Source organism: Ovis aries, chromosome 9, assembly GCF_016772045.2.
Source record: "Ovis aries strain OAR_USU_Benz2616 breed Rambouillet chromosome 9, ARS-UI_Ramb_v3.0, whole genome shotgun sequence".
In the NCBI taxonomy this organism is placed as follows: Eukaryota; Metazoa; Chordata; class Mammalia; order Artiodactyla; family Bovidae; genus Ovis; species Ovis aries.
The window spans coordinates 53122452-53194540 of record NC_056062.1 but is presented as its reverse complement, the minus strand read 5'-3'; the positions used below and the strand labels follow the sequence as shown (position 1 = coordinate 53194540).

The 72089-nt window shown below is 40.2% G+C and overlaps 1 protein-coding gene and 1 pseudogene across 4 annotated transcripts; one reads left to right on the top strand and one right to left on the bottom strand.

Annotated features, from left to right (window-relative positions):
• Window positions 1–14815: 14815 nt before the first annotated feature.
• Window positions 14816–31282, top strand: PEX2 (peroxisomal biogenesis factor 2). Of its 4 annotated transcripts, XM_012183894.5 has the most exons (3): window positions 14816–14939; window positions 22038–22162; window positions 29730–31282. In XM_012183894.5, the coding sequence occupies exon 3, from the start codon at window positions 29747–29749 to the stop codon at window positions 30662–30664; it is 918 nt and encodes a 305-aa protein (XP_012039284.1). In that variant the 5' UTR covers window positions 14816–14939; window positions 22038–22162; window positions 29730–29746; the 3' UTR covers window positions 30665–31282. The 4 variants fall into 4 exon arrangements, with proteins under 4 accessions (XP_012039284.1, XP_012039285.1, XP_060249434.1 ...); XM_012183895.5 differs by lacking the exon at window positions 22038–22162 and having other exon boundaries at window positions 29732–31282; XM_060393451.1 differs by lacking the exons at window positions 14816–14939; window positions 22038–22162 and adding an exon at window positions 25223–28712.
• A 40573-nt stretch (window positions 31283–71855) lies between these two features.
• LOC114116425 (putative MAGE domain-containing protein MAGEA13P) overlaps window positions 71856–72089 on the bottom strand; it is a 1089-nt pseudogene continuing 855 nt past the window's right edge.

Here is a 72089-nt window from a genome sequence, read left to right as displayed (position 1 = left end):
TTTTGCACTTGTGTTTTTTAAGCAAAGCCCCGTGGTACAATGGAACACAGACATGAGCAAAGGAGACACAAGCAAAATGCATGTCAATTTGCACGGTCCCTTACCTCCCAATTCACACATAAGTGTTTGTGTGTCCATGTGCACTGGATTCCAGGGGACCCACCATAAGTGAAAGTTGAGAGAGATGCAAATCAAGGACACAGTAAGTTTGTTGCTTCTACAACTGAACCTAAAGAGGATAGGCTTCCTATTTGAAACAGAATTGCTTCTAAAAGAAAGAAAAGCAACAGTGTTATAAGAAACATGAACAACAGAGAATTTTATCATATCCTTTCTTACTCATATTAGTTCCAGTTATTAATGAACTTGGGCTTCCCTGGTAGCTCAGCTGGAAAAGAGTCCAGCCGCATTTCAGGAGACCCTGGTTCCATTCCTGGATCGGGAGGATCTCCTAGAGAAGGGCTAGGTTACCACTTCAGTATTCTTGCCTAGAGAATTCCATGGACAGAGGAGCCTGATGGGGTAGCAGAGTCAGACACGACTGAGCAGCGTACTTCCTTCCTATTGATGGACTATTTTACATTGAAAATTATAACACAGAAGGAATGGAAAAAAAAAAAAAAGGGACAACTCACATTCCCTTCTGTCCTTCCTATTCATCAGTAAGCCAGGAGAAAGTGTTGATGAAATGTGCATGTCAAGCAGTGAAATAAAAACAGTTGAATTAGTTTTATGCAGTTTCCACTGTTCTGGTAAGAAAGAAAAAAAAAAGATATTCAGGTACAAGTTACAAAAAAAATCACTGTATGATTTTGGTGATTCCACATAAAAGTTAAATGCTTTTCTATTTGCCCTGAAAATAGACACTGCACAACACAAAGATGAATGGCAAATTCATGCTAATAACTTCAATTTTTAATTTTTCTTTCCTTAGAACATTCAACGGCAGATGAAAAATTCCATGACAAGAAGGAAACCATGGAAGAAGGGAGAGGCTTTATATTTTAGTATCGTTAATCCTATTTTTTTCCTACTTTTTGAACAAGAGGCCCCACATTTTTTGGACTGAGTTCTATGAATTATGGAGCCAGAGCTGGCTGCAAGCTAGTTCTTCCCATCTCACTCATTTATTGTTGAGTGATTAAGTGAAAAACAGGATTTGGCTACAGTTGCTCAAGTCCCAAACTATGGCTCCAGACTTTGAAATTAAGGGCTGCTGAGGTGCAAGCTGACTTGTGGAGAGGAAGTACAGCATGATAATAAAGAGCACTGATGCCAGAGTCAGGAGTCAGGGCGCCTGAGTGCAAACTCAGACCTGGTGCCTTTATGATCTGGGAAAATTTACTTAATCACTCTGCCTCATTTTCTTCATCTGTAAAATGGGACTGTGATCATCACAATGCCTACTACACACATGGTGTTGTTGTGGACATGAAGTGGACCAATACCTATAAAACACTTAGTGTCTGGCAAATAGTGGGTACTATATAAGCATTAGCCATTAATATTGTTTCATAAAATAGAGGGAAATGGTCTAACCTTAATCAGAAATAAAACCACCAATACTTTATAATAAATTAGTACTTTATTATAGATGTGCCTTGCTTGCTTGCTCAGTCGTTCAGTTGTGTCCGAATCTTTGCAACCTCGTGGACTGTAGCACATCACACTCCCCTGTCTACGGAATTTTCCAGGCAAGAATGTTGGGGAGGGTTGCCATTTCCTTTTCCAGGGGATCTTCCTGACCAGGGATCAAGCCCGTTGTCTCATGTCTCCTGCATTGCCCAGCAAATTCTTTACCACTGAGCCACCTAGAAAGCGTTTATGATAGATCAGCATTATTTAAAAAAAATTGTACATGACAAGACAGAAATATTTACCTTCACTAAACACTACTCGAACACACACGGTTATAGTATAAGATTTTGATAGGTGAGCAAGGATCCATCAAAATTAACCTCAAAATTACCATTTTCTAGTCATCTTAAGCTCATGAATAACATGCCGAGACACTGCTTCAGGTAGTCAGCCCATGACAGCCAAATTGCGTTATTGCTATATTGTGTTTGAGCTACAATTACTGGGAATAAGAAGGACATTATAAAATTGTATTTCCTAAATGATATGTTTATTTGATAATTCACAAACCAGATAGAAAAAAATCACTCAGGACAAAGCTGCTGCTGCTGCTGCTGCTGCTGCTGCTGCTGCTGCTGCTGCTGCTGCTGCTAAGTCACTTCAGTCATGTCCGACTCCGTGTGACCCCATAGATGGCAGCCCACCAGGCTCCCCCGTCCCTGGGATTCTCCAGACAAGAATACTGGAGTGGGTTGACATTTCCTTCTCCAATGCATGAAAGTGAAAAGTGAAAGTGAAGTCACTTAATCGTGTCCAACTCTTCATGACCCCATGGACTGCAGCCCACCAGGCTCCTCCATCCATGGGATTTTCCAGGCAAGAGTACTAGAGTGGGTTGCCATTGCCGTCTCCGAAGGACAAAGCTAGCTGAAACTAATTTGCCTTAATGTATTCTAGAAACTCACCAGTGTTTGGATGTTCCAGGCACACAGATCATACATTATATTGGTGTAACACAACTTGGAAGGCTCAATACTACAGAGAATAGAGTCTGAACTTGGATAGAACTGGAAAGTAATGTCTATAATTATAAAAACCTAAATTCTCATTTCTCTAAATAGCTATGAAACTCTTTCATGTTCCAGATCCCTTTGGAAGCACATGAATGTAAGAAAGAAATAAGTACCCAACCTCAATAATTAAAAATACCATGACAATCTTTATCTTTAAAGAAAGCTTTGCATGCTGGGAAGAAAAAGATTTCAACCTGCTTCTAAGTATAATAATCTTTAATTGAACAAAGTGCTCACAAAATTATTTTATTAGAAAAGCAAAGCATACATTTTCCCTTTTTGGTTAAATCCATTCTCCTGTAGAATGTCCTGGGATTTTTCATTTGTTCACTCCTGTTCATATGTTTGTTTCTTAATGGTTTTTCTCCTCTCCTAGCACCTAAAGGCAAGTGCTTTCTCATAGGTGTTTTTATCCTTCCAGAGTGACTAACATAGCATTGTATATACAGTAAAAATCTTGTGTCACTGATTGTCACCGGATTAGGGAAACTTGGTACAATTTTACTAAAGATAACAAGGATAATTTTTAAATGATAGAATTTAAAAGGAGTAAATATAAAAGTCATATACTTTACATTGTTGTTCTGTAATGATGGCTAAAAAGAACACCTCAAAGTTATTAAATTTGACTACAGCAAGAGCAAGCCCTACATCCACTCTGGGCTACTTTTCTCTTCAGCAGTTCTTGGAATCAAAGTAGATAAACCTAAGCTTCTACAATTCTGGGTAATATCAAACTCCAGCTAAGTAGCACTAACTTTCGACATTTATTTGCCTTGGTGTTGGGTCTAATCCAAAATACCTACAAGCATGTGGCAATTTGCTTTGAGCACCATAGAAATTTAGAACTAAAATATTCCTCAAAATTTATCTTACCCATACTCTTCAACATCACTGAGACCATCAAGAATAGTGCCATTTGCCTAAGAGCACTCAGCTCAATATACATGGTGGACATAAGCAATCTTGTCTCCTTAACACTAAATTCAGTTCTTGTAATTCTACAGCTCACCTTTACCCAACATATAGGGGATTCCTATGACCCAGAGACAATCAGGAGAAATGTTTAGTTATTAGAGCCTTCAAAAATGAGTCACAGAAAGGACAATGCCCTAATCCAGAAATTCAAGAAAAATTGGGACTTTCTGATGCTTTCCAGACTTCTTAGAAACTATGTGAAATTTCAACTCACCTATATAAACCTTCTCCCTACATTTTTGAGGGAGACAAGAATATCGCCTGCAGGCCAGTCCAAATTTCTCATGTAATGAGTACATAGCTCTTGTTCAGAACAGCTTATCATGGGTTCAGAGACTTCTTTTGGAAGAAATTCCCTGCCTCTCAGATTCACTGTAACCCTCTTGGGTTGGAAGCTGGAGGGCTGAATGGATGCTGAGTTTGCTAAGGTGAATGGTGTCAGGGTAAATTATTGCCATATATATTTTTTTTCTCTTTTTCTCACTGACTTCCTCTGTTATAACAGTAAGATGGTGCGTGCTAAGTTGCTCCAGTCATGTCTGACTCTTTGCAACCCTATGGACCATAGCCCTCCAGGGTCCTCTGTCCATGGGATTCTCCAGGCAAGAATATTGGAGTGGGTTGCCATTCCATTCTCCAGGGAAGCTTCCCAACCCTGGGATCAAACCTTACATCTCTCTTAGGTCTCTGGCACTGGCAGGAGGGTTCTTTACCACTAGCGCCACCTGGGAAGCCAAGATATACAGTACAAATATGTAAATACATACAGAAAAGAGAGATATTTTACAAGGAAATGACTTACAACTTATTTCTGTAGCACTGGTAGCCCTCAAGATGAAAGGAGCATCATCTCCTAAATTATGAGATCAAAAATAACCAGAAAAGGAGACAAATTTAGGATTTAGCCTCTCTTATGCATGTAATTATGTTACTACAGAAAACACAGACACAGAAAAGATAACTTCAAAAATATATGGAGACAGCATGGAAACCCAAGTGCTTAAATGTAGCATTGGGGTGAAACTGCAGTCATGCAAAATTGGCCTTTAGAATCTTAATCCATTAAAACCAAAAGGAATCTTTGAGGATATGTCAAACAGATGGGAGAATAAGAAATCAATGCTCATGACAGTTAAGAGACCTTCCAAAGGTTATAAAGAGACCTTCCAAAGATTATACGATTGTCAGAAAAACTAGAGTCAGACCTCTGTAGGTATATCATATTTGTAATCATCCGCTTAATACTGTTGTGAAGCAGAAGTTCAACCCCTAAATTTGAGAATCAAAATAGACACTACTTGAATCTATGGCTAGAGTGTTTTGAGACAAGTCAAGGGCACGAGAGGCTACGGGAAAGGGGATTACATATTTTCCTTTTGTCATTATTCAATGAGCTCTCCATTCCTCCATGGCCATGGGTTTTGGCTAGGTATGAGCTGTGGAAACATTTTTCCTGGATTCATCTATTCCCTGGAAAGGAAACTCAATCTGGCTTAAGAGAAAAAGTTCCTCTCCAAGTAATGATAAATTGTCTAAATTGAAAGCTCACACCATAAACAAATTTGAACAGTGCAGACATCTTACAAAATTAAATTTCCATCTAGTGCACTTGAATGATGTTTTGAGCCCTGCTCATATGAATGCCTTACATAGTACTGTTTTCAAGGTCCACTCCCAGGTAACTAAAAACACAATCATAACATTTTTTAATTTCTCTAGGCTCTGTTTTTTAGTGAAATACTTAATGTGCTTTGAATGTAACCACCAATAGTATTGTTTTTACAAGGAAATAAAAAGGTCTACAAATTTTGATATCCTTGCAGTTTTACTGAAACTAAATACAAACTGAACACATCTTTGAATGTGTTAAGAAATTTAACCACATGAAATGTTCTGTGTATATTTCTATTTTTCTTTTGCACTTTATGGTAATTAAATTTCATATTTTCATACAACCCATACAATCAGATCCTCTATTTCAAATTCACCAGAATATCCTCTCTCTAACAGTTTTGCAGTATAGTTTAAACTAAGAGGTACTTGATTTAAACTACTATTAAAAAAAAAAACAACTCAAGAGCTAGTTTTTTTTTATATTAAAAGTATTCAAAAATGTTCACAGAATTATAACCAAGTTCCAAACTACATAAGCTTATCTCCCACTAGCTGACCTCCAGACACCTTGTGAGGTGATATTTTCTTGTCTGTGTCTCATGCTTTTCCAACTTTTTGCTTAGCTGATAGACTCCTTCCTCTAAGAGCCACACAACCTAAATTCCACCCAGCATTTAAAAGTCAGATCAGATGCCTCCCTGGCACCCCAGCATTTCCTAGATCAGGATTAAGCTGATTTCCCTGTGAACTCGGAGTGCTGACATTTCTTCCTGCCACACCCATCACCTTTGCCTTAGATCATGGATCTTTAGGGAACAATTTATTATAGCGGTTCAGAGAGAAAACTCTAGTCACACAGCCTGGGTTCAAATCTTGCCAATATGTTGTTATTCAACTGGGGATCTTGGGCATGTCCTTTATTTAACCTCTCTTAGCTCTAATTCCATTACTTACAAAATGGAGATAATTATAATTAATACCTATCTTATGGGGTTTCCCTGGTGACTCAGTAGTAAAGAATCCACCTACAGTGCAGGAGACACAAGAGGAACTTCGGGTAGGTCGGGAAGATCCCCTGGGTAAAGAAATGACAACTCACTCTAGTATTCTTCTCTGGGAAATCCCATGAACAGAGGAACCTGGCATGCTACAGTCCATGAGGTCTCAAGAGTCAGAGACAACTTAGCAATTAAACAACAAAAAACAACAATCTTACAAGCTGTTGCATTAAAAAAAAACTCAGTAGTGACCACAAGACTGGAAAAGGTCAGTTTTCATTCCAATCCCAAAGAAAGACAATGACAAAGAATGCTCAAACTACCACACAATTGCACTCATCTCACATGCTAGTTAAGTAATGCTCAAAATTCTCCAAGCCAGCCTTCAACAGTACATGAACCATGAACCTCAAGATGTTCAAGCTGGATTTAGAAAAGACAGAGGAAACAGAGATCAAATTGCTAACATCCATTAGGTCATCAAAAAAGCAAGAGAGTTCCAGAAAAACATCTACTTCTGTTTTATTGACTATGCCAAAGCCTTTGACTATGTGGATCACAACAAACTGTGGAAAATTCTTCAAGAGATGGGAATACCAGACCACTTTACCTGCCTCTTGAGAAATCTGTATGCAGGTCAGGAAACAATAGCTAGAATGGGACATGGCATGACAGACTGGTTCCAAATAGGAAAAGGAGTAAGTCAAGGCTGTATATTGTCACCCTGCTTATTTAACTTATATGCAGAGTACATCATGAGAAATGCTGGGGTGGAAGAAGTACAAGCTGGAATCAAGATTGCTGGGGGAAATATCAATAACCTCAGATATGCAGATGACATCACCCCTATGGCAGAAAGTGAAGAAGAACTAAAGAGCCTCTTGATGAAAGTAAAAGAGGAGAGTGAAAAAGTTGGCCTAAACTCAACATTCAGAAAACGAAGATCATGGCATCCGGTCCCATCACTTCATGGCAAATAGATGGAGAAACAGTGGAAACACTGTCAGACTTTATTTTGGGGGGCTCCAAAATCACTGCAGATGATGACTGCAGCCATGAAATTAAAAGATGCTTTCTCCTTGGAAGAAAAGTTATGACCAACCTAAACAGCATATAAAAAGCAGAGACATTACTTTGCCAACAAAGGTCCATCTGGTCAAAGCTGTGGTTTTTCCAGTAGTCATGTATGGATGTGAGAGTTGGACTGTAAAGAAAGCCGAGTGCTGAAGAATTGATGCTTTTGAACTGTAGTGTTGGAGAAGACTCTTGAGAGTCCCTTGGACTGCAAGGAGATCCAACCAGTCAATCCTAAAGGAAATTAGTCCTGAATATTTATTAGAAGGACTGATGCTGAAGCTAAAACTCTAATACTTTGGCCACCTGATGTGAAGAACTGACTCATTTGAAAAGACCATGATGCTGGGAAAGATTGAAGGCAGGAGGAGAAGGGGACAACAGAGGATGAGATGGTTGGTTGGCTCATCAACTCAATGGACATGAGTTTGAGTAAACTCTGGGAGTTGGTAATAGACAGGGAGGCCTGGCGTGCTGCAGTCCATGGGTTTGCAAAGAGTCTGACATGACTAAGCTACTGAACTGAACTGATATATATAAATATAATTTGGAGAGGTGCCTTATATCCTTGTAGGCATTCAAAAAATGTTAATTACTACCAATATTCTAATTTTAGTATTATTATTATCATTGTTTTCAGTAGAAAGAGCTTTGATTAATAACTGGGAAACCTACAAAGTTGCCTTTTCATTCCAAGTGTTTTTTATTATGTATCTGTACTGAAACAGCATTAATATATTCGTCCTTGGTAGCTCAGATGGTAAAGAATCTTCCTGCAATGCAGGAGACCCCGGTTTGATCTCTGGGTCAGGAAGATCCCCTGGAGAAGGGAATGGCAACCCACTCCAATATTCTTTCCTGGAGAATCCCATGGACAGAGGAGCCTGGCAGGCTACAGTCCATGGGGTCACAACTGAGTACGCACACAGACACACATTAGCTATCTACTGCTGTGTAACAAGTTACCTCCAAATGTAATGGCTTTAAAAATTATTATCTCATAATTCTATGGATCAGGAATCTGGGTGAGGTTTAGCAGTGTCCTTTGGCTCAGGATCTCTCACAAGGCTGTGATCAAGGTGTTCACTGGGGCTGCAGGCGTCTCAAAGCTCAACCAGAGAAAGGTCCAATTATAAGTACATGATCCGGCCCTTGGTAGGACTCAGTTCCTAGCAAGCTACTGGACTCAGGACCTTGGTTCTTTTCTGGCTTTTGGCCGGGTGCTGCCCTCAGTTCCTTGGCCTCTTTACAGGGCAACATGCAACATCACAACTTTACTCATCAAAATATATTTTATATATTTTTAAGATATTAAAAATCATTGAAAGTTTAAAAATCTCTAGTTAAATATCACAGTTACAAAACACTGTCATATTTTTTATCACTATATTATAAGGACATTAGCTATTATCAGGGCTTCCCTTGTAGCTCAGTTGGTAAAGAATCTACCTGCAATACAGGAGACTGAGGTTTGATTCCTGGGTTGGGAAGATTCCCTGCAGAAGGAAATGGCAACCCACTCAAGTATTCTAGCTTGGAGAACCCCATGGACAGAGGAGCCTGGTGGGCTACGAGAGTAATAAAAACATAAAAAACCAACACTTACAAAATATTTACTATGTGGTAGATGCTATTGTAAACACTTCATAAACATAAAGTCATTTGGCTCTATTAACCCAAAGAGATAGTTATACTATTATCATCCCTGTTTTACAAAGAATAGACTCAAGGTTCATAGTGAACAGGTAGTAAGTGGCAGAGCCAGAATTCAAAGCCAAACACTCTAACTCCAGAGTCCATGCAGAGTCCATGCTACATAACCACCAGTTATGTAGCTTTTAAAATCAGGACCTTATATAGTCTCAATAAACACATTTGGGGATTTAAGCAGCATTTTTTCAACTGTATGTGTGTGGGGTTATTTTTCTTTATTCATTCATTCACAATGACTAAGCACTTTCTACTTCTTGGGCGCAGAGGTAAAGAGAAGTAACACCACAAGCCTCCCCTCAAAGAATTCACAGTTCAGAGACAACAGACAGACGTATACATAGGCAGTAACAAAATAATATAATAAATTCATGCAAGCAAAAGCATCTCTTAATCCCTATCAATGTGTTCATGATTTAGAAGGCAAGAAGAAAGTTCTTAAATAAGCATACCTTGAATGAAACAGTAGAAGCATTTAGTCGGTGTTAAGAGACATAAGGAAAGGAATAACATTTGCAGGAATGGGGTCTGGAAAAGACAATGAAGGGTTTGAAGGAGGACAGTAATGTGGAGTTTTGTATGTTAGAAAGACTATTCTGGTGAACAGGGAGGCGAGTAAAAGTTTGAAGGGTGGTAAGACTGGAGGCCATGAATTTGTTGGGGATGACTTAAAGTGCAGAGAGCATGACAGTTTGAATTGAAGCAATGGTAGCAAAGATTATTGGAAGAGGGGGTAGGTTTGGAGTGGTATATTAGCACTATGTCTCCTCCAGGAACAATAATTGCAAAAGAAAGTCGAAGTTAGAAATGGGGGCTGTGTAAATACCAGGCAGCACAGGGTACTTGGAGTTTGAGTCCTGGTGCCTTTCTAAGGAATTTGGATGTTAACCTGGGAGAATTAGAGTCTGGACAAAGTGTCTAAAGTGTACAATAGCGTAACACCTGATTGGAGAAATTAACATTGCCAGAAGGATGGCAGCTGGGATGGAGCGGAGAGTAATTAGCAACTGGGGAAGAAGAAAACAGTGTGGTCTTTGAAAACGAAAAAGATTAACTTTCAGTTTTTATTTCATAAAGAGACTGAATTTTCATAAAGGAAACATTCCTTTTTACAATAAACTGCTGTTTTTAGAAGTTGAATTGTCATCAATAATTATAGCTAGCAATAGCTCATGCAGAGGCACTGTTATAAGTACATACTTTTATAGTGTCTCATTTAATCCTCAAGTGTTACTATGAATTCAGTTTGTTGTTAATTGAGAGCCAGGGAGGTTAGGTAACTTTTCCAGGTCATCAGGTAACTGGTAAAGATAGAATATAAATCCACACATTGTGATACTAGAGCCTGAACTCATAGTCACTATATCTCTAAAGCATGTTTAGTAAATCCAAATGTTCAAAATTATTTCTTCTATGTTGTGGGTCAGAGCCTGCAGAGGCCCTGAAATCAGACAGACCATGTAGATTCAAATCCTCATCCCACCACTTAACAGCTGCGAGAAGTAGGCAAGTCACTTTCCTACTCAGTACCTGTTTGCTTATCTGTAAGTGGGGACAACAACAGCGCTTGTCTCCTGGGGCATTTCTGAGGACTAAGAGTAAATGCAGAAAAAGGGTTTAGAATAGTGCCTGGAATATATCAAACATCCAGTAAAGTTTGTTGTTGTTTAGTTACTGTCATGTCCAACTCTTTGTGACCCCATAAGTGCAGCACTCCAGGCTTTCCTGTCCTTCATTATCCCCTGGAGTTTGCTCAAACTCATGTCCATTGAGTTGGTGATGCCATCCAACCATCTCATCCTTTATCGCTGCCTTCTCCTCCTGCCCTCAATCTTTCAGGGTCTTTTCCAGTGAGTCAGCTCTTCACATCAGGTGGCCAAAGTATTAGAGCTTCAGCTTCAGCATCAGTCTACCTGTTATTATAAACATTGTTATTCTATCCTAAAGTACCAAGAGTACTGATGAGAAATTATGGCTATACTGCATGGACCCAATTTAGATCTGTGGTAGGCAGAATGACAAGAATAGCAGTTTTCCCTGCTGCTTTTACTCTCATGGATACCCTGTATTTGTATATGTACCTTAATAAAATTTCAAAATATTTCTAGAAAAAAAAAAGAAATTATGGTTATACTGCATGGACCCAATTAAGATCTATGGTAGGCAGAATAATCACCCCTAAAAATGTCCATGCCTTAATCCCTGGAACCCATGAATATGTCACTTCACTACAGCAAATGGGACTTGAAGAATGTGGTTAAAGTTACAGACCTTGACATGGAGAGATTATCCTGGATTTTCTAGGTAGGCTCAACCTAACAGGAGGTTTGAAAGACTGAAATTAAATAAAAGGTAAGAGAAATCAGAAAGATGAGAGGATCTCAACCTACCACAGGTGGCTCTGAAGATAGAGCAGTAGGGCCACAACCCAAGGAATGTGAATGGCTTCTAGAAGCTGGGAACATCTCTCAGCTAATAGCTGGCAAGGAACCAGGGACCTCAATACTACCATAGCAAGCAACTGAATCTGGTCAACAATCTGAATAAACAAAAAAACCTGATTCTTCCCCAGATGCTCTAGAAAGGAACACAGACTCATGGACACTTTGATTTTAGCCCAGGGAGACCCCAGTTGGACTTGGGACCACAGGACTGTAAGATAATACACTGGTGTTGATTTGAGCCACTAAATTGGCAATAATTCATTACAGCAGCAGTAGTAAACTAACATAAGATTTATGTTTACCTTTTTCCTAAAAGACTCAAATATATTGATTCAAGAACTTTGTAATATGCTAAAATAAATTTAGCTTTTTTAAGTCAGCAATTTTAAACTATGTTAGGGGCATAAATCAATGTCTCTTTTACATTTCTATTATTAAATTCCTTATAACCTAAAAGTTGCTGAAAGGCTAAAAGAAGGTATCATAAATAAGATGGTATTGTAATTTTTTCATCTTTTCTATTTAAAGGTGAATACTCAAATTTTTTTTTTCTTTTTTAAGTTCTGACAATTAACAGATGAATTAAGTATACTTTGATTTTGTTTACCAACATATTTTAAGTCCATATCTAGTCCTTATAAGACTCTTCATTAATACATGAGCAGTAATATATAAATACTGGGTTGAAGACAATTAATGTGTTGAATTTACCAAGGTAAGCACTCACTCAAAGACAAAAGACACTATGCCTTGGTTATTATGTACTTTTTCACTGTTTCTGAATTGATACTGGTTAGCTATGAGAGAGTAAGGGCCATGTCTGAGTGTTCACCTTTATAACATTGCGTTGCAATACCCAGAGCCCTCAGCAGGCTTTTGTTAAATAAATGAATGAAAAATAAATGTATTGGAAAAGCTTACCTAAAACCTCATTGGAAAACTGAAAAAAGTTTACCATATCTAGAAGTTACATGATAAAACCCAGAAGCTATCTGAAACATTTTCAACAAAAATCTTAAATGTTCTATACGTTTTGCCCTAATAATCAGACTCCTTAAAACATAATTCAAATTTCTTGATAACTTGGTATCTTTTTATTATCAACTGATATCACGATATTTTCATGTGACATACATAGGCTCCATGAATTAGAACTTGCATTCTGAAAATGTCCCCTATGTTAGTCTTTTTTTGGGGGGGGGGAGGGGAGTCCTATTTTCTCCTTTTCATAAAAATCAAGTGAAGCACAGATGTAGGCTCAACACGGTTACCTTCCTTTACAATTGCTACATGAAAGACTTGGGTCTTCTTCAAAGAGCTTTTCTTACGCTCTAGAAGAGCCCTGCTGCTGCTGCTGCTAAGTCGCTTCAGTCGCGTCCAACTCTGTGCGACCCCATAGATGGCAGCCCACCAGGCTCCCTGTCCCTGGGATTCTCCAGGCAAGAACACTGGAGTGGGTTGCCACTGCCTTCTCCAATGCATAAAAGCGAAAAGTGAAAGAGAAGTCGCTCAGTCCTATCTGACTCTTCCCGACCCCATGGACTGCAGCCCACCGGGCTCCTCCAATCATGGGATTTTCCAGGAAAGAGTACTGGAGTGGGGTGCCATTGCCTTCTCCCTACCCAACATAAATGTAACAGGAGCCATATATGTAATTTTACATTTTCTGAAACATTCTCATGTTGACATGTAGCCAATGCAACAAATGAGGTAGTTTTCATTCTTTTCTTTTCATACCTTTTATCTTAGAAATACAGTGTGCATCTTACACTTAGAGCAGACATCAATCCAGCGGCAACCAGTTGGCCAACACTCTGGAGACACCTTCCCTTCTGTACCTAAGAGAACTACATATCCTTTCAACTTGGAGCTCCTTTGCTGTTCAGTCGCTACCAGGTGTCCGACTTTTTTGCGACCTCATGGAGTGTCCATCAGGCTCCATGGGATTTCTCAGGCAAGAATACTGGAGTGGGTTGCCATGCCCTTCTCCACAGTATCTTTCCCACCTAGAAATGGAAATTGCATCTCCTGCACTGGCAGGCGCATTCTGACCCATCAGGAAAGCCAATCTCATTTATACTATTGGTTCCTGTAGTGGGAATTTCATTAATTCGAGAAACCATCACCATTTTCTTTTAGGCCTGATCTTTCTGATCTTAATATATGGAAGAGGACAAAATTCCAGGTATAAGTGATGCTAATTGTGTACCTTCAATGTAAAAACAAATTTGAACAATGTAAGACTTCATTGATAAATGTTCTTTTATCTCGTCCATAATGTTTCAAATTCTTAATAACAACTGTTCCACGGGATAATTAATCAAACACTGCTTCTACAGCATGAGCTCTCCAATGTCTGTCAACACATTTATTGCAGGTCTGCGTGCTCCTGGGTTCTGAGAAGCCGCAGCGGGGGAGACATGCGCTCAAACGTTTTTAAGACCTACTGAGTGCAGAGAGCTTGTACCCACATGACTTCATTCAAACCTTTGAGCAAACAAGCCAGACAGATAAGGCCATCCCTTTATTATAGGCAGAGACGATTCTCTACGCCGGCTACACATAATTGCCTGATCAATGCTCAAAAAATACCTTCCCTCGGGGCCTTAGTACTAGAAATCCTGCCTCAGCTCCCCAGGGCGAGGGGACCCTACTGTCCGCGTTTCTAAAGGTCTGGGATGATTCACACCGACCACGCGGCAAGGATCTCACGCCTCTGATTTGTGCAAGCGAGAGAGGGTCCAATTCGTAAGGCAAGGCCTCCCGGGCCGAAGCTTTGAAGGCCACCTGCCTCCCTGAGCCCGCAGAGGCCAACCAGCCATCCGCCCCTCCCGCCACGGCAGCCACGCGCTGCAAAAACTGCCCCAGCCCGGATGCTGCAGCTGCAGCCGGAGGCTACCATCCCCACCCGGCCATCTCGCAGTGGGCCCTCCAACCTAGCGAGCGAAGAGGCCCCAAGACGCGGAGGCACCCCGCCGCCACTCGGCGGCACTCGTTCAGAGGCCGGCTGCCGTTGTCCGAAGGCAGGGAAAGCCCGGCCCTCCAGAGCCCTGGCTTCCCCGCGGCCCCTTGACCCGGTAGCCTCTCCACGCGCGCCCCCAGGACCCGGGCTGCCGGGTTCGCGCCTTTCCTGCCAATCAGATGCGGATTTCCCCCACGGCCAGCAGACCAATCAGCGCGCGGGTGTCCTCTTCGGCCCTTCGGCTCGTCGGCTCTTCGGCCCGTCGGCTCGTCGACTCTTCGGCCCTTCGGCTCGTCGGAGTTCGGCGTTTCTCAGAGCGTTAAAGCGTGGTTCTCGTTGGTTTAGTTCCACTTTTTTTTTTTTCCAGGCACTTCCGGGTGCTGCGTCACTCCGCAAACCCACGAGTTCCGGAAGCTTGGGGACCGCAGGTTCGCCTTGGAAAAGCCAAGCTTCCCAGAGATGTTTCAGAAACAGTTACTTGGAGCGGGGCGTTTCGCAGACTCCTAAGGTCAGTGTCGCCCGAGAGAGTCGGAGTGTGGACCTGCGGTCTTGCTTACAACTGGGAGGGCGTGGAGTTTCATGACCTTGTAATTGTCGCCCTTTGCTTGTTTCCCTGTTTAATTTGGCTTCCTGTCTTCCTGGAAGAGGCAAAGTCTGATTTTGGGAAAGGCAGTGGAGCAAACCTAAAAGTCTAAAAATAGTCTTAGGATGGCATTAAAAGGAAAAAAGGACAGCTAGATTTGAGTTTCCTTTGCGTTCTGGGAAGTGATTTTCTAGAACATACTTGGAAATCGTTTCCTGTCACTTGGCGGTGGTGAGATTTAACCCTTTTGAACGGCTTAAGAATTACCGAGGGTCCAAACTTTTCCTGATATCTGATGGTTCGTGTATAGCGCTGTTTGGTACCAAAAAGTTGAGTAGGCTTAAGTTTCCAATATTTTAAAAAGCCTATAAACTCAAAAGCAGTTTTAATTTTCTTGGGGAGAAAAAACTACTGAGAATTTTCTTAGAAAATTGCTTACAATGAGTCAGTTACATTTAACATTGATACCTGATAATTAGAATATAAAGGTCATTTTTTTTGTGAGGCCTTAAAACTCACTGTTTACTTATTATCGTTTTCCGAAAATACTACATTTAGTGAAAGGGCTGTTCACAGAATGAGACTAAGTTGTATGTAGACTGTTCACGTCTAATGGTATTGGTATTCTGTGATGTCCTTGGAACACTGTATCTGAACAGTAGAAATTACAGGTAGGCTGAGGTTCCATCCACACCAGTTTACAGTCTGAACGCCTTCCCCTAATGAGTTACCTTTAGTTAAGCCTTGGCAGAATATCTCAGGATGACTGTATCTTCTCCCTCATCTTGCCCATATTATCCATTTCTTGTATCCAGAAACATTAAAGTTGAGTAGTCTTGAGCCAGAAAGAGATTTGGAAGAAAAGAAAGAGTGGAGTTAGGAATTCTTTATTGACAATACAAGTGAAAAAGAACCTCTTATTTTGTTTTCCTTAGAAATAGGGGAAAAAATAGAAGTAAGAGGACATAGCAATGAGCATGCTAGACTGAGTCAAGAGAGTTGAGTTTCTGCTCCTGACCAGCTCTACCTCTTGGCCTTATTCTCATTTTTAGAAATTAGGAGGAGCACTCAATCTGTGGTTTTAAAACTCTTCTGTGGTAGAATTCCTGTAGAAATGTCCTGGAGTCATGCAGAGGAGAGACAAAGCAAGCTGACCCTCAGCTGTATTTTACAAGAACAGCTATTCTTTTTTGTTCTGCTTGAAAAACAGTAGTACTGTTAAGAAAATTAAATTTGTATCTTAGACTAGATGATATATTTCCTACTGGCCTTAATTTTTTTTTTTGTAGATTAATTATTCATTTGTATTCAACTTGCATTCATTTGTTACAGGTTTTTAAACAATAAAATGCATGTATGCGCAGTTAATTCATTACCAAAAGCCACAAATGTGTCCATATTCTACCTTATTTAATAGATACAAATTTTAAGTTTAGTACTTTATTTTTGATCACAGGTTTTTTTCTCTTTTCCCCCTACTTTTTAATTTTAATCATATAATTTTTGCTTATTTTTGTGCTCATAGCAGTCTTTGCAATAGGGAGGGCAGATATTTTCCATTTTTGGCAGCTGAACCTTAAAGATGTTAGCAGTTTTACCTAACGTCATTTTACTAGTAAAGTTCCAAGTCCTAGCCTCACGTTTTCCTTAAAGCATAAAGTAAATTTTTAGTTTCTTTGCCTTTTGCCCTCCACCAAGCTCTGGTTCCTGTAGCACAAGACAAAGCAGTCTTTATTCACAGACAGAAGTTCTGCTCTGAGTCACTGGCCTCTTTCTTTCTTCACCTTATTATCTGAGTTGGACAACCTAGAAGCAAATTGGACGTTCTCTTTTCTCTTTGCTGTGAAACGACAGCATTTTCACACATTCCCTGTTCCTCTTCAGTTCCTTTGGAATGTGGAAGAAACCTCGGGAGAAAAGCCCTGACTGTCCTACTTGCCCTACAACTGTAATCCTGGCACTAATTTCTGCATGTGGGAGCAGGGAAGAGGTTGTCTAGCACCCTCTGTCCTTCCCTGTGTGTGAGTATATTCAGTTGCTAAGTCATGCTCGACTCCCTGCAACCCCACAGGCTGTGGTCCTTCAGGCTCCTCTGTGTGTGTGTGCATTCAGGCTCCTCTGTGGGATTCTCCAGGCAAGAATACTGGAATGGGTTTTTATTTGCTCCTCCAGTGGGTCTTCTCAACCCAGGGAAGAAACCCATCTCCTGCATTGGCAGGTGGATTCTTTACCACTTGAGCCACCAAGAGGCCTTCCCATTGTGTACTGTAAATTTCTCACATCTTTTCTCATCTCTGGAATCAAAATGTCCTTTTCTAGATTACTTTTTATCTATTTTCCCTTTTTTTTTTTTTTGCAGAGCTCTTCCTTTTTACCCATTTGTCAATAACGAGATAAAATTTCATCCCAGTTATCTTTTCTTTCTTTTTAACTATTAAAATCTTAAAAATAAAAAAAGGAGCTCTAGAGTAATTCCATTTTGATTATGCACACCTGTTCCTTTCCAGGGTCACGTGAGCTGGCATTGCCTTTACTTCCCATATTACATGTGTTCATAATATTTGTTTGCACCTCCTTCTCTCACCCCCATATTCCTTTGGTTCATTTTTGACATTCAGTTTCTTCAAATGGTTCTCTGACCACACGGAAAGGCAAGAAAAGTAGATAAGGTGAATTCCAGGCAACGTGGGCAACTTTACCAGCTTCCTTGAATTTCTCCCTCCCATCTACAGTCCTGAGAGCTTGACTGGCAGTCTGGTCTTCAGAATTATCTTGAGAGAAAAAATTTTGTTTTGAGCTCTGTGGTATTGAATTTGATCCAAGCTTAGCAAATATCTATACTGACTTCCTTTTGTATGTTCCACCATTTTTCTAGCATTTACTAAATCGTCAGCTTGACCTTAAGCACGTTATCAGACCCCTCTTAATTTTTGACTTCTTAAAGTGGACATGACATTAACTGTCATGAAACTGTAAAGAAAACATCTAGTGCCTTCTTCGTAGTATGCATCCCGTGGTACTTCCTCCTCTTCCATTGCTGATACCTCTGTTCCCTTGTGGCTGTTTTCATATTCTCTCGTGTTCCATAAAATGTGCAATTAAACCTGTATTCCAATAATCTTGAAGTCATTTAGAATTCTCTTCTTAGGCAGTTAAATCCTAAAATCTTTTTCCAGATTTATAGAGTACTTAAAGGTCTAGTCGCTCTCAAGTTTCACATGTCTTTTGTTTGTTCATCCTTGGATTGCAGTTTTTGCTGAAGTTCATACCGGTACTCATCATCACTTCATACTTAGTTCTTAAACAGCCCCATCTGCATGTCCTGCAGTGACATCCTAAGGTGTTTATGTGCAGCTATTAGGTCAGCCATCACCTTGTCCATAGAGGAGGCTGGTGCAGGGCATGGCCCCACCATTCCTCCTCGTGTGTTTCACACAAGTCGTCTCCCTGCGCTTCAATTTTCTTGCTTTAAAACAAAATAGCAAAAGAACCTCTTTCATAATATTGTAAGGATTAAATAATTTAATATTTGATTTTTTTACAAAGGGCACTTAGCTGTAGTGCTCACTTATTAGCAACTCCATATCCAGGAAGTAAGTAGTATAGGTTTACTGCAGTTGTAAACTCCCAAATCGTTTTGGTTTGTCTTCCATGAGGCTTCGCTGTATTTTTTCTGTGAGGATTGAGTCTGTCTCACGGGTGTTACTGTTCTGATTTCTCTACTTTAGCCTTTTCCTTACTTATGTTTGACATTAACCCTTACTACAGTTGGAAATGACTGTACTTTTACTTTTTATCTTCTCTTCCAGGGTTTTCTAAAATAATTCCCATGATGATTCTAGAGAGGTAGACTTTTTATAAGACTTTTTTTTAACTGCTGTAGAGTATAGTGTGGTGAAATGACTTGTCCAGAGTCACACAGCCTGTTGGTGAACCTGGGCTAGAATACAGAACTAATCAGAACCAGTTTTAAGTCTCCTGCCCCGTGTTCACCCAGACATTTGCTCTTTATTTCCACAGTGTGCTTTCTCCCTCAAAGACTCAGAAGTATCAGTTTTCTGAGAGAAAAGATGAGTGCCACGCTTAAAATGTGTTTGTGAAGAAAGGCCAAAGTAATGGGAGATTCGTCCCCAGGTTTAAAAAAAAAAAGTTTGTGTTACTTTTAGATACTTGAGTAAATATATCATAAGTGAAATAGATAAGGTGCTCAATTGTGTAAGACTGATTATAGTGGTGAAGATTTTAGTCTTTGAGTTGAATTCCCAATTCTCTCTAAATAAAAAGAGTAACTTATCGTTGTTCATGTGTTTGAAAAATGTGTGCTATTTGGAAGTTTATCCTTCAGATACATTGTAGAGACATTCTGTTACATACCCACTAGTGCTGCTGCTGCTGCTGCGTCACTTCAGTCGTGTCCGACTCTGTGTGACCCCAGAGACAGCAGCCCACCAGGCTCCCCCGTCCCTGGGATTCTCCAGGCAAGAACACTGGAGTGGGTTGCCATTTCCTTCTCCAATGCATGAAAGTAAAAAGTGAAAGTGAAGTCGCTCAGTCGTGCCCCGACTCTTAGTGACCCCACGGACTGCAGCCTACCAGGCTCCTCCGTCTGTGGGATTTTTCAGGCAAGAGTACAAGAGTGGGGTGCCATTGCCTTTCCGTCAAATGAGCACAGTTGGAGTTTTTATCATCAGATAGCTATAAGCTATCAGGACTTCATTTATATTTGATGAACGAGATGAATGAAACAACAGTGACATGTCACTTAGCAAGGCTGTGGCAGAAGTGGGATTTGAACTTAGAGTTGTTGATTTCTAGGCCTGTTCACAGTGCCAGAGGTCACAAGGATGTAATGGGTCTCAGCCATAGGTTTTTTCCTCTTTTGTTCATGTTTGCAGTGCATTCTGGGAATCAACGCCCTGTTAAAAATCTTTATTTGATGCATGTCCCATTTATTAGTGTTGATTTCAATACAATGGACAGTAAATCTATCTGACTATACAAAGGAAATAAAATAATTAGGGTAGAGGTTCAAAGCTTAAGATCTCAGGTTGTAGAACTTTATTCATATAACCTCCTAATGTGAAAAGCCAGTTAAGATTAAAAAAAAAAAAAAACAACTAAAAGGCAGAAATGGTCTCATCCATTTACATCACCAGAACCCTTAAGACAGTGAGGCGGCAGCATTGTCATACTGAAAATCAGTTGATGATTGTGGGTCTGGAAAAGAATAGCCTGGCAGAGAGTGTGTGGATGGATTTGAAACCTTAGTGATTGCTTGGGAATCACATGTTTATGCTGACAAAGTTTGCAAAGACTGTAAATTTAAATGTAGAATTTTTGTCAGCAGTATGCATTGACAAACATGCCTAATGGTAATACATCTAGTACTGAGCATCTTGAAACAGGTCAATAATAATGTGTTTATTGATAGCAGTAATGCCTGAGATGTTACTTGGTATTATAGCTAAAAATCCATGCTATGCCCTTAATCATAATTACATTAATATTGACAGGCCCTTGACAATACCCACATTATTATTGATAGATTTCTGTCAATAACATGTTTTTAAATAAAATATATTCATTCATAATTTGTGCGATACTCAATAAAAGCGCTGGAAGACGTCCTGAGAAATTCTTCCCACTGTAGTGAGATAAAAAGTCCTTCATTTTGGAATGCAATATAGATGACAAAGTTTTATTTGGGGAATGAAAAGCTTAAAAGAAAGGCATGAGTTATTTAAGGGATAAGGTTATATATCGCTGCTCTCAGTAAACGAATTTTCAGTTGTTTTTTTCCCTGTGAAAGAAAAGCAGTGTGACATGTCTAGTGATAAAATGTCAGCAGGAGACCTTTTTAATAGTTTTATAGCGCTCAATCATTTTGTCTTAAACATATTTATGTGACAAGTTAATCACAGTAACCCTCGTAGATGCTCTACTTTTTATCTGGCCTTGATTTTGCCTTAAGCATCTTCACATGTCCTTAACATAGTATCCTTCACTGAACGTGAATTAACTTAGTGCCAATTGTACTTTTAATTGTTTTTATAAGTCTCTTTGCATGGCCATAAATGTTTTACCTGGGTTAGCTTTTCAGAATCTTAGTATAGTTTGGCAAACGGGGGATGGAGAGGGAGAGGTTGATAGGATTGTGCATTAAAAGAAGGAGATCTCATTGCAGAACAGGATAAAGCATCACCAGATTTTGTCTTGCTGGAAAAATCAATTTGAATTAAATCCGATGGTATTTGTTTCAATTCAAAACAATCCCAACTTTAAAAAAAAAAATTAGTTTGTATTTTTTTTAAACCATTTAAGTTTGAGCTGCTTTTGTGAAACTAGATACCAACCTACAAGAACCAATAATAATACAATTTTTAATATTTAAATTTTTGAAAGTAGAAGTAGACCGACCAGTAGTAGGCCTTGGATAGCACTAAGTGTAGCAGAGTCAGGAAAGCACTGGTTTCCAGAAGAGCTGGAGATTTTTGATTCGAAAACATGAGCATGCTGTAATCTTTCTTAATTTCATAGTTGTCAGTGAAGCAGGTCAACTTACTAAGACTTGTTCAGAATGTTATTAATCAACACCTCAGTTAAGGTCCTTGAACAGTCGCAGGAGTCGTATGACTCAGGAGTCCCCAGTTCCAAGGCCACCAGCTGGTACCAGTCTGTGGCCTGTTAGGAACCCAGCCGCACAGCAAGAGGTGAGCAGAGGGGTGAACAGTGAGGCTTCATCTGCCGCTGCTCCTCATCCTTCCCCATCACTTGCATTACCATCTGAACCATCCCCACTCCCATCTATGGAAAAACTCTCTTCTACATAACTGGTCCTTTGTGCCAGAAAGGTTGGGGGCCAACTGCTGGAACTGGTCCTTCAGAATTGCAGTTCTCCTTTTCTTAAACTCTGCAATCAGGTTAATCTTTTAAAATTTATATCCTGTTAAGTCCCTTCTGTTCAGTGATTACTCATGGCTACAAAACCAATGCAATTTCCTTAAAACGGAGTCTTTTTTGCAGGGGGTTAACTCGACTGAAGCGACTTAGCAGCAGCAGCAACTCTTCAGCCAGTCTCTGCTGCCAAGCCATTCTGCTCTGGTCACAGCAGACAACTTCATTCTTTACTTCCAAACAAGTGCAGCCAGGTTAGTGGGGATTCATAAGGATGCGGCTCCCGTTGAAACCCATCTCCCTGTGTTTCCCAGGTGGACCATGGCTGGAGTCAGTGCTTGCATATTTCTGCAGTTTGTACAGTATTAAATCCAAGTTTTCTCTTTTCTGCCCCAGGGAGTTTTGTGATCCTTCATAGTGTTTTCGTATTTTGAGATCCATTCTTTTCTTCAGAGATCAGTGGCTAGTCTTGATTATTGCAACGTCCTATTTCTTTAGAAATGCCTTACTAAAAGGAAGTTAACTAAGAGTTAACTATTTGGATCAAACCCCTGAAATGTAGAAGAATGCCTGGCATTTTGTGGGCGCTCAGTAAATATTAAATTGAATAGTGATTTGTCAGAGATTTAGAATTCACCGAAACAAAAACTTCTTCCATTAGATTGAGAATAACTTTATGTGATCTAAAGGTACTTATGGCATTTTTTTCTGTGTCCTACACCTACTTCAGCCAAATATTATTGTCCAGCAGTGGAGGGAAAAAGTTCCATAATCAGATGAATTAAACTTGTAGTTTTTTCAGTCTCATCAGTTTCTTCTACTCCTGAGCAGTGCCCTTCTCTAAAGCCAATATCCTAGAATAACTGTACCTTCTAGAAAGAGGAGGGGAGAGGAGGAGGAACTGAACGGAGCGTGTTGATGGTAAACCAAGGTTGGATGCTTGTCTTGGACTGCCTGTACCAGGCAGGCCCTGTTTGGTGAAGCACCCTTGAGTTAGATGCTGTCAGTGTGCATTCTGGAGAGGTTTCTTTGCTTCCGGATAAACAGGCACAGCCATGTGGATGGAGGTGAGACAACCGAGAGAGCAGGTCATGCTGGGATCCCCCCATCCTCTCAGGATTCCCACCCCAGCATCTCCTCTGATATGATGCATGAGTTCCACTGGACCATGTTTCTGCCCCTTCCTCCACACATGCCCACATCACGGTGACATAATGTTCACTGTGTAACTGCCACAATTTATATTTTAATGGTGTAGTCAGTATTTCCTGGAGGGACATGGGTGGGAATCCTTTTACCGCAGGTTGGTTGAGGCATTCAGTTCAGTTCAGTCGCTCAGTTGTGTCCGACTCTTTGCGACCCCATGAATTGCAGCATGCCAGGCCTCCCTGTCCATCACCAACTCCCAGAGTTCACCCAAACTCGTGCATTGAGTCGGTGATGCCATCCAGCCATCTCATCCTCTGTCGTCCCCTTCTCCTCCTGCCCCCAATCCCTCCCAGCATCAGAGTCTTTTCCAATGAGTCAGCTCTTCATATGAGGTGGCTAAAGTACTGGAGTTTCAGCTTCAGCATCATTGTTTCCAAAGAACACCCAGGGCTGATCTCCTTTAGAATGGACTGGTTGGATCTCCTTGCAGTCCAAGGGACTCTCAAGAGTCTTCTCCAACACCGCAGTTCTAAAGCATCGAGTTTTCAGCACTCGGCTGTCTTCACAGCTCTCAAATCCATACATGACTACTGGAAAAACCATAGCCTTGACTAGACGGACCTTTGTTGGCAAAGTAATGTCTCTTTTTTGGAACATGCTATCTAGGTTGGTCATAACTTTCCTTCCAAGGAGTAAGCATCTTTTAATTTCATGGCTGCAATCACCACCTGCAGTGATTTTGGAGCCCCCCAAAATAAAGTCTGACACTGTTTCCACTGTTTCCCCATCTATTTCCCATGAAGTGATGGGACCAGATGCCATGATCTTAGTTTTCTGAATGTTGAACTTTAAGCCAACTTTTTCACTCCCCTCTTTTCACTTTCATCAAGAGACTTTTTAGTTCCTCTTCACTTTCTGCCATAAGGGTGGTGTCCACTGTATATCTGAGGTTATTGATATTTCTCCCGGCAATCTTGATTCCAGCTTGTGCTTCTTCCAGCCCAGCTTGAGGCATTAGATGAGTAATAATGAAGATTTCAGTCTTTTAAAATGAGATTTGGCAAAATCAGCTGAGTCTTTTTCTTCTAAAGCTCATCCCTGGCCAAAGTAGCAATAATGTAATAGTAATACTGCCTGCCTGTTTCCAAACCACTTGTACAACATTGTCTGCTTTAATCTCAGAAACATCTAGAGGTAGCCATTCATTTCCAACTCTTAGAAGAATCTGCTGCTAGTGATTTTTTTAAGATGACTTAGCAGCCAAGAGACCAAGCTGGAGTTTGAGCCTGAGTCTATCAGATTTTAAACCTGGTCTTTCTACTCTGTCCCAGTCACCTGAACAGGATGACAGAGCAATAGGAAGGCAATGGCAACCCACTCCAGTACTCTTGCCTGGAAAATCCCATGGGCAGAGGAGCCTGGTGGGCTGCAGTCCATGGGACGGTAAGAGTCAGACATGACTGAGTGACTTCACTCTCACTTTTCACTTTCATGCATTGGAGAAGGAAATGGCAGCCCACTCCAGTGTTCTTGCCTGGAGAATCCCAGGGACAGGGGAGCCTGGTGGGCTGCTGTCTTTGGGGTCGCACAGAGTCGGACACAACTGAAGTGACCTAGCAGCAGCAGCAGCAGCAGCTCCTACTTTAACACACTGTGATGCATAGTAGACAATGCCTGTTCTATGTTTACAGTGAAACGAAGTCACAAAAATGACTAAAATGTTGGATACTGAAACCTAAAACAAAACCAAAAAAAGAAACAAATTATTCATCTGGAAGAACAGTTTAATAATAGTCTTTTGCTCTAGTAAAGAGTCTTCTGTAGAGACGAGATCGGGCCCAGCTGTTCTTAATCTTCACTGAAGCCAGGCCTGGGGTGAAGAAGAGGAAAGAAACAAGAAAAAAGTTAAACTGTAACAGAAGGTATAAGAAAGAATTTTCTGATGATAAGGATTGTTGAATATTGGATTGGTTAGAGAGTGTGTTAAGTCTTCTTTGCTGGCACCCATTAAAAATTCCTGTCTTTACTAACTCTACTTAAGTATGATTCCTCCAGAAATGAGGGATTTGAGATCAGTGATTCCTGTCAGAAGCCAGTCTCTCTGACCAGTTTCTTCCTGCATACCAGTAAGGAACCTGAGAAGAGAGAGCTGCCCTCAGACTCCAGTTTATCAGCAGTGTTCAATCTGAACATTGATTCACTACCAAACTGCTCACTCCACCACGTATGAGTTCAACAGACCTTTACTGAGCAACTGCTACAGCTGGCCCATCTTTGCAGTAAGTTCTATAAAGATTACCAAGAACTGATTGTGACTCTGATATCTGAAGATACATAAGTTGGCACAACTGGCCCTCTCAGCACATGCCATAAATTTCGTCTGCTACTCAACTGAAACGAAGAAGGAAATGGCAGCCCACTCTAGTATTCTTGCCTGGAAGATTCCACAGAAGAGCCTGATGGGAGTCCATGGGCTCACAAAGAGTCAAACACTACTGAGAAACTGAGCACACAACTGAAAAAAATTATCAGTCCATCCGTTTCAGTACTGGGGGCAGGGATGGCGTGACGGGAGAAGGCTGAAGTGCTGGAGTTGATGTCCAGTACAACCTGAGCTTTTCAGGAGTACTTTGACAAATAAGAGAACTTCCTTTATCTTGTTTACCACAGGATACAAAACCTGGGAAACATGCCGAGTTGTCCAGACTGTCACAGTAGAGGAATTGTATATACCATATTTTCACCTATCCTGAGCGATTATAGAATTTTGCATGAGGAAAAGTGAGTTAGGTATCAGTCTCTGTTGATGGCAGGTACCTTGAGAAGCAGCCATGAGGCAGTTTCCCTTGACTAGTTTATGGTTAAGTTAGGGAAAGGTGTATTCAGATGACTGGAGTGAGGACCCCAGCACACAGCACAGACAGTTGCTGTGATAGTTAGAGATGGTGACAGTGGGAATTGGAGAGAGAATTGTGAAGCAGATGTTGAAATAGGGTTGCAAGTGTACTTGGGGCTGGCAGGAGGAGATGGTAGAGAAGCTAAGTGTTCGGTACATGAGAAAAGGCATAGAGGCAGGACCAGAAGAGAGTCAGTTAAAATTTCTTTGGTTTTCCCTGGTGATCCAGTGGTTAAAACTTTGCCGTTGTCCAACCCAGACAGTGCAGTTCCATCCCTGGTCAGGAAGCTAAGATCCCACAGGCCTCTCAGCAAAAAAAAAGAAAAAAAAAAAAACAAACATAAAACAGAAGCAATAATGTAATGAACTCAATAAAGACTTTAAAAAATTGTCCACATCAAAAAAGTCTTTTAAAAGTAAAATAAAGACTCTTCAGTGAATAACTGGTTATATGGTTAAAAAGAAGGACACAGAAAGGCTAGAATCTAAAAAGTTTGTACTTTATCCTGGGGTCAGTGAGGTAAGAGATGATTTGGTAAATCTGAACAAATAATTGTCTCGATTTTGATTTGCCTATGAGGTTTTTTTAAATAATATTTTAGTGGTTTTTTTTCTTAATTATATTTCTTAAATACATCAGGGTTTCTTTCAGTGAGTTGGCTCTTTGCATCAGGTAGCCCAAGTACTGGAGCTTCAGCTTCAGCATTAGTCCTTCCGATGAATATTCTGGGTTGATTTCCTTTAGAATTGACTGGTTTGATCTCCTTGCTGCTTAGGGGACTCTCAGGAGTCTTCTCCAGCACCACAGTTTCGAAAGTGTCAGTTCTTTGGTGCTCAGCCTTTATTATGATCCAGCTCTCACATCTGTACATGACTACTGGTAAAAACGTAGCTTTGACTATATGGACCTTTATTTAATTACATAAATGACATATTTAAAGAAGATTTTAAATTACATAAAATGTGAGAAAAATAATCACTAATGATTTTTTTGCATAAAGATTGAAAGTCTTTTTCTGTTGAGACAGTTCTGAGATTTTATGCAGTTGTCTTTTAAGAATCTTGCAATACCATGTAATTCTGCTGCTGCCCGACTTGTCCATCGATTTGCCTGCTTCCTTGTGCAGAACCAGGTTGGCGTCTTCATTTGCATCCCAAGCACCTGCAGAGCTAGGATACATTGATGCTCATCGACTTTGTGAAATCTGTGAGTGGTCTCAGTCTCACAAGGACTACATAGTAGCAGAAAGAGAAAACTGAATCAGAGTGAGATCTGTAAGAGCCTCTGCAGATCTGTGGACAAAAACCAAGCAAAAAAGACGGGAGGACTGGTGTGCAGCATTGAGCCGTGTGGGCGACAGGCCCACAAAATCGTGAATTTTGCCTGGAAATGGACTAGCCCAGTCATTCACAACGTCAGCAGGGAACTTGCTAGAAATGCAAATTATTGGTGCCCATTCCAGAGGACATCAGGAACTCTGGAACTGAGGAGCGCAGTCTGACAAGTCCTGCATGTGATGGTGATTAATGCTCAGGTGTGAAGGCCACTAGACTACAAGCAGAGAGACAACAGGACTGTGATACACAGACCCGAGCAGAGAAAGCTTTGAAAGGTCAGAGGTTGGTGATGGCAGTGATCGTGACCCATGAAACGCTACAGTGACTGGAGAAGGAAACCAAGGGAATAAGCTTATATTGTACAAAGAAAGTTGGATGTGCTGTGAATGGGCAGGACCTACCTTATCTTTAGACAACTGTCTTCCTGATCTTAGCATTTAAATAGATCAAGTAGATTTAAAATAGATCAGTCCCATCAGAGGGGCTCACACAAAATCTCCTCCCCAAATCTATCTCCCGTATATCCTCAGAACTTCCTGCTGAGCTTTTCCACATAGCTGTCTCATAGGGGCCTCAGCTCTCTAAAACTGCCCAGATTTATTATCTTCCCTTCAAGCCTATATCTCTGCATATGTTTCCTATTTCAGAGAATTGGACTACCATCCACTCCATTACTCAAGTCAGTTATTCTTGGCTTACTTCTCACTGAGTCGTGTCCATCCTTCCACTTCGTAGCTTTCAAAGGTACCTATTTTTCTCCATCCCCACTGATACCCTTCTAATTTAGACTATCATTAGTTTCTCACTAAATCATGTTAACAATCATCTTAATTGGTCTCTCTGCCTCCAGTCTTTCAGCCTGTAATCCATTCTCTGTGTGGCCAGAACACACTGTTTGAAATGCAGAGTTGATCAATTCTTTCCTTACAGCTATGTGGTGTCTCCCCATTACCTTCTTGATAAAATGCAGCCTCCTCAAATGTGGCTCTTAGCATCAGTCTTTCCTTTCCAGCCTGATCTTTTGTCCTGGCTCCTCCCATCCTTAGCACCCTCTGTTCCCTCTGTAGAAGTGGTTTTCTTGCCTATCTTTACCCTCGTGACACTGCTGATCCTTCAAGTGCCTACCTTCAGAAGATCTTGCCTCTTCCGTGAAGCCTCCTTGGACCTTCTGCGGTCTAGTTGTAAGCACGATGTTCTTAAGTTCCCCTTGCACATCACCTTTCACATCTTGTAATTGCCTATTTATTATTTTCTGCAGTACACTCTTGCTTCATCCCTCTTCCCAGTCACTTGATTATGATCTCCACAAGGGTTGGGACTGTGTTCTCCTGTTTTATCACAGGCTTCTGACGCATTCATTGGGAAAAAGCCGGTGAGCAACAAACATGTTGAAAGATGTGGCAATCAGCAGTCGAGATATGGTAACTCAAAATCGTTTGAAAGGTTATTGGGTGGAAATTTGTATTTTCTACCACTCCCCCACTCCAGATTTTCATCCTGTTTCTTGTTCCACTCATCTTGAATTTGTGGGAAGCATTCTCTATACCAAGCACTGGGCTATTTGCTAAGAATCAACTGTAAGAAGACTCAGTCTTTGCTATAGGGTTTATCCTCCAGTGGAGGAAATAGACAATTGAAAAGTAGTTTATATAGAGTAGGGACATCATGAAAGAGGAAGGACAGAGAGCTAAAGAAACAGCTAGAGAGGCAACTAAATTAGAAGTGGTCCCTAAGCTAGTACTCAAAAGCTTAGTTGTTTAGTCACTAAGTCACATCCGCCTCTTTTGCAGCCCCATGGACTATAGCCCACCAGACTCCTCTGTCTATGGGGTTTCCAGGCAATGTGAGTTTTCCAGTTAGAGAATGGGAGCAGATTGTTCCAGATGAAGGGAACAGACAACAAATGTCCAGGAGTGAATAAGAGAAGGGAGCACTTTGTAACTAGAGGGTGAGGCATGAGGAAAGCAGCCTTGGGGGTCCACTTGGGAAGGGTCGTGTTTTCACAGTATTGCAGTGTGGGACAGGCACTGAAGGAGGCGGAAGGGAAGATAAACGTTAGATACCATCCAGTGGGGAGCTCAGAGCAGCCAGAATGAGAAAAGGCTGGGAGGGGATAGAGTCATGAATGGATAAAAGAAGGGAAACTCTGTCCTGACCCGTTCCTTTCCCTCCAGCTCTTGGCTAGCATGAGGCAAGGATTTCACAGAGTTCCTGTCTCCTCTGTCCATTGTCACTTGTGTGTCAACAAGAGTTTTCCAACTCTAAGTTGGGAAGACAGTACAAGATTGCGACTGTTCGATGATGTTTTCTTTGTGTGTGTGTGGCCGGGGGCGGGGAGTTTGGGGGCAAAATGAGGATTGCAGCCCGGGAGACAGCATTTTAGATAGCTCTGAGAAACTGCTCCGTCAGTGATGGTTTCTGATTGTACTTCTTCCTAGAGACCTTCAAAGAAGGCATGGCTTCCAGAGACGAGAATGCAGAGCGGACAAACAGAGTGCTAAGAATCAGCCAGTTGGATGCGCTTGAACTAAACAAGGCCCTGGAGCAGCTCGTTTGGTCCCAGTTTACTCAGTGCTTTCATGGATTTAAGCCAGGGCTGTTAGCCCGCTTTGAACCAGAGGTGAAAGCATTCTTGTGGCTTTTCTTGTGGAGATTCACCATCTACTCTAAAAATGCCACAGTGGGACAGTCAGTGTTGAATATTCAGTACCAGAACGATCTTTCCCCAAACTTGAGCTACCAGCCACCAAGCAGAAATCAGAAGCTCTGGTATGCTGTCTGTACAATTGGTGGCAAGTGGTTAGAAGAACGATGCTACGATTTGTTTCGGAACCGTCACATCGCATCCTTCAGGAAAGCCAAGCAGTGCGTGAATCTGGTGGTCGGACTTCTGAAGTTAGGCGGGTTGATTAATTTCTTGATCTTCCTCCAAAGGGGCAAGTTTGCAACTTTGACTGAACGTCTGCTGGGCATCCATTCTGTCTTTCACAAGCCCCAAAGTGTCCGAGAAGTGGGCTTTGAGTATATGAATAGGGAACTCCTCTGGCACGGCTTTGCCGAGTTTCTGATTTTTCTCCTCCCCCTAATCAATGTCCAGAAGTTGAGAGCCAAGCTCTCTGCATGGTGTGTCCCGCTGACCGGAGCCCCAGGCAGCGACAGCACGCTGGCAGCCAGTGGCAGACAGTGTTCTCTGTGTGGGGAGTGGCCCACCATGCCTCACACCATTGGCTGCGAGCATGTCTTTTGTTACTACTGCGTGAAAAGTAGCTTCTTATTTGATGTGTCCTTCACTTGTCCTAAGTGTGGCACAGAAGTCCATAGCCTGCAACCTTTGAAATCGGGCATTGAGATGGCAGAAGTGAGTGTCCCTTAGAAACTAAAATTGTTTCCTCTGAGAAGAACTGCTGCTGCTAAGTCAGTTCAGTCGTGTCCGACTCTGTGTGACCCCGTAGACGCCAGCCCACCAGGCTCCCCCGTCCCTGGGATTCTCCAGGCAAAAACACTGGAGTGGGTTGCCATTTCCTTCTCCAATGCATGAAAGTGAAAAGTGAAAGTGAAGTCGCTCAGTCGTGTCCGACTCTTCGCAACCCCATGGACTGCAGCCTACTAGGCTCTTCCATCTATGGGATTTTCCAGGCAAGAGTACTGGACTGGGATATTATGTCTAAATCCTTAGCATGAGTCATCCTGAGTGTACTACTTAGATATATTTTATGAGGACACGTGCTTCTCAGCCACTGCCTTCTGTTCCTTCACAGGCACAACTACATTCTACTCACACTGGAAACCACATGATCCTAAATATGTGATATAAATGGTAACATGCTATTTTTTTTAATCATTGGGTTTAATTTTTAATGTGAAGAATAATGGGCAGTTTTGGGTTTTTTTGTTTTTTGTTTTTTTTTTTTAACAAATGACCACTAAAACTGTGCCTTCATTCTGCCACTTCCTGGAAAGAGGTGAGACTAAAAATAAAAGATTATGGAGACTCTGGGCTGATTGTACATTTATTTTCAGAAATGACACCAGAAAATTATACAATAACAAAGAGTAAGACCTGTTGTTTGAAACTTTCAGACCCAATGTCCCGATTGTAATTGTAAGCTTTTCTCTGAAGCCAGCTTTTAAGAGGTTCTGTCTGCTTCATTCTCAGAGCTAAAGACAGCCACCAGAGGCCCAAGATTTCTATCCTACCATCTTCCTGATCCCACTGGCCAAAGAGCTTCTCACCTAATAGTCTGGCAGAGTCCAGGAGCCCACAGTCATTGGTCAGCCTGAAATTGTGTGCACATTCCTAAACCATGATGGAGAAACACTGTTCCCAATCCCTCAACTGTGGACGATGCACCATCACAAACACCCCAGGAACCTAATACAGGACAGGAAGCAGTTGACCTCAGGCGCTAGTTAGGAGCATGGTGGCCGCTGGGCAGGGGAGAAGCGGTAGACCTTGCCCAGTCTCCGTTTGCCCTCTATCCTGTAGGTCTACACCCGCCTCTAATTTTACCAGTCATCTAGTCTGACAAGCACGTTAGCAACTGAATGGTCATCTTAGATTGCAGATTTGAAAGGATGAAATAAGGTCAACAAGATTTTGTTGTACCAACAGGTTTTTTTTGCAGTGTTATTTTGATAGCAGTTTCTGAGCAGGTGCCCATATTATCATAATTTTAACATGAAAACACAATACGCATGCTAACAGTTGTCAGTATTATGGATGGGGTCGGATACTTTCTACAGACCCTTATGGCACTTAATACAAAATATATATTTTTAAATTTAATGTCTGCCACCTCCACTAAGTGATATCCCCCTGTGAGGTCAGAGACTATAGCTCTTCTGCCCATCACTGGATAGTCAGACCCTGCCCCTTGTTCCGGGGTACTGAGACAGACATCTTGTGAGCCAGTGGCGAAACCTATCACAGATTGGGTTCTGTGGTGGGAAAGGGTTTGAAGTGCAAGATACTCATTAGGGAGTCCTATGCCTGTGAAAGTAAATGGTGAAGAAGCAGGAATAAGCTGAAGAACTTGTCCAACCCAGAGGAGAGCCCTGGAGCATTTGAAGGCCTCGATGTCCTAGGTGGAGCCAGAGCAGTCAGGCTTTTGACCTCCACCTGTCAGATGCTGGCGGTGGCCACTCAGGAGGGTACAACCTCAGGCTTGGCAGCTCTGTTCCTGAGGCAGCCTGCTGCCCTGATCCCCCACCATCCCCACAGCTGGGCTGCAAAGCCATTCCTAAAGGGTCAGCTGGATATCACACCTGACCCTGTCTCTCCATTCTTTTTCTTCTTAGTTTTCCACATTTGTTTTTCCTGCTTGTAAGGATTCTTGGCAAAGAGCACACTGAGGGCAGCTGGTGTGCAGCTTCTCATCAGTGGGTAACATTGAGTGCCACCTAAGGGAGCTTCAGCTCACCCCAGAGACAGGCCTGCTGGCCAAGCTGCAATGACAGGCCCAGACAGCACCTAGTCCCTGCTGCCCCAGGGCTGCCAGGGGACTTGGTTGAACCCTGGTGCTTCTGTTCCCACTCCCCAGTGGCTGCAGGGCTCCAAGTTCATGACCACTGGGTCGTATCTAGCTACATCATATATTTCCACTTCGGCATTCAGAGCCCAACATTCAGCCCTGAGTGTCCTCCTTTGGGAAAATAACTTCTACACTAACATTTTTCTTCTCCCTCCCGTGCACCTGGTTCTCAAGTCAGGTTTGCTCCTTGTGTGTTTAGTGTGTCCAAGTGGCTTCAGTGACCATGTCTAAAAGACATCAGTCCAGGTGAACACAAGCCATGACCTGTTCCCTCATTCCCAGCTCCCCTGCCTTCAATACTTAGTGTCCGTGGGGTTTGAACAAGTTTATTTAACTTTCCTGAGTTTCAATTTGCCCAACCTATGAAATGGACATTTAGTAATGTTGACCTCTTAAGCCTGTAACTGAGGCTTCCCTGGTGGCTCAGACAGTAAAGCGTCTGCCTGAAATGCGGGAGATGTGGGTTCGATCCCTGGGTGGGGAAGATCCTCTGGAGAAGGCAATGGCAATCCACTCCAGTACTCTTGTCTGGAAAATCCCATGGACAGAGGAGACTGGTGGGCTCTAGTCCCTGGGGTCACAGAGTCAGACAAAACTGAGCAACTCCACTAAGACTGTAATGGGGAATTAAATAGCGTATCATTCTTTCAAAAATTATTTCTCGAGGCCCTATAGGCATTCTTCGGTACTCAGAGATGCATTCGTGAATAAAACAAAACCCTGGCTTTCATGGAGTTTACCTTCTTGAAGGGGTGATAGACAATAAACAAATGTTGTAAGATCGTTTCAGATGTTAGAATACTTTGAGAAAAATAAAATAGACTAAGAGAATGGAGAGTGACAAGGGATGCTGTATTGAATTACATGCTCCTGGAAGTCCTCTCTGAGAAGCTGAAGTTTAAAAAGATCTGAATGAAAAGAGAAAGCCAAGCAGAGGAGGGATGCCAGGATAAGAAAATGGCAAGTGTCCCAGGTCTCAGATGAGCATCCATCACCTGTTCTGAGAAAGCAAGAAATCAGAGCGAACAAGACTGGGATATGAGGCAATGAGACAGGGGGATGCCAGGCCAGCCCATGCAGGCCACGGTGAAAAAGTACCTGAATTTATTCCAAGTGTGGTTTTTCTGGTGGCTCAGACAGTAAAGGATCTGCCTGCAATATGGGAGGCCTGGGTTCTATCCCTGGTTTGGGAAGACCACCTGAAGAAGGGAATGGCAACTCATACCAATATTCTTGCCTGCAGAATTACATAGACAGAGGAGCCTAGCGGGCTACAGTCTGTGGGATCATGAAGAGTCAGACACAACTGAGTGACTTTCACACACACATTCTAAGTATGAGGAAACCGCTGGAAGACTTTAAACCAAGAAATGGCATCAAACACATTCTTTTAAAGGATCACAAAAACTGATGTGTGTAGAGTTATGAGTAAAAGCAAGAAAACCAGTTCGAAGGCTACAGCAAATAACAAGCCACAATTGTTACAATTTCTATTAGGCTTGTGGTACATTAACAGCATGACTCTCTGAAATGGTCACAGACATGGAAACCAGCAAAGCCGTAAGAAACTAAAATAGGGGGTGGTTCCCTGAATCTCCATTTAGATGCTGCTTTCTTTTAACTAGATTTCTGTGAACTTTCACCAACAGGTGAAAACTAAGAGATGTGAGACAGAGGACACTGGTAAAACACAAGCCTGTCTACAATAACAAGAAATAATAAAAATGTTGATATCAATGGGAAAAAACTTAAAAACTAATCTGCTAGTATTTAGAATAGGGACCCATGGACTTTGAAGAATAACTAACTGAATAATAATTTTGGCTTGGAGCTTCCCACGTGACTCAGCGATGAAGAACCTGCTTGCCAATGCAGGACATGCAGGTTTGATCCCTGGGTGCAAAGATCCCATGGAAAAAGAAATGGCAACCCCCTCCAGTATGCATGCCTGGGAAATCCCATGGACAGAGGAGCCTGGCGGGCTGCAGTCCATGGGGTTACAAAAGAGCAGGACATGGACTTAGAGACTAAATGACAACAATGGCAAAATTGTGGCTTAAAAATGACCTTGGATCATCAATAAAAACTACCATATGATCTATATCATTTGATTAAGGAGGCAGTGACATTAGCATTGTTTTATTTGAGGAAGCCTTCAAAATGTGTTGGTACTCAAAGCAAAAACTTGATTCATTTGAAACATTTCCTTTTTAAAAAGCTGTTTTTCCTAACAGCACACCCTAAGTGAAGCGTTACTCTATTAAGAAAAGACATTTTCAGCAACAGAACAATTCCAAACAGATTTTTAGCCAAGCCAATAGGCCATATTGTCTATAGAACTGATGCTCCATGGTTCTCTGCAGCTAAAATTAGTGTGAAGAGTAAATTTATATTCATCGCCACCAGTAAGTTGGCAAATATTTCGAGTGTTTTTTTTTTTTTTTTCCTTCAAAGAGTATATAAATCATGTAACAAGACAGAATAGGCCTTTATGTTTGCAGGTCATCTCTTATTTTTTCTTGATATTTTTAAAAAAAATCAAGGAAGCACCATTTTGGGCCTTCATACAAACCTGTATTCGAATTGTTATTCTGGCAATTAAAACAAGTCAAATGAGGTTAAACCAAGTCACTCCTGAAGCCAGGAAATCCAAGTGTACAGTATTCAGTGGGTAGTACTCTTTCCTTCTCATTAGCAGTGAAGTAACTTCACATTAACAGGTTTTGGGTCATGCCACTGCTGAAATCCCCAAACCAATAAAACATAAATCTATTGAAGTAAAGCTGAATTTAAAATCAGATGGATGTGGATATGTTTATATGATTGACCTTAAGAATTTGTCTCAAGGAAACAATAAGATTTTAGATGTAGATTTATTGAAATGATGTTCAATATAGGAGTATTCATAATAATAATACAAATGTTCAAAAATAAGGAAATGAGTAAAATGGTATAGCTGTTTAATAAGTCAGTGTTATAAATACCATGGAAAAAAGTTTATGTAAAAATATACACAAATAATTTTATAATGGGAACATGTTTACAGTATACTATTAAAATGAAAGAAGGAGGATATAAAGTACAATGCGATCTCAACTTTGAGATAAACATGCATGTATATCTTACAATCAGTGTCTAAATAATTCAGTTTTCCTTTTTTAAAAAATTCTTTTCTGTATTCGTGTATTTTCTACAAGGAGCATGTAATAGTTTTTAATCACACCAAAACAAGTTACTTATTTCTTTAAAATCTCCTGGCCAGCTTTGCTTCAGTTCAGTTCAAAGGTAAACATCTGCACAGCTTGTAAACAAATCCTTGAACAATATGAATTTAGGAGATATAAGATTCTAAAAACCTTAGAGTACCTATTTTTGCATTACAATAAATAAAGTCTTTTTTTTTATGGCCAACCGCCCACAACTCTTAAAATAGTCTGAATTATTTCATGCATCTTAAATTACATATTAAATCTCTGACTCATAGCATATACATTTTTTTCAACCACTTAGAAATATGTAGGCAACAAAAAGGTAAAAAGTTCCCCACACCCCTTTCCAAAAGTATTTGTATGATACTTATAAATTCATATAACGTAAATGAAAGTGGTTTAGTTACTTTAAAATATCTAGAACTAGTACAGCAGATCAAAACAAATGACATAAATATATTAGCAATTCACCTAAGCCTGGAAGATGACCATATATCCTCAACTAAGAGTCAAGACAGAGTCTGACCCAGGATTTTGTATTCCTTCCAAATGTGGACACAGAAATCCTGACATTTCTAAGATATTTTTATGATCTGGTTGCCAATAATACAAATGAACTGCAGCTGATACTTTATCTAAATAGTCACAGTCCTGAATTAGCGGACCCAGAGGCTTTACTGTCTTGTAAGGTGTCAAGGATGGTTCCCTGGTAAACATATTCCTTAAGCACTCAGGAAATAGCATCTTTTCCTAACAGCCTCTTTTCTTTCAAACCCCTAACAATTTGTAAGAGTACCTTTTTAGTCAACAAAATTCTAAAATACAATTGTTTTCCACTTGTGGAAATTATAGTTAATTGCTTTAAAAATGCTTAGCTCCAGACCAAATACAAAAGGCAGATAAATTCTTTGAGAGCAAGAAGTGGAAGTCACTCAGTCATGTCCAACTCTTTGAGACCCCCATGGACTGTAGCCCACCAGGCTCCTCTGTCCATGGGATTTTCCAGGCAAGAATACTGGAGTGGGTTGCTATGTCCTCCTCCAGGGGATCTCTGAAACCAGGGATTGAACCCAGATCTCTTGCACTGTGGGCAGGTTATTTACCATCTGAGCCACCGAGAAAGCCCCCACCTAATATTGTATGCAATATTTCTTAGTGCCGCTTCTCAGAGAGACCAGAATAGTCTTCAATTTCAGATGACTCTCTCAAACGTCAAAATAGGCTGTGAAGAGAGAGACTGTATCTTGCTCATTGTTTTGTGACACTGCAGCCAAAAATAGTGACTGGCACATTGCAAATGCTCAGTATTTGAAGAAGGCAAGAGACTTGGGGGTTTGATGATGAAGCTTTTCACAAGCATGGAGCTGAACAACTAATGGTATTATTGTGAGAAGATTTCTACATGCATTTCTATAACACCATAGAGAAGCCAGCACCCCCAGTTTGTCTTTGTGGTGAATTTTAGGAGTACCATTTTTAATTTAAAATAATCTGCAGTATTCTTGTTTTGAGGGAAAACAGTTGGAATTCAGGAGCACAATAAGAGAATTAATAACTTTTCTTTGAAAATGCATGCAATTTTGGAGCTGTCGATTTCAGCTATATCTCTTTAAATACTTTTTCTTCTAGAATCCAACTGGGTAGATGAGATTTTTTTTTTTTAATTCCATTATAGAAGTAATAGCCCTGTTTTGGTGTTTTGCAAGCAGATAATATTCTGCTAGTGACTGTCTTTGCAGTAATGCATTGCTCCGAATTTTGAATTCTATTATTTTACATCTACAGCAGCTTAAAGTGTATTTTTTATAAACAGCAAACTTCACCTCATAAAAATTCATTACATAAGGGCATAAACAAGTGCTTTTCCTTCTAGTCATTGGCAGTAAGTGATTCATCAGTTTTCCACAGAAAACCAATTTCATTGCAGATGCTCTGTAATTTCCAATCTCCCTGAATTGTGGAACCATATCACACAATCCCAATGCAAGGAATGTAAGGATTTTTTTTGTTAAGGTCTGTGCTTAGTCTCTTTAATAGGATTGAATATCATTTGCTGTCTCATCAGTTTTATTTTAAAAAATTAAATATTCAGTCTCCTATTCTTCCCTTTCCTGCATATGTTGATTCCACACATGGATAGGTCACTGGTAGAAAATTCAAAACCCACAGATTACTTGACGTCTGAAAACAATAACATTTACTCCTTTTCCCGAGGTCAAACCAGACATACGGGGAGAAACAAAATTTTTCCAAGGCTAAATCCTTTTTTCCTCAACAATGTTTACTTTCTCTTTTCAACCCCACAGTGAAGGAGGAGTTTAGGGGTCTTTCTATTAACAATGGAACTCCTGGGGACTTCTCTGGTGGTCCAGTGGGTAAGACTTCCTGCTCTCAATGCAGGGGGCTCAGGTTCCATCTCTCATGGGGGAGCTAGATCCCACATACCCAGCTAAGAAGTCTCACTAACCACAACTAAGATCCAATGCAGCCAAAATAAATATCAATAAATAAATTTTTTTTTAAAAATGAAATTCTTGACAGTGATCCTTGGAAAAACTGTATCCACCAATTCTTGAGTCTAGTTTTGTTCAACGTTTCAGAGTAGAAACTAGAAAATGGGTGCATGCGGGCTTGCTAAGTCACTTGTGTTCAACTCTTTGCAACCCCATGGACTATAGCCTGCCAGGCTCCTCTGTCCATGAGATTTCCTAGGCAAGAAAGAATACTGGAGCGGGCTGCCATTTCCTTCTGCAGGAGATCTTCCCAACCCAGGGATAGAACCCGTGTCTCTTATGTCTCCCGTATTGGCAGATGGATTCTTTACCACTAGGGTATTAAAATATAAAATAAGGAGTGAAAAGGGAAAAAAATGCCTGCAGATTCCATGATGGTTTAAGACCATATATGATCAATGAAACATTTCTTAGAGATGCTGAAAAGGAAAAGGTTAAATATCTCCAAAAAGACTTAGGAAACTAAAGTTCAGTCTTTTTAAAAACACCTCAATCTTTGGATTGAGAAGTGGAATCAAAAGCATGATAATTAAATTTACGAATAACCGAAAGTTATGAGGTATTGCAAGGGTGAAGTGACAGATTTTCAAGATAACCAATTTGATTCTGAAGCTGGTCCTTATTTACCCCTCTGCCTTCCACTGCAGCTCTGGTTACTCACATATTTCCTTTAATGAGTTACATAAGGAAGGCCCATGGACTTGTCTCAGCAGGACCATTCCACTCAGAGGCTTCCAAGTGTGTTTTGAAAAGTTATAAATATCTGCCGTAAGTCGGCCATGCGGCCTGGAATTCCATCATCAATGGATGTCTCTAAAGTTAGAGCATGATTTTTAATTTGCTAACTTTTATGGAATGTGCTGCCATCTCTAGTGGCTTTCCTGCTGGTACCAGGCAGAAACCGGAGGCAGCCAAGAAAGGGAAAAGCTGGTCTCTATACATACACCCTTAAACTGCAAAACCACCAATCAAACCTAGTCTATCTCTTCATCCCCTGCATGCCCTAATTATTGCACATTGCCTATTTTACTTACTGTGCTTCAAGTTTATTTAAATCAGCTTCTCCTTAAAACAATCTGAAACCGAAAGTCATAGGAATAATTAAATATAGCTTCCCTTCCCATTCAACTCGATTGTTGAAGAAAGTGTTCAACAATTATTGAAATCCAGTGATGAATAGGAGATCATAGTCTACCCAAGGAGAAGATGATGAGAGTAGATAGCCAAAGTGCTTGGTGAGCATGAAGCAATGAATAATTTGTTTCATCAGGGACCTGTGCAAGTCCTCCCAGGAAGGGTGAGATAGGGGTTCAGTCTTGATGGGTAAGTAGGGTCTCTTCAAATGAAACAAATGAAGAACACTGAAATGAGAAAAATAAAATTACTCGAGATTTGACACATGAACCCCTCATGTCCAAGTTCAGATGAATAGTCATTCAGCAGGTAATCATCAAGGACCTGTAGGGTGCCAGATACCGTGCAAGGTAAGCAGTGAGAATGAAACCACAGGACATGTTTTCTGCCCACAAGGAGCTCATAGGTTTCCCTGAAACTATTTTATCTCTGTGGAAAATAGATTCTGGTCAGAACAGGGGTTTGCATATGAGCAAGGTGAAGACAGGTTTGCAACATAAGACATCATCTAGAGAAGAAAACACAGGTGAATAATCTCAAGTGGAGATCCACAATTTATAGGGCCAGCAGAGTGGGTTAAGGATTTCTCAGAAGATACACGGCAGCAAAACTAGAGATGAGATTAGTGAAAGAAAACATCCCGAGTAACAAAGTTTGGTGACTAATTTGCCCAAAGCTACAGTACAGGTGTTAGAACTTGTATCTTTCTTGGTGATGATGGTTTAATCAGTAAGTCATGTCCAACTCTTGCGACTTCATGGACTGTGGCCTTCCAGGCTCTTTTGTCCATGGGATTTCCCAAGCAAGAACCCTGGAGTGAGTTACCATTTCCTTCTCCAAGGGATCTTCCCAACCCAGAGATTAAACCCACATCTCTTGTTCTGGTGGGTGGATTCTTTACCACTGAGTCACCAGGTAAGCCCCAATATCTTTCTTACTCAAAATCTATTCTCTTTATATGTGAATCTGCTTTTCAGTTTTCTTTTAGCTTCTCCCAGAGACTCATTGTTCAATTGACTTGCCCATGCTTCCTGTATCACATGAATCTCAACAAAAATTAAGAACGTATCAGAATAAAAAGTTACTCAGATGGAACTATCCTTTAGAGTATTGGCCATAATAGGGCAGATGCTGTTCAAAATGTCCTGTTTGAGTACCTATACCAAAATTGAGAAATAGAGGAGATTCAGTATATCCTTGAGATCCATGAATATTTGAAATGAAAAGTCAATGTCAATGTCAACTATCCTTTGTATATGTGTCTTTTTTCCTGCAATCTTATATTAGTTTGCCAGGGTTGCCTCCAAAAAGCACCATAGACTGGGTGACGCACAGAAATGTGTTGTCTCACAGCTCTGGAAGCCAGGAATCAGAAAGTGTCAGTCTAGTTGGTTCCTTCCAAAGGCATTGAATTATGTGTCATGCCTCTCACCTGACTTCTGGTGGTTTGCTGGCAACCTCATACATTCCTTGGCTTGGAGAAGCATCACTCTGATTTCTGTCTCCATCTTCACATGGTGTTCCACTGTGTACATCTCTCCAAATTTCCACTTTTTATAAGGACACCAGTCATACTGAATTTTTGTTCTTGTCATTGTTCAATCACTAAGTCGTGTCTGACTCTGTGACCCCATGGACTACAGCACACCAGGCTCCCCTGTCTTTCACTGTCTACTGGTGATGATAGTGATCATCGTCACTATCAAATTCGTGTCCATTGAGTTGGCGATGCTATCTAACCATCTTACCTCTGCTACCCCTTTCTCCCTTTGCCTTCAAGCCTTCCCAACATCAGAGTCTTTTTCAATGAGTTGGCTTTTCACATCACATGGCCAAAGTCCTGGAGTTTCAGCTTCAGCTAGGAATAAATTTTAGGATTGTGCATATTGAATCACTTGAGGAGTTTAACTGAGACCAAGAAGAGAATGGAGAGGATTTATGCCCTGGAGCCAAGGTGAGCGAAAGAATGGCACAGTGTTCTGCCCACCCTCATGAAATAAGTATGACCTGTGTATTAGTCAGTATTCTGCAGAAAAATAGAACCAGTAGGATGTGTGTATATAAATATGGATACACATATAAATATATTTAAATATATATGAAGAGATTTATTATAATCAACTTGTACAATAGTGGGTGGAAAATTCAAACTCTGCAGGTACACAGGTATGCTGTTGACTCACTGTAGCCAGTGCTACTTTTCCAATCTGAAAGCCAGCAGGCTGGAGAATTCTGTCTTACTCTGGGTGGGCTGATCTTTTTGTTCTATTGAGGTCTTCAACTAAATAGATGAGGCCTACCTACATCAGGGAGGGCAGGCGGCTTTACTCAGAGTCCACCAGTTTAAGTATTAATCTCATCCAAATCACCTTCACAGAAACACCAGGATAATGTTTGACATACTAGCTGGGCACCGTGATGCCATCCAAGTATTGGTTTACGTAACTACTAGACCCAATGTTCCACTCTACCGAAACTATTAACTTTTAGACACAATGATCTGTTAGAACCTGTTTCTAATCTCCAGTGAGAACTGTTATTTGGAAGGTAGACTATGTTCCAAGATGTGCAGTAACCCCCTGAATCAGGAAACTGGGTATTTGTCTTCCTGACCTTCTATTTATCCTTTAAAATGACAGAAACATTAGCTGTGAAACTAACCTGCTGGTTCAGATTCCTCATTTTCCTTCTTAGTGAGTTGTGTTCCTTTCCCTATTTTCTTTCAACTTTCTTTACTGCTGAAGTCTGAACAGAACTAAATTTTTTTAGTTTTTCTTTCTTTTTGGCCGTACTGTTTGGCAAGTGGGATCTTATTTCCCTGACCAGGGATCAAACTCTTGGCCCCTGCAGTGGAAGCATGGAATCTTAACCACCAAACTGCTAGGAAAGTCCCCAAACTCGATTTTTATTAGCTTATACTTTTTTCCCAAAATCAGTTAATTTCCCCTAAGTTAGTCTGTCAATTAATTTAATAGTCAATGAAAACTAGATCTTTGATACTTATTATTCTTACTTTCTTATTTCAGTTAAATACAAATACATGATACCTATATACTTATTTACACCTGGATCATAATGAAGACCTCCCTTTTGAAATAAAATTAATGTTCTAGATGTGAGATATACCAAATCAAAAGCAACTGAATGCAGAAACAGAAAGCAAAAAAAAAAAAATTAGCTATCCAGTTATCTACATTAGAAAGTCTGGGGATGCAGACACATAATCTAACCAAAGCCAAATCCAGATTTCATCCACACCAGCTTCTACTAGAATAATCCATCAATCCAATCCAGGACTTTCAGGATGAAGCTGATCGGTTAAATTATAGTCAACTGTAACAAACATTATGTAGCTATACAAATATGAACAAACTAACTGGGGAGTGAGGGAAGGGGCTCTTCTATTTCTTCTCCAAATCTTTGTATTTGAGAAAATATTCCTCTTACAAGGGCCAAACCAAGGTCGGTTTCCCCCATTCCAGCCAGTTAGCTCTCCTCTGTGGTCACAGATTTATTGGTCATAACACCCAAGTAATCATCAAATCACAGGCTTGAAAGAATTTTCTTGAAGAATTCCTCTATAAAATATTTATCAATTAGGTATCCAGAGTCCATTTTATTACTTCCGATGACTGAGTTCTCTGTCTCTCACGAAATGTAGTCGTGCTTCTGAGCAGTTTTATTTACTTAAAATGTTTACCTGCTATTTCAAAATAGTGGTCTGCTGGTCATGATTACATCCAGTAAACCCAATTGAAAAAGTCTAATCTTCCTTCCCCAAGAGTGTCTTTTATCTAAGTAAGTAAGTGTTAGTAGCTCAGTCATGTCCAACTCTGCAACCTGATGGACTGTAGCCTTCTAAGGCTCCTCTGTCCATGGACTTCTCCAGGAAAGAATACTGGAGTGGGTAGCCATTTCCTTCTCCAGGGGATCTTCCTAAAGCAGGGATCAAACTCTGGTGTCCTGCACTGCAGGCAGATTCTTTACTGTCTGAACCACCAGGGAAGTTCCTTTTATCTACTTAAAAACAAAACTTGGCTCCCTTCCTCTTCTCTTATTTCATCAAATGCCTCCAGGCTTACCTACCCTCACTCCAGCACCAACACCTGCTCTGCAAAGGGTAGTTAGGTCAAACAGGTGAGTAGAGCCTGAAATTTCAGCCTGAATTTCAGGCTCTATGCTAGGTGTTGAGCTCCAACATGGAGCTGTGGAGGGGTGTCTTATAATTGTCATGAAGCCCTCCCCCACCCTATTAGGGCTACCATGATGGCTCAGTGGTAAAGAATCCGCCTGCAATGCAGAAGACACAGGTTCCACATCCGGGTCAGGAAGATGCCCTGGAGGAGGGCGTAGTAACCCACGCTAGTATTCTTGCCTGGAGAATTTCACGGACAGAGGAGCCTGGTGGGCTACAGTCCATGGAGTTGCAAAGAGTCTGACACGGCTGAGTGACTACACATGCACGCACCTCCCCACCGCCCGCCCCTGCCCCCAACCCCGCCAATTAGGTCCACTTGCCAAACTTTCTACCTGAAGGACTTGCTTTACCTGGAGAAATGGCCTTCTTCTTACTCAGGTAGAGATGTTACATAGGTCCCAGACTCTGTCTTCCTTACATGACATGATGTCAAATCTGCCTTCTGTGGTCTCTTCCTAAATTTTTCTGTTGCTATCACCATGATTATATCATTAGTTTCTCAAAGATAGATTTCTCTTAATCTATTTTTTTCTTAAAAGTGATACATGGATATGCAATCAATTATATTTTAATACCATCTTTATAATTCCATAATTTTGCTCAATTGTCCTTGTCTAATTACAGTATCAAAGTTAAATCTTTTGAACCTGATTTTCAAAGACTCTCATAAATTGGGTTTAACAAAATTTTAATTCAAATAGTTCAAAACTGAACTGATCATCATTATGCTCAAACCCATCTCTTTACTGTGTTCTTTTTTTTACTAACTGAAGCATAATTGATTTACAAAGTTACATGTACACAGCAAAGTGATTCAGTTATATGTATATATATATATGTATACATATATATACATATTAAATGTGTGTCTTAGTTGCTCAGTAGCATCTGACTCTTTGCAACACTATAGACTATAGCCGGCCAGACTCCTCTGTCCATGGAATTTTCCAGGCAAGAATATTGGAGTGGGTTGCAATTCCCTTCTCCAGGGGATCTTTCCAACCCAGAGATCAAACCCTGGTCTCCTGCGTTGGCAGTGAATTCTTTACCGACTGAGTTACCAGGAAAGTCCTGGTGCTTTCTGCTTCTCCCCAAATAACAGCAGCAAACCGTGGCTCTAACAGCCTAATTACCTTTGTTTGTAGTTCATTCCAGTCATCAGTGACCTTAAACAATAATCACTGTTCACAGTGCATATAGGAACTAGTGATAGGGATTAATTTATTGTAACTAGAATAAGTCCTCCCAGATGGCACTTTAACTTTTACCATGATTTCTGCCTTTCTGTTTTTAAATATCTGACATAAGTGATCACTTTTAATAAACTCTTAGTCTTGTTATAAATGGTAACATCAAAGTGAAAGTGAAAGTCGCTCAGTCATGTCTGACTCTTTGCGACCCCACGGACTATTCCCTTCTCCAGGGGATCTTCCCAACTTGGGGATCAAATCCCGCATTGCGGGTGGATTCTTTACTCCTTGAGCCACAAGGGAAGCCCAACAATACTGGAGTGGGTAGCCTATCCCTTCTCCAGGGGATCAAATCCCGCATTGAGGGTGGATTCTTTACTCCTTGAGCCACAAGGGAAGCCCAACAATACTGGAGTGGGTAGCCTATCCCTTCTCCAGGGGATCTTCCCGACCCAGGAATTGAACCAGGGTCCCCTGCGTTGTAGGCAGATTCTTTACCAACTGAGCTATCCAGGAAGCCCTGTTGAGTGTTAATTATTTAGTCTTTTTCTTGTTATCTAACACTTTGTGATTTTCATATATTTTCTTACATTTCTCTTCATATACTGCAAATCCACAGAATGTGGAATCTTCACATAAGAGCATGACCTCATGCTTTTAACTATGTGGGTGAAAACATTTACTAACCATTTCCCCCTAAAACTAAGTAACATCGGAGGATTTTAACTTGTGAAGAAGTTAGGTCAGAATCTGTTTTAAATTTGCTCCTAATATGTTATGTTGAAATATTAAGATGGCTTAATGAAAAAGAATTTAAGAATAAAAGTTCTTATCAGCAGAAAGTTTACTTGGCTCCTTGTTATCAAACTTTCCCAACAGTTCAAGTAGAGACAGGATAGACTGAAAAAATCTGAGTGCTTAAAAAAATTTTTAAATTTTATTTATTATTTTTTATATTTGACTGCACTGGGTCTTTGTTGCTTTGCATGGGCTTTCTCTAATTGCAGTGCTCAGGCTTCTCCTTGCAGCAGCTTCTCTTGTTGCAGAGCACAGGCTCGAGACACTCAGGCTTCATTAGGTGCAGCACATGGGCTCAGTAGTTCTGGGGCATGGGCTTAATTGCCCCATGGCAGGTGGAATCTTCCCAGACCAGGAATGGAACCCATGTCCCCTGTATAGGCAGGCAGATTCCTATCCACTGCACCACCACGGAAGTCCATTTAAAATCATTTGAAACTGACAGATAGAAGGGTGAACTGACTCAGGTCTAAGCCTAGAATACACCAGCTATCCAGACTTTCTACATTTTTCAGAAGTGATAGAGACCTGCCGACTCCAAGCCCAATACCATCTTGCTTGACCAACATATTACCTTAAATAAAGAATCAAAAACTAACAAAAGGGGATGGGGATGCTACTTTGCCAACATTCTTCTGTTTGAAAACATTTTCAAAGTTTCTTGGAACCGTTTCATGGCTGAGAATGCCGTGAGCACACTGAGAAAACATTTGGCTCCCCAGTGAGTGGACAACCTTTCTTAGAGCTTAAGTACTGGAGTTAATTGTGTGTGCACATGTGTGTGTTAGTCACGCAGTCACGTTCGACCCTTTGCAGTCCCGTGGATTGTAGCCCACCAGGTTCCTCTGTCCATGGAATTCTCTAGGCAAGAATACTAGAGTGAGCTGCCATTCTCCTCTCGATGGGATCTTCCCAACTCAGGGATCGAACATTGCATTGAAGGCAAATGCTATTAAAAGGTCAAGACTTAACAGCCTTAAAGTTTATCCTGGAGGATTTAAGCCTCAAAGAGGAAGAGCTGTTGGCCTTGTAGCAGTTCCTGGGGATTTGCCACAGCCCAGGCTGCTTGAGGAAGCTGTAGATACAAGTGAGAGCTTGGGATCTTATATGGAAGAAGATGGTGCATGAAAATAAAAGCCAGTAAGGCAGTCTGAGCCATCACAGATTAAGAAGAAAAAACAAACAAACAATTATTTAGAAACTGATACCTCATTTCCTTTGTCCTTTCTATGGAGTGTTGTTGTGCCCAAGTCGCAAAATCTCCCAATGACCACCAGGGAGCCGGTATCCGATGCAAAAGCAAGAGAGTTTTTATTACCAAGCTCGATCTGGGGCTCCCACCAGCACCGACGTAGCGGCTATAGGGAGGGAGCCCCGAGTTTGGGGTTACACTGCTTATATAGGGAATATTCAGGTGAAAGGGTAACAAAAAGGGGTGTTCAGGCTGAAGGACTACTGATTGGTTACCCTCTTCTATAGGGTCGTGTGTGGATCTCTGATTGTTTTTTTTTTTCACTTACACGGTGAATCATTATTTCACAAAGGTAAATCATCACTTCCAAGGTAAATCACAAATGTAAATCATTACTTCCAAGGTAAATCACAAAGGTAAATCATTACTTCCAAGGTAAATCAAAAATCCTTGAACTTAAAGTCAGGAGGTTTATCCTAAGGGCTGATTGGCTCGTGCATAGTGGGGCAAATTTAGGCAATATCCAAAGTCTAAGTCTGTTTGCCCGGTACCTTTGCAAAACTGGAATTCTTTTACAAGATGGAGTAGCTCAGGCTCTTCAGTGTGTCATTAACGTGCATGATGTTTTAATAGTATTTGCCTCATTTTGAAGAACAGAAGTCTCTAGAGGTGGTTCCTATTGTTACCAGTTGATGAGAAGGCTGACAAAGGATTTTAGCTTCTTAAGGAGATGACAGGACCAACTAATTGTGATCAGTCTGAACCATAGGCCCAAAGTCTTCAAGAATGTGATTTCATCCACTTGTTTAAATGGTGAGCATTGCATTGCCTTATCTGAATGCTAGCATTCTTTAAAAGGGTGTTTTTCAAACTAGAGATCAGGACCCACTAGGGGTTGTTAAATCCTTTTAATTAGCTGGAACCACTGTTTTGGAAAACTAACATAAAATAGACCTAAGCAGAAAACACATTTCTTCACTGTGGGAGGGGTCATGTATTAGCTATGATAAAGACCCTGATGCTGGGAGGGATTGGGGGCAGGAGGAGAAGGGGACGACAGAGGATAAGATGGCTGGATGGCATCACTGACTCGATGCACATGAGTTTGGGTGAACTCCGGGAGTTGATGATGGACAGGGAGGCCTGGCATGTGCGATTCATGAGGTCGCAGAGTCGAACACAACCGAGTGACTGAACTGAACTGAACCTATACTTGCTATCTTAGTGGCTTTAATACAATAAAATATTTTCTTCTCATTCATATAAAGCCAGTTCAGGCTAGTTGAGCCTCCTCTATCTGACAACTTCACAATGCACAACATGTGGTCTCTAGGTCAGGGTGTCAACTGCCACAATGGAGAGAGAGGTTGAGGGCCACCCAAGGAGAATTTAAGTTCCAGGCCTGGAAGCAGCTCGCATCGCAGCTGCTCTGAGTCACGTGGCCACAATCTAACTTGATGGAAGGGGGCACAGTGTCCTCCTGTGCACACAGGAGAGGCAGCAGAGGGGCTTCCCTGGCTTCCCAGTGGTTAAGACTTCACCTTCCAATACAGGGGAGTAAGGGTTGGGGTGGAGGGGGGCAGTGTTGATCCCTGATTGCGGAGCTAAAATCCCACATGCCTCATGGCCAAAATACATAAAACAAAAGCACTCTGTAACAAATTCGATGAAGACTTTGAAATGGTCCACATCATCGACACAGGGAACTTGAAGCCTGTGCTCTGTGACAACCTAGAGAGGTGGGAGGGGGAGTTCAAGAAGGAAGGGGCATATGCATACCTATGACTGATTCATGTTGACGTATGGCAGAAACCATCACAATATTGTAAATAATTATACTACAATTAAAATATAAATTAAAAAAAATTACCACCCCAAAAGGTCACATCAAAAAAAAAAAATCTTCAAAAAAGAAACAGTAGAAATGACATTTATATCACAGCACTCTGTTTACACCCATGCTTCACTGAGCTTGGCATGGATGAGCTTCTGTAGAATATGTACTTTAGATATTTTAGCAAAAACCTCACTCTTTCAGGAATATTAGGCAGCAATTTTATTTTCTTTTTCTGAAAAATAGGTACTTCCTGTCATCACTGGACTAAAAAAAACACAAGTTGGTTTCTATGTTTTTGGATTTTCCTATCAAGTTAATTAAACAGACACAAATTGAACATCAGATAGTGTATTCTGGCCTATGGAAGAATCAAAGACAGAGGGTATGGTGCTTCTTTCCATTTCTCTGTCATCTGCTTTTGTATTAGCATCATTTCGTCAGCCTCATCCTCCCACTGAGCTACCGCAGTGGCCTGACATAGTCATACTTAGAGACTGCTTTTTGTCCTAAAAAGTTGCCAAAATGCAAAATGTCCTAATTTGAGAAAAACTGTTACCTTACTGTGAAGAACTGCGCCTCTGGTGAAGAACTGCTCACGGACTAGACTACCTGGCTGAACTTCAAATTCCTCTTGTTAAGTCTCTCTGTGGATTCTGTATTCATTGTCAGTCTTTACAGCCTCGCTGCCTGCCTCTAACTAGATGCTGCTGTGAACTAAATTGTGTTCTCCAACCCCCATCTCAAGCCTAATTCTTATGTTGATGCTCTAATCTCCAATGGGACTGTATTTGGAGGTACGGATTTTAGGAAAAAATTAAGGTTAAGTGAGGTCATAAATGGGGCTTCCCTTTAAGGGAGTGGCTTTAGTGTTAAAGAACCCTCCTGCCAATGCAGGAGATGTAAGAGACGTGAGTTCATTCCCTGGGTCAGGAAGATCTCCTGGAGGAGCACAAGACAACCAATTCCAGTATTCTTGCCTAGAGAATTCCAAGGACAGAGGAGCCTGGTGGGCTATAGTCTATAGGGTCGCACAGAGTCGAACACAATTGAAGTGACTTAGCATGTATTCACCCACGAGGTCATAAGTGAAAGTGAAAGTCTTTGTGACCCCATGGACTGCAGCCTACCAGGCTCTTCCGTCCATGGGATTTTCCAGGCATGAGTACTGGAGTGGGTTGCCATTTCCTTCTCCAGGGGATCTTCCTGACCCAGGGATTGAAGCTGGGTCTCCCCCATTGCAGGCAGACACTTTACCATCTGAGCCACCAGGGGACCAGTGACCTTAACAAGAAGAGGAAGAGACAGTGGAGAGTTCTCCCTTCCAGCATGAACAGGACAATGTGAGGGACTTCCTCGGTGGTGTTGAGGATAAGAATCCACATGTCAATGCAGGGGACACAGGTTTGATCCTTGGTCTGGGAAGATTCTACTTGCTGAGGAGTTAAGCCCATGGGTCCTAACTACTGAGCCTGTGTATCCTAGAGCCCATTCTCCACAAGCCACTGCAGCGAGAAGCCCCAGAGCTACAAAGAGAAGCTCTCACCAGAACCTGACCATATTGGTACCCTGATCTCAGACTTCCGGCCTCTAGAACTGTAAGAAAATAAATTTGTGTCATTGAAGGCACTCATCCTGTAGTGTTCGGTTACAGCAGCCCAAAAAACTAAGACTGGTGCCTACCTTGGATAAGCAATAATGATATATAGCATTTAATGTCGCCTCTGTGCAGGTTGCCCTCACCTGTCCAAACAGTCTTTCAGTCATTTGAGAACTTTGCATACACACTGCCTACACCACAGTCACTGGTCTTTACTTGAGTGCACATTCTCACATCTCTTCAAATGTAAGTTCCTGGAGAGGAAAGATCACTCCAAAGATAATGCCTAGTAATGGGAACACGAGAAACTACCATCAGAGGCAAGTGTTATCTCCCTTTTGCAAATGAGAAAACTGGCCTTGATATGACCCTGAGGTCAGGCTATAAACCATTAGTGGAACTAAGATTTCAATCAATGGATGTTGAACTCTAAGGCACATTTTCTTTTAATAACAAACATTACAAACCTCCTCTCTTCCCTTTCCTCCTATCTTGCCAAACTTTTGGACCTGGTTTCAGACCACTAGCTCAGCCCTGACCACAAAATCATCCATTAATTATTTACTTCTCTGCTTTTACACAATCTCTGTCCCTTAAATTCCTCCAGTTTTATTTGTCCCAGGTCCGCAACCCTGGGCCATCTACATTATTGGAGCTGACACTTTGATTAAAACAATGCAATATTGTAATATTGAGTGCCTCTGTATTTTAATAATTTAACAATGCTTTCCTTAGTGTGTTAGTTATTATAACATAGCTAATGAATCAATTTAATTAGATATAAACAAGTTTATTCTGCTTTCTGTTAAAAACTATAATCTAATTCTGTTCTTCATCATATTTATTTCTACAAAATAACAAGCTAAGTCCTTTAAATAACTAAAATCCGTGGAGATTATGCCATCAGGTACAGAAATGTTTTCCATCATGTCTTTAATTACTTTTCCCACTCATACAAGGCACTCACAGTAATATACGTTATGAATTTCTTAAAGTATTGCAAAATAGAGTACAAAACATCATGCTCCTTAAAAGCCAGATGAGTGTCATATTTTGATGATTCAGAGAATGAGCGGTAATATAAATAGATTAATGAAATTAAGAGTGATTCATATGCATTCCCTGGTGCAACTTGCTTTACTAAAGGAAGCACAATGCACCTATTTGTAAAGCAAAAATAGAGACAAAGACATAGAAAACAAATGCATGGACACCAAGAGGGGAAAAGGAGGGTGGGGAGATTTGGAAGATTGGAGTTGATATATATATATACACTATTATGTATCAAATAGATAACTAATGACAACCTACTGCATAGCACAGGGAACTCTACTCAATGCTCTGGGGTGACCTAAATGGGAATATATGTATATATGTACAGTAGTATGAACGTGAAAGTCACTCAGTGTGTCTGACTCTTTATAATTTCATGGACTATACAGTCCATGGAATTCTCCAGGCCAGGCCAGAATTCTCCAGGAGTGGGTAGCCTTTCCCTTGGGATCCCAGCCTCCCACATTGCAGGGGGATTCTTTACCAGCTGAGCCACAAGAGAAGCCCGAGAATACTGGACTGGGTAGTCTATCCCTTCTCCAACAGATCTTCCCAACCCAGGAATTGAACCGGGGTCTCCTGCATTGCAGGCTGATTCTTTACCAACTGAGCCATCAAGGAAGCATGTAGAGTAGAAACTAACACAACATTGTACAGTAACTATACTCCAATAAAAGTGTTTTGGTTTTTTTTATAAGTAGGATGCTGTTCTAGGGTTACAGGAAGCCCTCGTTCTTTCAGCTAAACGTTTGTATGCGCATGCTCAGTTGCTTCAGTCATGTCCAGTTCTTTGCAACCATATGGACTGTACAGGCTCCTCTGTCCATGAAATTCTCCAGGCAAGAATCCTGGAACGGGTTGCCATGCTCTCCTCCAGGAAATCTTACCAACCCAGAGATTGAACCCACATCTCATGTGTCTCCTGCATTGCAGGTAGATTCTTTACCCACTGAGCCACCTTTAAATGTTTAAATATGCCATTTTAAAACAAGTGCTTTATTTAAATTTGATTGACTATCCTCAAAGCATATGGCTTTAAAATATTTATTAGTCATTTTTCATTGAATGCAACCACAGCAAGCCATATCAGCTATAAAAAGTATGCTAAAAATAGTATGAGTAACAATCCATAATATTCTTTTCAAGGTAAGTCTTTTCCTGATTACTGACAATAGTTTTCTTATTCTTAGTTATCATCTTTATTTATTAGAAAGATATCAAGTTTTAGCTCAAAGATGTTCTCACTATAAGATTCCAAAAAAGTTAATAGCCTGTTGTAAGAACTGTGGGAACAAGACAGAATAAATTGAAGACACCATTCCAATTAATCTCTACTCAATTCTAACTTTCAGTTTTTTCCAGACTCTAGGATCAGAGATTTCAGAAAGAAAAAAAATAAAAACCTAAACCCCCAAATTACCAAACTACCCTATTAAATATACCTCCTGTATTTGAGTATTGCAAACAATGAGTTCCAAGGTCTAAGCTCCCAACATAGCATAATAGTAAGTGGATGACAGCCTAGATCCATTGATTCTGGTGCTTAAAAGAAGACAAGAATGCATATTAAGGGACTGGAATTGTTATTGACTTCTATTTATTTTTACAAGGGTTGTTAGTCCCAGGCCAGTTGTCCCTTAACTGCTCAGCAAGGTCTTGGGTGACTTTCTGCTCAACCAGTGCATTCCCATGGAATGCAGTCTAATTGTAAATACTGGCTATCCATGAATCATGTAAACCTGATTCCATGGAAAGACACATGTAAGTTTCCCCACTAGGAATACACTTATTCCAGTGATCTGTTATTTTGGATTATTGCTGCCCTTGCTCAGCCATTCAATGTATATCTTTTGCGTATCTCTTTGCTGCTGTTACAAGCACACAAGGTGTCAAACCATTATTCAGTGCATCAGGAATTACCGTGCTTGAATCCTTCCAATTGCCTTGTAGGGCAGTTGTCACCATCCCCATTTACAGATGGGAACAACAAAGCCTCAGAAAGGTGAAATATTGAGTCCAAGTGCACAGAGTTAACATGTTACAATGTTACAGTCACTTGTGACATTACAATGTTATAAAACTTATATTCACATCAAAGGTAGTTCCATTAATATCTAATCTTCAGACCTATGGTCCTTCTGTTATAACTTTCTACTTTCCTTTATCAGTTTAAATAGACAAAAATTAACTGAATTTATTTTGTTTCTAAGTCTTCGTCACACCACCCTTATTCATTATTCCTAATAGACCTTTTGCTATTTTATGTACCAAAACTTTAACACACTTGTTTTCTTTAACAAAAATAATATTTGCAAAAAATATTTTAAGCACCGAAATACCATACAAAGTCTTGTGCCATAAATATGTTTTTACTTCCCCCACATGCAGAGAGAGGAGCTCCACAGGGACCACCCCAGGATAAGCCCCATTCTTCAGGCCAGTCGTGGGGGTGAAACAGCTGGGATTAGAAAGGGAGTGTGGTCATGAAGAAGCACGGCCTGAAGAAGAGCCAAAAAGGACTCTTAGTCATTCTAGAATTTGAGGAGTGATTTTTAACACGCCAGGAAGAAGTGAGTCAATAAGGAAGAATGTAAATCAAAAGGGTACAAGTTAAAGGAAAAACACAGTCACTTTTATGTAAATTGAAAGATCTTCTTCTGCCAAAAGGAAATTCTGGGAAAGATCTTGCCTGCACATCAGCAAAATGCAGGCAAGTTCCCATCTGTTTTCATCCCTCTGTCAGGAACAATTTTCCCAGACCAGTGGGACATGTAGACTGGAATGGAAACAGGATGGATTAAACCTATCTTTGCTATGAAATTGAAAAGGCGAAAGAGGTAGCTTTCTTTTTCTTTCTTCTTTTTTTTGAACAATTATCAAGACTAACTATCATATGAGCTAGACTAAACTACAGTGTTAAGATCAAGCTTTTTCTAGACTTTTTCTAGATTTAAAGAGTAGCCAAGAGGTCAATCCTTTTTAATTCCACCAGTCTTATAGGACTTAAGATTATAGGGAACAAAATGTATATTCTACAATGGAAATTCACCCCATTTTATTTTAAAAAATGTTTTCTTTAATTAAAAAAGTAGTGTTTTATTAATATAAAATATTATTCATGTTAGCTTATAAAAACTGTTTTAGGACTAATTGTCAAACTGACATTTTGTAATTTATATATTTATTATATATATATAGTATCTATTTTAAAGCATATAATGTGAGATCCTTCACCTCTGTATAATTTTGTGAAACAGTGTATGATTTTTAAAAAGTAAATTATCCATGTTTTTTTTTTTTTTTGAAACCTGAGAAGTCTTCCTAATATCTTCCTAAACATTGTCTGTGTTTTCTCAATCTCCATTTTTTGGTCAGCAAATTGCTATGAAGTCTCTATTTCGATAATGGCTCCTGAATGGTTTTTTTTGTTTTTTGTTTTTTGTTTTTTTGCTACTGTAACAAATGCTCACATAGTTAGTGGCCTAAGCAACATCCATAAGTCTTTTATCTCACAGTTCTAGAGACCATAAGTCCAGGACAGGTCTCACCAGGGCAAAATCAAAGTGGTGGAACTAATCTCTGGAGACACCAAGGGATGACACTGTGCAGTCGTAGAACTGAGACTGATGCTGAAATTCAGCCTCAATACCCTCCCATAGAGAACTGAGCCTCAGAGACAAGTAGAAAAGAATCGCTTGCCTGGCTTGCTGCAGTCCATGGGGTTGCAAAGAGTCAGACACGACTGAGTGACTAAAAACAACAGCAATAAGGCAAAGGGAGTCACAGCAGTAATGCCCTTAAAACTGTGTGCTCCGACCTATGAAGTGTTAGGAGCTTTATAGTAAGATTCAAAAAGGGTGTGATCAGCTCATGGACATTCTTCTGATTGGCTGGTGGTGAGGGAAGTGGGAGTCAGCATCATCATTTCCGGTTCCAACCTGTCTTGGGTGTGTGCCTGTGGACAGAAAGTAGTTAACTTCTCCCACCTGGTGGAGGTTTTCCTATCTATAAAATAGCTCAAAGATACTTTTGTGTGTATCCCTTGATGGGAAACCAGGACCCTGCTCCAAGGCTGTGCCATTGTTTCTTGATTGCTCCTCATTTGTTTCTATATCCCTTCCCCTCCCTGATTAGCAACTTCTGAACATGACCTTAGGAACTCAGGGAAAGTCATGGAGGCTGAATGAAGCCTATTTCTTATCAAGAAATGGGGGACATAGAAAGCCTTTTGTGTCCAGGAGCCACAGGGTGCTGCTCAGTATCAAGATCTCTGTCTTTTTGCTGTCGGTGGTGGTGGTGAGGGTGAGGCAGGGGTTGGGAGCTGGGGTGGGGGGGGGGGACCCTTAGCTCCTAGACCTCCAGTTCTTGCCCGAGGTCCCTTACCTCCCTGAAGTGGTCAGGGTCGTTCTCACACTTACATCTCTCTCTCAGTCAGCCAGAAGTGGTTCTCAACTTCTAAAGACACATGTGATTAGACTGATTCCACTGAGATGATCTAAAATAATTTTTCAACTTTAAAATCCTTATGCTTAATCATTTCTGCAAACTCTCTTTTGCCTCGTAGGATAATATAGCCACAGGTTTGGGGGATAAAAATGAGAACATACTGGGGACCATTATTTTATCTCCCATAGCTCCTCCACTAGGGAACTAGATTCCTTCAGATGATCTAGCTTTCCCAGTAACTCTCTCAAATTAAAGTGGATCATTACCCCAGATTTATTATATTTCAAAACCAGAAGATACAGTCAAGATCCACCTCCATCCTTTTTTCACTACCACTTCTTAGCTTTGCTTGTTTACCCTCATTTAATTTTACTTCCCAGTTTTTTGCCTATATGACTCTACTCCTATTTTTTATCATGATTTTACTTAATTTCAGGAAGCTCCGCTTCATGTTCATATTTCTTGAAACCTGCATGAGATTCCCTCTAGACCTGCCCCTCATCATTCCAGTGGACCAAACACCTGATACTCAGATATCCTAGACCTAATCCAACACAGTTTACCCTCATTCAGGTTTTGTTTTTTTCTCCTCATTCAGTTTTAACAGAGCTACATCTTAGCATTTTTATTACTTAGAATTCTTTAGTCCTTAAATTTCAAACTCTCAAATCTTCTTCTGATCCTTATTTTTGAGCTCCCCACCATCAAGCCTGTACTATTGCTAAATTTACTCTTTAATTTCTTCCAGACTTCAAGGTCTAACTTCTGTCTACTCTAATCATGCACTTATGCCAGACTCATTAATTTTTATCAGACCAACTTCATTCATTCACTTATTGAACAAGTATTTATTTAAAACCTGTTCAATGCAGATTTTACAAAGAAACATTCCAATTGTTGCTGATCTCACAAAGTTTGCAATCTACTTTCACTTTCCTTGCTACTAAGTCAGATCCCCAAGAAAAGTTAAAACTATTCATTAACAAGTATTCCATATTTTATTGACTACGTACCTTGTTCTAATTCCACTGCAGAGTTAGTTCCCCAAATATAGATTCTGTTCTTGTCTACATCAGTTAATTAGGCAAAAACATAAATATTCAATAGCTGAATACATAAACATGGAAAACTTAGAACTCACTTTCTCTTTTTTAATTTTCTGAGTTTCTAAATGAAACTGTCAAGAAAGAGAGACATGACCAAACCTGATTTATTTGATGACCAGTGTATAGAGCTGCTTTTACTAATTCATTGAATTAGTTAACTTACTACTCTTCTCCCAACAGTGATTATTTCAGAGGGGAAAAAAAATGTTAGTCACTGTGACCTCATGGACTGTAGCTGCCAGGCTCCTCTTGTCCAAGGAATTCTCCAGGCAAGAATACTGGAGTGGATAGCCATTCTCTTCTCCAGGGGCCTATTCCTGACCCAGGTCTCCTGCACTCCAGGTAGATTCTTTACTGTCTGAGTTATTTCAGAAGTTTAGTGTTTTTCTTTAAAGCACCCACATAACAATTCACTAACAACATAGTCTATATATCACAAAAAAAATGAAGACAGCCAGATGCAAACTCTCTCAGTTGCTATCACTTATTCCCTTCCAATCTTACTTATAATGGCAGCCCTTTCTAATCTTACTTTTCAGACTAACTCTGGGACCCTCTTTAACCCACTTATAGACACTGCTACTCCCCAAGTGTCCTGATGCTTGTTATATCAATTACCTATCCTGCCCTGCGCCTTTTTTGGCTTCTACACCATTGGTTACAAGTCTGATTGTCTCATATCCTAATAAAAACTTTCCCATTCCTCTCTTTTATGCCCACCACTATAAATTTTTCAAGAAATGTTCATTTTCATCTCTTTTCCTCATATCTCATTTCCTTCTTAATCCCGTAGGATCTTATGACTGCCCATAAAATATCATTGCAACAATTATTTAAAAGGTCATTTAGACTCTATTGGTCACTTTTGGGTTCTTCTCCAGCTTGACCTCTCTATAAAAAGCTGCTATTAATAATCCTGCTATATTCGAAGCTCTCCCTTGACTTTCATGAGTGTCTACTTTTCTGACTGCTCATCTGAGCAACCTTCTACATTTAAGATTGCTCCATCTAACTCTCATCCTCTGGGTCCATCCTTTCTTCATGTCCCACCTGCAGCCCTCCACAGTGATTTCTGAGTCTGCACTTGGCCCAGAAGAGACTTGCTTGATATCGATGATGCCAGTGATTTCAATGACTCGCAAGTCTACAGTTTCAAGACTGATTTCTTAACAGATGCCTGGTATTTTTAAAATTTTATTTATGTATGTGTATTTTTTATAGTAGGTCCTTGTTGGTTATCTGTTTTAAATATAGCAGTGCATTCATGTCAGTCTCAAACTCCCAATCGATGCGTCCCCCTCCCTAGTAACCATAAGTTCATTCTCAAAGTGGGTGAGTCTGCTTCTGTTTAGTGAATAAGTTCATTTATGGCGTTCTTTTAGGTTCCATGTATAAGTGATATTATATGATATTTGTCTTTGTGTGACTTACCTCATTTACTGTGACAATCTCCGTGTCCATCCATGTTGCTGCAAATGGCATTATCTCCTTCTTTGTGGTGGCTGTGTAATATTCCCTGTATATATGTACTGCATCTTCCTTATCCGTTCACCAGTTGAAGGACATTTAGGTTGTGTCCATGTCTTGGCTGTTGTAAACAGTGTGACAAAGAATACTGGAATGCATGTATCCTTTTGAACCATATTTTTCTCTGGATATATGCCCAGGAATAGGATTGCTGGATTATATGATAACTCTATTTTTAGTCGTTTTTGTTTTAATAGTGGTTGTACCAATTTATATTGCTACCAACAGTGTATGTTTTACATGCCTAGTGTTTTAACAGTCTAATATAGATTATTCTCCTATCCTGGCAAATATGCCTCCATAAAAACCTGAGAAGCCAGGTTCAAGTGTAAACTGTGAGATTTCTGGGGGTTCCTCCTCAGGATATAACAAAAGGTGAGAATTATCCCAGCCCTGCCTCCTGTCCTTTTTTCTTTCACTTTTGGACTCTATCCAGCACTGAACGGGACCTCATGAGTAGGCATATGGACCCCCCAACCTCAGGTGGAGGCTGCATCCATACCCTTGCAAACAGCTATGCTTTGAGCATCTCGAGTCTAAGGGAGGCACATCAGAGTGTGGTCCCAAAGAGGAAGTCTGCACCAATTCTAGAAGTGGATTGGGGGCCATTTGGACATGGTATCTAAGGTCTCAGGAACCCAAAACTGATGTAACAATAAGTATCAGACTCCAGGGCACATCCGTCTTAGACCTGTGGATTCCCTGTCCCAAGGAAACATATCCAGACCAGGACCAGGGTCAAATTCTCTAAATTGTGGACACTTAGACAAGGGTCCAAGGGCAAGACTGCAACTACTACCTGCCAGTCCTCTCCATAATGATATTATACTGGGTTATCCAACTTTCATTGTTTCTAACCTGAAACTTTGTCAAGGTTATTCTTGCTAATCATGGTCCTCCTCCCATGGACCTGTATATATCGCATCTACCTAGTCACACAGGATAGAGAAATCAAAGCATCTCGAATATCATCACCTTCTTCCTCCTCTCTTTTTGATTGTCACCCAGAGGTGGTGGTGGTTTAGTCACTAAGTCGTGTCCGACTCTTGTGACACCTCGGACTGCAGCCTGCCAGGCTCCTCTGTCCATGGAATTCTCTAGGCAAGAATGGACTATTGGTTCATTCTCTGAAATGTGTCTAGCACTTTTCTCCTTTCCAACTTCACTTTCATAGTCTCACTTGAGACTTCTGTTCTCTTTTTTGAGTAGCCTCTTAACCATTTTTTTCCTTTCTAATCTCTTGACTCTCTAGCCCATCCTTTAAATTCAGCTTATCTTTCAACAAGTTAAATAATGACACATTCCTTCTCTAAATCTTCAGCGGTGTTTCATTGCCTACTAAATAAGATTCTTCCTTATTCATGCTTGGACTTCCCTGGTGGCTCAGACGGTAAAGCATCTGTCTACAATGTGGGAGACCTGGGTTCAATCCCTGGGTCGGGAAGTTCCCTGGAGAAGGAAATGGCAACCCACTCCAGTACTCTTGCCTAGAAAATCCCATGGACGGAAGAGCCTGGTAGGCTGCAGTCCATGGGGTCGCTAAGAGTTCACTTTCTTTATGCATGCTCAGTCATTTCCAACTGTTTGTGACCCCATGGACTGTAACCCACCATGCTCCTGTGTCCATGGAATTTTCCAGGCTAGAGTACTGGAATGGGTTGCATTTCCTCCTCCAGGGGATCTTCCTGATCCGGGGATCAAACCTGTGTCTCTTGTGTCTCCTGTTTTGGTAGGTGGCTTCTTTACCCACTGTGCCTTTTTTGCTTTTATATATACAATGCCTCACAGATTCCTACTTCAGCCACATTGGCTAAATTTCTGTGCTAACAATATTTTTAAACTTTTATATTTTCTTACTTTAAAAAACTTTTCTTCCCTTAACCTAGAAGAGCTTTTCCCTTTTTCTTAGCCTATTAAGTTCAACTCAGAAGCTATTGCCTCAAGAAATCCATTGCATCTTGCTTTAAGAATTAAAGTTCTACTTCTAATCTGCTTTGATAATTCCTTTGCTCTTCCATCCATATCTTTCACTATTCTATTCATTCATCCATCCAGTCATACATTCAACAACGTTCACTGAGAATGTACCATGAACCTGACACTCTGCTTTATCCTATGAGAATTTCTGCTCTCATGGAGCTTAGATTAATAGAGAAGAAGGCTATTAATGTTAATCATACAGTGGCCCTAAGATATAAGGATAAACTGACATGAACAAAAAAAAAGAATTCTGCAAGAAAAGAAAGCGTTTTGTGAGAACGTGTAGCGGGTTTTCCTGGGTGGTTGGATGAGATTTTCTGAGGAATTGATAAGCAAACTGGGATTTCAAGGACTAGTAGGCATCAACCAGATGAAAAGGGGATATGGTTAAAATGGACTGAGAATGCTAAAGCTTCATGGTGGGAGTGACTTTGGCTTATTTTTTAAAAATGGATGAAAGTCAGAAACACTTGGAAGATATAAAGTAGGGGCTGAATAAAGTGAGAGTATCTGTTGTGATCCAGAGTGTTCAGGTTTTGTCTTTATTCTAAGAGAAATGGAAAACCTCTGAGTTTTAAGCTGGGGCAATGACACAGTTTTGTAAAGAACTTTCTGGTTGTAGCAGAGAAATTATCTGAGGATTATGAAAGTGGGTACAGAGTAACGAGTTACAAGACTTTTGCAATAGTTCAGGTGTGAACTGGTGGCTTGGGTGATGTTCGTGGTAGTAAACAGAAGTGTACAGGTTTGAGAAATACTTAGATCATAAAATCATCTAGACTCAGTGATTTGATATGGGTTCAGGGAGAGAGAGAGGGAGATGTCAGTGTTTCAGGCTTGGGTATAGTGAACGCTGATGCTATCCACCAAGATAAAGGACACTGGAAGATCAGTTCTTGGAGAGAATATCCTTTCACTTTGGGGAAGCTTGTGTTTAAGGTTCGCTTAAGATCAAAGGAGAAATCTGTGTTTGATGTATATTTGAGACTCATTGGCCTTGAGACTTCATAGAAAATATAGAGCATTAGAGAGGATAAGAGGCAAGTTCCATCCTTGAGGAACATCAATGTAGAAAAGTTTTCAAAGTGTGAGTTTGGGTATGCAGAAGAGGGGGCTGGCATGGAAGAGGATGCCCCTACAGAGGAGTCTGGGAAACTTTTTTCTGTCTTCATTTATACATATTTTGGCTCTGTATGTCACCCCCCAATGAAAGTTCCTTGAAGATAGAGAACATATCTTATTTACATATATAGTCCCCCAGCATCTTGGAACACTGTGTTTATGAGATGATGCTCGAATTGAATGTTGGTGACTCTTTGACAACAATTATTTTCTTCCCATGGGAAAACACTCTTTTAAATCTAGACCTATTTGTACTCATTTAATGTTTTTAAACTTAATTTAAAACTTTTTGGGCTATAATTTAGGATAATTATGCCCAAAAGAAAAGTTATAGGTTTCATCCTGTTCATAAGATAATGAAGATAAGGTCCCAGTAATATCTTTCTCTTTGTTTTGTTTATGAGCAAAAAGCAGTCTTATGTACTGATTTTTTAATGTGACTGTCACTAAAATTTGAAACAATCATAAACTATAAACATAAAGGAAATCTAACAAGATTAAATTTCCAAAAGTCATAAACTTCATTATAGGTCACTTCCATTCCAAAATAAGTCTGAAAGGTGATCATTTTTAATATTTTCAATAGCAAAATGGTTTCAAGGTTAAATAATTTAGCTTGCACACCTTCCATTCTGTCATTTGTTTTCCAGATAAATAGTACATGTCAAACTCAATTTAAAATATCCTCTTATCATCTTAATATCCTTTCATAATTTTTGAACACTGATCTTAATGTAAATTTTCTTCTCTATTTATAATTCTTCTTTTTCCAACTCCTTCCTCCTATAGCAAAATTATACACAAATGAAGATATCTATTTGAAATCTCTAAAGCAAAATGATGTGATACTTTGATATCATGATACACGATACTTAATACTTTGCAAAAATTTTTGTTGATGGAAAAGATTGAGAGTAAAATTATATATATTTTTGAGTTGGGCTGAAACTTTTTTTCTCCTTGGTAAGTCTTAACTAGGATCATGCAGGAATGTAAATTTTGTGTATTCACCTTGAAGATTAGCAGTTCTTTGTCCCCAAAGCAGATCAGTGACAAATGAAATTGGTATTTGTTACCACATCCCGAGCAGAAACTGATAACCACCTATACCTGGTGAGCAAGTACCTATTTGCAAAAACAATAGGATTTTAAAAATTCAGTCTCCAAGAATCTGTTTTAACTGTTCCTTATTCTCTTTATATACTTTTCTTATATTTTCAGACCCTTAAATGTGGGGCTAGGGAGCTCATGACACACACATTTCAACATTTCGGTTAAGGACTCTCACTGTGTGAATGTGAGAACATCATTTAATTGTAAGAAGTTTTTAAAAAGGGGGAAAATCAAGAAACTACACTCTCTGTGACTCATCTACTGAAGAAAAAAGACAGATTTTAATAGATTTTATTAAGTATTGTCCTTAAATCTCTAGTTCACAAATGGGACAATAATCTGAGACATCTACTTATATTTTCCTAGATTTCACTCTGTTGTTGTTGTTCAGTCACTAAATCATGCCCAGCTCTGCAATCCCATGGGCTGCAACACCCCCAACTTCCATGTCCTTCACTATCTCTTGGAGTTTGCACAAATTCATGTTCACTGAATCTGTGACTCTATGACCATCTCATCCTCTGCCACCCACTTCTCCTTTTGCCTTAAATCTTTCCCAGTATTAAAGTCTTTTCCAGTGAGTTGGCTCTTCACAGATGGTGGCCAAGGTATTGGAGCTTCAGCATCAGCATCAGTCTTTCCAATGAATATTTCACTTTACCAGACTTGAGTGGCTCACTGGTTTTTCTTTCGTGAAATTGTAAACATCTTGACAACAGTGTTATTGTTCCAAGCACTTCTTGTCTAAAAAGGACTTATCCTGCTATTCAAAAGAACTTCTACTTCTATTCGTTCAGGCCCTCAGGAGATGAATATCTTTACAGAGATTAAAGGACAACTCAGTTCAGTTCAGTTCAGTCGCTCAGTCTGCCCAACTCTTAGTGACCCCATGAATCGCAGCACGCCAGGCCTCCCTGTTCATCACCAACTCCCAGAGTTCACTCAAACTCACGTCCATCAAGTCGGTGATGTCCTCCAGCCATCTCATCCTCTGTCATCCCCTTCTCCTCCTGCCCACAATCCCTTCCAGCATCTGAGTTTTTTCCAATGAGTCAGCTCTTTGCATGAGGTGGCCAAAGTACTAGAGTTTCAGCTTTAGCATTGTTCCTTCCAAAGAACACCCAGGACTGATCTCCTTTAGAATGGACTGGTTTGGATCTCCTTACAGTCCAAGGGACTCTCAAGAGTCTTCTCCAACACCACACTTCAAAAGCATCAATTCTTCGGTGCTCAGCTTTCTTCACAGTCCAACCCTCACATCCATACATGACCACTGGAAAAACCATAGCCTTGACTAGACGGACCTTTGTTGGCAAAGTAATATCTCTGTTTTTGAATATGCTGTCTAGGTTGGTCATAACTTTCCTTCCAAGGAGTAAGCGTCTTTTAATTTCATGGCTGTAATCACCATCTGCCGTGATTTTGGAGCCCCCCAAAATAAAGTCTGACACTGTTTCCACTGTTTCCCCATCTATTTCCCATGAAGTGATGGGACCAGATGCCATGATCTTAGTTTTCTGAACGTTGGACAACTACAGCGAAGCAAAAGATAAGAAAATTATTGAACAAAAGACAATGTAAGACAGTTATAAATACTAATAAGACAGTACTTTCCACAATACATGACACAAAGCATATAATACGTATTCTGTAAAAATGACTGTTATTAAACAGTGAATTGAAACAAAAAGTTAAATTTTATAATAAGTAATTTACAAGTTGTACCTGAAGCTAAATGACAGACGAAGGCTAACAATTAAGGCATAGCCAAAAATATTACTGACAAAGTTATCAAACAAGCCAAGAAAGTTGATATCAATAATCAACAACATGAAATTTAAGACAAATAATAATATCCAGGATAAAGTGAAAGTGAAAGTTTCTTAGTTATGTCCAGCTCTTTGCAACCCCATGGACTATATAGTCCATGGAATTCTCCAGGCCAGAATACTGGAGTGGGTAGCCTTCCTCTTCTCCAGGGGATCTTCCCAACCCAAAGAGAACCCTGGATCAAACCCAGGTCTACTGTATTTGCAGGCAGATTCTTTACCAGCTGAGCCATAAGGGAAGCCCAAGAATACTGGAGTGGGTAGCCTATCCCTTCTCCAGCGGATCTTCCTGACCTAGGAACTGAACCGGGGTCTCCTGCATTGCTGGCAAATGCTTTACCAACTGAACTATGAGGGAAACCTCATCTAGAATAAAGAAGGACCATTATCTGATTTTCCTATTAAGAAAGTAAGTATGGCTTACTCTCTTAGGTGGCTTTTTTTTTGTTGTGAATAGGTTATGAAGAGAACAGGATGGTAATGGAGAGTTTGTTTCTCTTTCATTTGAAAAAAAAAAAAAAATCACAGATAAGCATCCCAAGGCTGGCTTGGGATCTCACATGACAGTAAAGACCCAGCTCCTTCTGCTATTCCTCTGCTTTATAATTCTTTGAACACTGATTTCATTCTCAAAGTGACAAGAGGCTACTGGATTTCCAGCCATCACACCCACCTTCCAACTGGAGACATTAGGGAAGGCAAAATCAACTGCCTTAAAATGCCTACCTGAAAGTCCTATCCACTACCTTCCATTTATATTTCATTGGCCAGGGTTTAGGGACATGGTCATACCTAACTTCAAAGGAGACTGGAAGATATAGTTTTTGAACAATGCATATTGCTGCCCAAATTAACATCAAGGTCCTGGTTTTTAGTTAAAAAGATGAACTTGAATATCAAGTAGGTAACTAACAGCCTTTGCTGCAAATCCTAGACTACCTAGTAACATATTTGGAGGGAAATATAACTTTACAGATATGAGTAGAAATGAAACAAAAATAGAAAAATAACATTAATAAGTCCAAAAGCTTGGTTTTTTTTCTTTTTTCAAAGGCAAAGAGAAATATCTTTGACAAGGCTTGTCAATGAGAGAGCAACACAGAGAGAGAGAGAGAGTGAACAAAACTGAGAAGAAACAGATACAGCATTATGAAGACAAGAGTTATAGGTAAGATTATTTTTAAATATATGATAATGTCATATATAAAACTGAATAAGGCTAATTTTTAAAACCTTGATGAAATTTATGATATTCATGGATAATAAAAATTTCCTAAACTGAGTCAAGGAGAATAAAATCTAACTGATCAATAAACATGAAATGTAAAATCTTGTAAAATGATTTTCTTCAAAAAGTACATGATCTACTATTTTATAGTCAAATATGCAAAACTTCCAAGAAAAACTTCCATTCTTTTTATCTGTTCAATGGAAGAAAGAAAAGTGGAAAGTTCTCAACTGGTATGTAACAGTACAATTACCCTAGTAATTACCTTAATAATAAAATATAACAAAAGAAAGTAACAAAAACCAAAAATATTTCTCTTCTCAAGATAGATATACACCCTAAATTAAATAGCAAATTAAGCCAGCAGTATGTGAAAAAAAGAGCCCAACTGTAATTTAATATTATGAATCAGTAAATTCTCCCAATAGGTCAAAGGAGCAAATCAAAGACCATTTTGATAGATGATCTAAAAGCAACTGATAAATTTAATATCCTTTTAATAAAACTCTTAGCAAAATAGGGGATAGAATAGTTTCTTAACTTGATCTATACATGTATAGCATCTTAAATAACTGTCATCATACTTAATGTTAGAGTAGAAAGTAATTTCATTTAGAGTTAAGAATGGGACAAAGGTACTCAATTCACTGTTAGTATTTAAAGTCTTCCTGGAAATGCTAAGTAATGCAATCAGAAAGTGAAATGAGATCGTATAATACTGGAAAAGAGAAAAACAGTTTTTAAAATCTTCAAATGATGTGGTTATAGACATGGAAAAAGTACTCAAGAGAATCAACTGAAAAACCTTGGGAACTAACAAGCAATTTCATTAAATTGGTCATGAAATGAACTCAGAATCGTTTTCTTATATACCTATGATGACAACTACAATCTAAGTCCTTTGATGAAAAAAAAAGTCCTTCTTCACTGCCGAAATTCAGTTCCTAATAAATAAATGGAAAAGAAAATACATATAAAAATAAAGATAACCAGAAATAAACTTATGTTTATGGAGAAAACAATACATGCTGTCTATCTACACCCTCTATGGAGTGTGATCCTAGATTTCAGTTCATCACAGTACACACTTTATAGCAAAATTCCAAAACAGTTCTTTCACAATTGATTGAGATATAACAAAAGTATAACCTACGTTAAAAAATTCAGCTGTTTCAGTCATAATTTTGATGATTTTTGGTAAATAACCACAATAGTGCAACCACTACCACAATCAAATTTTTTAATTAAATTAATCAATGTATTTAGGATGCATCCCAATTTTAAGGTAAACATTATGAATATGTGTGCATGCTCAGTCATGTCTGACTCTTTGCGACCCCATGGACTATAGCTTGCCAGGCTCTTCTGTCCATGGGATTCTCCAGGCAAGAATACTGGAGTGGGTTGCCATTTCCTCCTCCAGAGGATCTTCCAAACCCAGAGATCAAACTTGCATCTCCTGTATTGGCAGGCGGATTCTTTACCACTGTGCCACTGGGAAACCCAAACATTATGAATACATATTGCTAAAAATTTCCATCTTGAACTGGAGCTCTGCAAAGGTGAGTAATAGGGGACAAGGAGGAAAAGACTGAGCAAGGGAAGATACTTATGAGCCAATCTGTCTTCTCTTTTAAAAGAGATTCTAAATTTTAAGCACTTTAGGGTTGGGTTTCAGAACTATTCTATTTTTATTCATAGACAGAAAACAGGACTGAACCAGGGATTAGGAAAGCTTATAGGTTATTAGGAAAGTCCTTTTTAGGAAAATCATAGCTATTAGTCTGCTGCTGAGAAAGTTGGCTCTGTTCAAAGAATCTCTTAATTATCTCTCCTATTGCTGAAGCTGCAGTTAACATATAGAAAGGAGTGTTCTTCCCTTTAATGAATTCCCAAATGCTGTGGCATTTATTAAGGAAATATTTAAGTAGAGCCATTGTTCAGAGGATATTTTATTCTTTCCTTACTACCACTGCCCCTGCTTCAGCTTATTAGTTTCCTAGTGGGAGGTTAAAAGAAATCCACAAGAATATATTGTATTCTCTGTCTGGCCTTATTCCTTACTTAACTTTGTGCTCAACTGGTACAAAAATAAAAATAGGTTCAGACCCCAGTGGGTGCTGATTAAGAAACTCTAAAGTAGAATACAAGCTTTTAGCTCTACTAAGATTCTGTTTTCTCAGCCCTTTCATTTCTATCATTGATAAAAGAAAAATTAAAGTTTATAAATTCTCATTCTTTTCAAAGTGCATATAGAGTATTCAGTATGAGTGAGTCTTGGTATTCGGTTCTAGGATACAAAATGAATAATACAAACTTGGATCCTGGTCATAATCTGGCTAGTTGTACTGTGCTGAGTCTCTTCTGTCATGTCTAACTCTTTACAACTGTATAGACGGTAGCCTGCCAGGCTCCTCTGTCCCTGGGATTCTCCAGGCAAGAATACTGGAGTGAGTTGCCATGCCCTCCTCCAGGGAATCTTCCCAACCCAGTGATCAAACCCATGTCTCTTGCATCTCTTGCATTGGCAAGTCAGTTCTTTACCACTAGTGCCACCTGGGAAGCCCCAACTATGTGCTCATACAATGTAAGAAGCACCAAATTAGGAAGAATACTCCTGATGAGTACTAATCCAGGCTTGGGAGACCAACAAGTTTCCAGGAGGAAGTGTGTGAATCTACCATTGGGGAAAGACTGGGTGAATATAATTGAAGAACATTTTGGTGTAGGAAGTAGGCAAAATGTTTAAAATTCTTCTCTCATTTTTGAGAAGATTAACTCCCAACTTAGATCTGGGAATTTAAAACTGATTCCCCACAAGATGCTCAGTCCATTAATCAAGAAGTATTTATGGTGCCAATGAATTTCCAAACATGATAAGCACAGGATAGAATCATGAATGAGACCAAATTTCTGCTCTTGGGAGCATATATTCAACTGGCAGCAACACAGGTGCAATGATGCATTTGTGTGACATAATCCAGTATCCCAGTCAACTTCAGAAGCTCACATATCTTATTATTTGGCCACTTGATGCTCAATGTCATGTGAGATGATAGGTATGGACCCTGTATTTATCTCAAAACATTCCACCACCTTATTTCAGATTATATTTCCCTTGTCTATGATTTCCCACCCATTCCACATATATTTATTATAGCTCTTGGCATAGTTAACTTTTATGTCAGATTTATTTAACTTCTTGAGAAATTAACAATCACATACAGTCATGTAATGACCACAACATCAGGACATAGAAATTCCCCCATTGCCCCAAAATGTTCCCTTTTGCCTCTTCTTCGCCTAATCTCTTCCATACTCCCATCCCCTGCAACTGATCTGATTATTCTTCCTCTAGTTTCATCTTTTTCATACACTGTCAAGCCTTTAACGTCTGGTAACTTTCATTTAGTACAATGCTTTTAAAGATATATTTTATTTATTCTTCTTGCCTCATTGCACTGTTTGGGACTTCCCATACAAATCTGAATGGATGTGGTCATAGCACACATCATTGACTTCTTCTCAGTTTTAGGGGGAAACTATTGAGTGCGTGAAATTAAGTAAAATATTAGCTATAGTTATTTCAGGCTGAATCTTCCTTTTACTGTTTCCTCAGGAATCATTTCTATGCAGAATGTCTCACAACGGCTCGTTTGACATTGGGTGCTCTCTCTTCTCCATCTTGATACATCAGCACACTCCTCAGCTTCTGCACTCTGTGTATACCACAGCCTTCTCCCAGCTGGGATGCTCACATCTCTCAGGAAGCTCTCTCGGACTTATGAAACCAGCTTTGGGCCTTTTCTCTTCCTTAGGGCCCTTCTTTAATCCAGGGGAAGCACATGCATTTCTGACCTGTCATCAGCTTGTTCATAGTCTTGTCATCATTCTTTCTGCCACGAAGACCGTCTTATAGATACTGGTCAACCATATGACCCAACTTCCAGGATTCATTGAGCAGATTCTCTAGAGGGTCAATTTGAAACATCACTCTTATGGCTTAAATGAAGGGAAAGCAATACCCAATCTTTTCCTAGAGGGAGGGAGGGCAAGAAAAGCACCACAAAAAGCAACAGTGTTCTCAGAAGACATTCTCTCTCCCAGTATCTTCAAACTCAGGCATTTTATTCCTTTGAGTGAGTGGGCTGAAGTCAATAAAACTGAGTTTGGGTGGGACCTTTGCAAATCTTGCATAGAGGAGTCAAATGACATTTTTGAAAGGTCAGGATGTTTTCCTCTATTGCTTTATTTCTTTGGAGACTTTAGTTGACTCAGAGGCAAAACAGGTCTCATTATATAATGTATTACAAGTAAATGTATTACAACGTCAATTTGTGTTTTTCTGACCACATTACACTGTTTCAGTTTATTTTCCATACATGTTGGGCCAAAAGAACTATATTTGTGAATAAGGACAGCATATAAGGAACAGCTTTATGCATATACTCCTTTTAATTACTGCCATAAATCCCCATGATTTAGGAATTACTGAGGACTTGCTAAATAAAAAACTGCCAAGTGAGATTATGTAAAACTGACAGAATTGCAAAGAGTAAATATTTAACGGCAAGGCAGAGAAGGATCCATAGATCTAAGACTTTTTTAAAAAGTAGAATCTTGCTTTGAAGTGAAACCTTTTTTTCACTCATTCAATGTGTTTAATAAATTCCATATAGGTACCAGAAAGAGTGTTAGGGAATGTAAGCATTAATGGAGCTTCCACTCCCAAGAAAGAAGGAGGAAATAAACAAATAAATGAGCATGGCCATTTTGGATAGTGATACATGAATAAAACTATGTGATAACCTAGAGGGGTGGGTTGGGGTAGGAGGCAGAGGAGGTTCAAGAAGAAGGGGATATATGTATATTTAAGGGCTTCCCAGGTGGCACAGTGGTGAAGAATCTTCAGGCAATACAGGAGACATAGGAGACATGGGTTCAATCCTTGGGTCGGGAAGATTCCCTGGAGTAGGAAAATGCAACCCACTCCAGTATTCTTGCCTAGAGAATCCAGTGGACAGAGAAGGCTGGTGGGCTACAGTCCACAGGGTCGCAAAGAGTCAGACATGGCTGAGCATGCATGCACGTATACTTGTGGCCGATTCATATTGTTCTATGGCAGTAGTCAATACAATATTTTAAAACAATTATCCTCCCATTAAAATTTTAAAAATAAATTCTAAATGTAACAATTAATAAAAATAGCATCATTTTAAAAAATAGGGAAATATGATATTAGAGTGAGTGGGCATGAGGGTAGGGTATTTGGCAAGATTTGAAGGCCTCTCTAAGGAGGTGATATTTAAATTGAGACAAATGACAAGAAGTAGCAAGCTTTGTAAAGATATGGTGGCAGCTTGTCCTAGGCAGAGGGAACAGAGAGTGAAAATGCCCTCAGGCAAAAAATACTGGTAAACTCATAGATCAGATGCAAGGCCAGTGTGACTGTAGCATAATGAGAGGTGGAGCAAGGTAGATGAAGAAGTCGGGCAGGCAGGCAGCATGGAAAGGTGATGATCAGTCATTGCGTTTATTCTAAGTGCAGCTGGGAGCCTTTTGGAGGGTTTTAAGCCTAGGAACAATGTGTTCTGATTAATGAACTTCAGGGGTCATTCTCTCTGCTGTGCAGAGACTGAATTCTAAGGAACAAGAGTAGGAGTTGGAAGGCCAAGCAGAGGGCTGTGACAGTGGTTCAGGTTTGATATTACCGTGACATACTAGGCAGTAAAGATGGAGAGTGAAGTGGATGGACAGAAGATTGTTTTCTGGAGCTAATTAAACTTTATTAAACAATATTTGGAGGGGGAAAGTAAAAAATAAAGATAAATATCCAAATCACCCATATACAACAGAAATGCAAAGATGCTATACCCTTCCTTTCAGATCCACCCTGATCCTCCACTGAGTAGAATACTGGCTGCTGTCTTCAAATGACGACTGAATAAACTGCTTCTGACTTCACTCAGGGCAAGATAGTCTGCTGGGTGTGACACTGGGACTTTCCCTGGCCGTGACAGTAGTGTCATCCCGGGGGGCAGCTCTAGCCTGGGCTCTCTCATCTCTCAAGCTTCCTTATACCAGAATGAGAAGGAAGTGGAGTCAGTCCCACCCATCTGATTTTGGCAAAAAAAAATTCCAGGACTTTCATCTTGCTGGTTTCAGCATAGGCCCTTGGACCCCATAGAAATCCAA

Coding starts and splice junctions, on each gene's coding strand:
- PEX2 (XM_042254347.2), top strand. CDS start 28,677: ATGTTGAAAGATGTGGCAATCAGCAGTCGAGATATGGTAACTCAAAAT. Junction 28,735..29,729: donor AACTCAAAATCGTTTGAAAG/GTTATTGGGTGG, acceptor ACTTCTTCCTAG/AGACCTTCAAAGAAGGCATG.